Consider the following 60,948-nt stretch of genomic DNA (forward strand, 5'->3'; position numbering starts at 1 on the left):
ATACAGTGCAACATGGACAATCTGGCCCCGTACCGCGAGCACCTCTGATACAGGCGGCCGTACAAGGAGTACCAGCTGGATCTGTGCCAGCACCTTTGCAGAGAAGGCCACCCAGGCACCATGCCCGGTGGCATTCAACCATGCCCCATGGACCATCTGGCCCCGTACCGCGAGCACCTCTGATACAGGCGGCCGTACGAGGAGTACCAGCTGGATCTGTGCCTGCAAATGGTACGAGAAAATCAGTCGGCCCCGCGAAAGGGTCTCCCAGGCACATTGAAGTAAGGCGCCAAAACGTTGGCCTTACTTCAACTGTGGCAGATACACTGCCCGACATCAAGAAATTTTCCTCATTTAATCATCTTATTCTAACTACCTGCCGGATACATCATTCTATTAAAAGGTGTCGTAGAAAAAGCCACGAACAACCTGATAATCATTTAAGAACCGATGAAATCAAGGAAGCAGAGGCCCGATGGGCAAGAAAATGTCAAGAAGAAACATTTTATCGTGATATAAATGCGCTCCAGAAAGGAGATCCACTACCAAGTGACAGTCGGCTCAAAGCCTTGAGCCCCTTCCTTGGACCTGACGGCCTACTGAGGATGAACTCAAGAATACGAGCACTCAGTAACATGCCCCAAGCAGTGCGGACACCTAGTGCGGACACCTTTGAAGGCCTAGCTTCATTTATATAAATTGTAGAGCCTTTTATTCAAAAAAATTAGATTCATGCGAGAGCTCCGAAGGGGTGACCATAAGTCACCTATACCGGGGTGGGACAGGGTGGGTGTACCTTCAAAGTGCGGACACCTATAATTTTGGATGGTGATCATGCATATGCACGACTTCTAGTGAGATATCATCACTAGGAAGCCGATCATCCGAGTAAGGAGAGAACAATGGCTGAGGTGCGAGACAGCTACCATGTGCTGCGACTGCGAACAAATATTCGCAAGATCGCCCACAACTGCCCCACCTGCAAGATGCGCAGGAGCAAGCCAGCCCCCCCTCTGATGGGGCCCTTGCCGCCATCAAGGCTAGCCCACCATGTTCCTCCATTCACCCCTGCTGCAGACGGCCGAGTGAGGATCGCCAGGATCCAGACGAGCACCGGATTTTACGTCCACCCCGATGTGAAGCTCGCTGTAATCCTGCCGGCTCCACCTACCGATGCAACCTCAACAGTACCACCAGCCCAGCACCATCCCAGAGGGACTGGCCGCCGCGGACTGCGCCGTACCAACAAACGTCCTATTTTTTAGTTCAGCATAGCTAAACGGGGGGAGTGTAACGGACGTAGTTGACCACATTATTTAATTTCATAAAATCTGTTTTACATTTATAAAATGTGCCTACCCCACGCCACTGGCAAAATCGCCACTCCCCGCCACTGGTCATTTTGTCCAATTTTCGGCCCAGGCGGCTTGAAAACTTTGACCCCGAACGGCATCGATACCGCACCGCCCGCTCACCTGCCGCGTGGATCGATGTCCAACATTTTTTCTATGTAAAAATTACTAGGAAAAATCAATTTTTAAATATTGCAAATGTTTATATTTTACTTGTTCATCCCCTCGGCGGTAGTCAAATAAACACTATTTTCTATATACTACCGCTGAGGAGATATTAAAAAAGCTGTTTTTCACACATAGACACAAAGAGTGGAAGATACTACCAGTATCGCCCTGGTGTAAGACCACCATTCAGAATTGAAACGTTGCTCCAAATGGCTTTAGCCGTGTTTAGTGACTAGATCTGAATAGCCAGGTACTTCCCCACCTTCCTCTTTCCCTTCCCCACTTACCTTCAGCCTCACAACATCCCCCAATTGGGGATGCCATAGTCTCACTGGCTCCAGACGGGAGCAGTTGGGACTCTTGTGAGGTATTCACTATAAAAAAAAAAAAAAAAAATATGTATAACCATTTTTTAAACAATATTTTTTACCATTTTTGCGTGTACAAAAATCCAGGAACCTCGTAGCATAGTGAATCTTATCTCTTTCTGAGCGCTATGTTACGGGGGACCTGGGAAAAATACCAACTTAACAATGTTTTACAAATTTGATCGCTTTGAGATCATTTTTACACATTTATTTACAAACTTTTCTTATTTTTTGTCGTATCTTGGCAAACAAAAAATCTAGTTGTCAAGATACACATTCTTATAACTACTATGCATTTAAACTATGTAATTGTTATTCATGTAAGCCTTCAAAATCTTTTCTAACTCGCAAATTTAAGCGACTACCTTCGACTGTGCTGCCGGCAAAATGAATATGCGACATTTTTCCGGGGCATATAAACTCATTATTGGCGCGGGTACAATCCCCCACCACTTTTGGGCTCCCAGCCCAATGTCGGGCGCGAGTCATGCTTATTGAATATAAGCAGCCACATAATTAAAAATAAATCAATTCATCTTTACCACCGAAACCAAGCGTTTTATTTATCTACAAGTGATTCCTGCCCAACATCTGCCTCACCTCGCCAAGTCTTCTGCTCCAAGATCTTCTGGTGTTACCTCCTCAAGACAAGCCGGCCCTCCTCTGGAAAATCGCCAACGCCAGAAGCGAGCAGAGACGACAGCACACCCAGTGCTCAACATTCACCAAGCCTGGGTGCGGGAGGCAGATTTCATCAAATATTTCTACTATCATCATCATCGGCCGTAAAGGAGCATTCTCATCGGTTGAAGACACGGTTTGGACCCGGCGCCTAAATCTACAGTCTTGTGCGGACTCCCGTCCAGTACAGTGCATGTATGTGATAGTTGGTACTAAAGTTATTGTTGCAGAATAATATATTTTGCCTAGTTGCTCGAGTAGGTACTCTGAAATCTATGAATTGCAGAAGTTCACAACAATCTAGTTTGGAGTTAATAATCTTAAATGAAAAAGTTAGGTCATTTATTTTTCTATCTTAGGGAATGTATTTCAATTGTATTTAGTAAAAATGTATAGTTTATGTGTTGGTGTTGAATAGGTATGTGTAATTTGAAGTTAATAAATCGTAAAAATTTGTGCTGCACACCTTCAATATTTTGTTATATGAATCTGGTAGTATGGGGACCACACTATTGAATTGTATTCTAACAAGCTGCGCACTAGCGACAGATACACGATGTTTATAACCTCCAACGAGTCGAAGTCTTTGATGGTTCTGATTATAAATCCCAGTGTCTTCATACCTTTGTTAGTTATTTGTTTTATGTGATTTACAAAATTTAATTGAGTGTCAAACATAACTCTTAGGTCCCGAATTCCGTAGACTTTTTCTAAGATTTCGCTTGTTCTAAGGTTTCGCTTGTTGGAAGTAATCGATGAGACTCCAGACTGGTGATGGAATGCAGGAATAATCTAATAGAACTCGCTACCATCAATAAAATAACCCTAATCTGGGTACCAGGACATAAAGGTATTGAGGGCAACGAGCGGGCTGACGAACTAGCAAGGAAAGGGGCGAAAGCACCACTTGTAGGATCCGAGCCGGCCGTAGGCAATTACATATTGATAGGGGGGTCAAATCCCAGCACTGCAAAGAATGGGAGAGGGCACCTGGAATAAGACAATCCAAAGTACTCATAAAAGGACCAGACCCTAGACGAACCAATTAACTACTCAATATGGACAGAAACTCGCTGAGGAAACTGGTAGGACTACTAACAGGACACTGCCATCTCAGGAGACACATGCAGATATTGGGAGTGGAAAACACCAACAGATGCAGGAAATGTGAAGAGGATGAAGAGACTCCAATTCAGCTATGGTGCCAATGTCCTGCCCTGGTGGGAACTAGGCTCAGATACCTGGGGAGACATACAGTAGAACCAGAAGACATAGCCACATACCCAATGACAGCCCTGGAGAACTTTATTAAAAGGACCGGGTTGTTAAAGGATTTAGGTAAAATGGGAGATAGCACAATGGTCCTATGGACTAAGTGCTCACGGGAATTACGTGTAAACCCTCTCCGCCCTATAATTATTTTTAAATTGTGTAAATTATTTCGCGTGTCTTGTAATAAAATCACTAATAATATTATTGTAAGGAATACAATTAAACAATGGACATATAAATATTTTCAGTGTGCTGGTGTTCTGAACGCGGATGTTTCTGCTATCGGGAGCTGCGCTAACGGCACTAAGGGAGACGAGATCCTCGCCCGCTACGGAGACATGACACATCAACTGGACCCCAAACTGGCCTTTGTACCCACAGTCATCTTCAACGAGGTAACCACTACTCCACCGTGATAATCTAACCTAACCTAACTAACTAACCACTCGAGTGATTTTTGTCATACTATGCCAAGTTTGCAAAACGCTTTGAGCGATTACTTGCAAAAATGTGGCAGATTTATAGCACCTAAAAACATAGGATATACAGTGAAATCTTAATGGATTTCTTGGCCTTAAACCACAGTGAGCAGTTTCATATTGCTTGAGTGGTTAACTAACCATCACGCCGTTTCTCCGCAGTGAGAAGCAGAGACAAACAACCCGGTCTTTGCACATACCCCTTGCCTCATTCACATTCATACATACTCTTCTATTATTCTGACTCTTGACATGGCCCGACTCAAGTATCTGATTCACTCGATCGTGACATGTTTTCCTCGGGCATCTCCAACTTCTTTTACCATTCATATTTGCGCCATATATTCTCTTTACACTCCTTTGCACATTGTATTTGCCCATATTGAAAGAATAGAAAGAATTCAAAAAAAAAATTTGAAACACATAAATTGTAAACTAAACTTACACTTCTCAAATTATACCGAATCCATTAAATTTCATAATTTTAACTCCCTCCAAACACGACGTCTAATTTTTGATCAAATCTTATTGTTTAAAATCCTAAATAATGGTCTGGACTCACCAGAACTTACCAATTCAATAAATCTTCATATTCCGTCTAGATCAACCCGACAATCTGATTTATTTTATCTACCCTCGTGTAGAACAAACATTCGAAAAAATTCCCCGATTCCTCGTATACGTGCACAATTTTATACAAAATTTTACAGCTATGACATTTTTGGTAATAACCAAAAGAAATATCGATATGAAGTAATGCGTACTATCGATTATTAATATGAGAGTATGGAATGTATCGGGAGCATCTCCTATCCTCTTCCTATTTTCCTCTTCCTCTCCCCTTCCTTTAACACCACATTAATGTTAAGATATTAAAACTTCATTTCCAATGAACTTTAGCATAAGAAAGTTCTGTAGCTTGACTTCAGTAACCTTGTATATTTATATTTATCATTGTATATTATGTAAAAGCTGTTTGTTTCTTACAAATAAATAAATATTTGACAGAAATTTATATGGTTGAATTAGCTCAGTGGTCAGAGAGGCGCCCTGGCAATACAACAGCATACCTTACTGACGCCTGTGCACTAAACATTATCAAGATAAGTTATTCTATTAAACGAACAGCCCGTTTCTGCACAGAGACAAGGATGTTTCAGGTATTTTGGAGCTTCAGACCAGAGGTGGCTGCAATTTCAACAGTGGGGTGCACTTAGGATTTGAACAGGGTCAGCAGTTGTGTACTATATACAGTACGCCAAGCTTCTGTTGTGCTAACTTGACTCTGGCTTTGAGGGAGTCTCCGTCCCCTTAGAGTTGCTGGTCACTTAGAGGTACAGCAAGCATATCAATGGAAGGAATGTTGGGAAGATTACTTCCGTTGAATTTATTGCTTATCATTTCAATCCCTTTTAGACGTAATCAGACAAAAATAGATTTTTTATTTATTTGATGTTTCAGAAATTCAATAAGGATGACAATAATGCTCCCCGGAGGGATATGTAAGCTGTTATCTGCCGCTTGTCTACTAATAAACCCAAAGCTTGCCCTTAAATCCCTTATCGGTGGTTGACTATCATCACTCACCGCTACGCTCAATGGGCCAAAACTCAACTTATTTTACTTAAATATTATAATTAATTCTTCTGTTTTATTTTCGATTCATTTTTATTTATTTAGAATTTACGGCACAAGTGCCAATTAAATACAAAGTTTTTATTTTATTTTTTTACATAAACATAGTGCAGTATAAAATTTTGATGAGAAAAATTAAAGAATTAAATTTAGTTAAAACATAACAAATAAAATAACAGTAAAGAAAGAAGCAATGACAATAGCCTGTTATGTAGTGACCTCATTAAAATAAGTGGCGTTAAAATGTGTTATTAGTGCAGCTTTATACTTTACAAGGGGGATATTAAAAGTATCTGCGATTGTAGCATAAAAGTTCCCAAGTGTGTGCAATCTATTTATAACAGAGTTATATCCTGAGACTGTGGTATAACTGTCACAATAATACATACTAGAGGACCTTGATCTAATGGTAGGTACATGAAATTGAATCAACATTAATATGTCAGGGCTATCCATTTCATAATTTATAATTTGAATAAAAATATAAGAAGAAAATTTTTTCACTTAACTTAAGCAATTTTAATTGATGTAATAAGAAATCATAATCTAATGTTTCTAAAGGAATTCCAAGCCTAAAATGAATACACCTCAAAAATTTGCGTTGGACTCTTTCAATGGTATTAATGTGATTATTAAAGACAGGTGACCAAATTGTAAAGTTTTATTCTAAAATACTTCTAACAAAAGATGTGAACAGAATTTTTAATGTGTTGATATTTTTAAAATCCTTGGAAATTCTTACTACAAAACCTAACATTTTCATATCCCTGTTAGCGATAGAAGTTATGTGAGATACAAAGCAGAGTTTCTGATCAAACATTATGCCTAGGTCAAGTTCTTCGATTACAGAGATTAAGTTAACATTACACAATGAATAATTATACATTATTGGGTGTTTGATTTTGTGGAACTTTATAACTTGGCATTTTTTAATATTTAGTTGCAGTTTCATAAATGTTACCAAATGTAATGATATGGCTTTTGATGACGACTAACTGTCCTGGTCACGTGGACCATTTGTGATGAACCGACCTTCGGAGCTGCCTATCTGAGCCTCTCGGTTCATCTACTAATTAACTGAGCCTACCCATTGCTGTTAATGGGAAATAACCCTTCGTGGGTATAAAGCTCCTAACTGTTTATTTTTTAAATGTAAGGAGGTTCTAACTCCTATTGTCTAAACATCCACGAGTCCCTATGATTTTTCCACATAGTAAACAAGATCTTCGTGACTTTATCGTACAATAATCTTTCATCTAACGTTGTGTAGTTATTTGATTTAAGATATGGAAAGGTTAATGTAATTCGTTGGTGTGGTAACCTATGTTCTTTTAGAAGGTAGAGTGAATGGAACTTTGCTATGAAGATCTTACACCAGGGTGATACTGAGAGTATCTTCCACTGTGCTGCAGATATGTCAGGTAGGTGTGCTGACCCCTATTCTACCAGTATTACAATGGAAGATGTTTCGAGGAACAGGTGCAGTCGGAAAACACACATTTGCTTCTACGATTCGTTCTATAGTTGCCTCCTTCCTGTCCTCAAACAGACCCTCCACACAGCATCCTGTGTTTGAAACTCCAAATTCATATATTGTATCATACTTGTAGGTATTGCTTGTATGCTATCTATATTTTCTGTAAACTACTTTACTTGTCTAAGTTGATATATTCATGTGTGTAGTTTAATCTCTTATTCAATTACTGTGTCTAAAAACAGAGATGTCAGTTTGCGTTATGTAATAGTAAAAACCAAAATTGCTTTCCGATTTCATCCATGCAGCACCACGTCGGAAGGTTCAGCTGTTCAACCGTCCGTTCCTTAAACCAGAGATATTTCCTTACCGCATGTTCTTTCATATTAATGTTAATTAATTAATGATCTAGGTATTAAGCTTTTGAATCAACCAGACGGCAAGTTTCTTATCATGGGAGACTTTAACCTACCCGATATTACCTGGACTCTTCCTGTGGGCGAGGTTAACCCGATTCCTAGCAACTACACTTCTATAATAAGCTCAACATTTATCGACAATATTAATTACTGTAACCTCCACCAATATAATGGTATTCAACATACATTAGGAAGAATTCTTGATCTCGTTCTTTGTAATTTTTCGGTACGCGTAGCTCCCGCGAACGATCCGTTGGTTCCTGAGGATGCTCATCATAAATCCATCATTATCACTGCTGAGTTCGTTGAACCCCCGGTCATAAAGGAAAACTCAATTAAACGGCCCTCATTCCACAAGCCTAATTATGATGACTAAAGATATAGCCTGGCACAAGAAGATTGGAACGCACTTAACCTTACCGATTCCGTCAATCCTGCAGTATCGCATTTATAAAATATTATTAATAATTTGATCGCTGATAAGCTTCCATTGAGGCGTACTGGTAAATATTCCTACCCCCCGTGGTATAGCTCATCATTAATAAAACTTATTCGTGAAAAGCAGAAATTTCACAGACTATATACAACCTACAAGAACCCTTCCGATTACAAAATTTTCAAAGCTACGCACCAGACAGAAAAAAATGGCAAAGAAGTGTCACGAAGACTTTATTAATAATGCTGAAGAATATCGCCAAAGATCCTAAGGCATTCTGGTCATATGTTAAATCAAATAAACTATCAGCATCTATTCCTAGCGTATTAAATCTTAAGGATGTAACAGCCGAGGGTGGACAGGCAGTCTGTAATTTGAAAATATCTTGTGTAAGTCATCTCTTTTTCTCATGAAGTTTATAACATTCTGTGTGATCCATGGATTAAGGTGTACATTTTTAAGTGAGATTTTATTTTAGATTTTTATGGTTTCCATTTTCGAATTCCATGCTTCATTTCTATCGTCCATAGTAGGTATTTTTTAATCAAATTGGTAAATAGTAGATTATGTATAGTGGCATTCCACGTCCAGTGGCAAAATCAGATCTAAGATTCATAATCGCTAGTTTAGAGAAAGGTTTTCTGTGAACGAGTCCAAATGTGTCTTATAAAAGAACACTTTCGTGAAAATAAATACTCAAACACGAAACAATAGTTTTTTTCCACTGTGAGTCAGCATAAGTCAATACATATTTCCCTTTAGAGAACATGTCTAGTTGCAGTCGGAACATGAAAAAGGTTTTTCTACACTGAGTTATCATGTGTTACTTCAAAAATCCCTTTTGAGAAGATGAATAACTACAGTCATAGTATGAAAAAGGTTTTTCCCCACTATTAGTCATCATGTGTCTCGTCAAACTACTCTTTACAGAACATGAATAACTACAGTCAGAGCATGAAAAAGGTTTTTCTCTACTATGAGTAATCATGTGTATCTTCAAAGATACCTTTTGAGAAGATGAATAACTACAGTCAGGGCATGAAAAGGGTTTTTCTCCACTGTGAGTCATCTTGTGTACCGTTAAATATCTTTTTTGAGAAAATGATTAGTTACAGTCAGAGCATGAAAAAGGTTTTTCTCCAATATGAGTCATCTTGTGTACCGTCAAATCGTATTTTTGAGAACATGAATAATTACAGTCAGAGCATGAAAAAGGTTTTTCTCCACTATGAGTCATCATATGTCTCGTCAATCTACTCTTTACATAACATGAATAACTACAGTCAGAGCATGAAAAAGGTTTTTCTCCACTGTGAGTCATCATGTGTAAGTTCAAAGATTGCTTTTGAGAACATGAATAATTACAGTCAGAGCACGAAAAAGGTTTTTCTCCACCATGAGTCATCATATGTCTCGTCAATCTACTCTTTACAAAACATGAATAACTACAGTCAGAGCATGAAAAAGGTTTTTCTCCACTGTGAGTCATCTTGTGTACCGTCAAATTGTTTTTTTGAGAACATGAATAATTACAGTCAGAGCATGAAAAAGGTTTTTCTCCACTATGAGTCATCATATGTCTCGTCAATCTACTCTTTACAGAACATGAATAACTACAGTCAGAGCATGAAAAAGGTTTTTCTCCACTGTGAGTCATCATGTGTCTCGTCAAACTACTCTTTACAGAACATGAAAAATTACAGTCAGAGCACGAAAAATGTTTTGCTCCACTATGAGTCATCATATGTCTCGTCAATCTACTCTTCACAGAACATGAATAACTACAGTCAGAGCACGAAAAGGGTTTTTCTCTACCGTGAGTCATCATGTGTAAGTTCAAATATTGCTTTTGAGAACATGAATAATTACAGTCAGAGCACAAAAATGGTTTTTCTCCACTGTGAGTCATCTTGTGTACCGTCAAATCGTTTTTTTGAGAACATGAATAATTACAGTCAGAGCATGAAAAAGGTTTTTCTCCACTATGAGTCATCATATGTCTCGTCAATCTACTCTTTACACAACATGAATAACTACAGTCAGAGCATGAAAAAGGTTTTTCTCCACTGTGAGTCATCATGTGTAAGTTCAAAGAATGCTTTTGAGAACATGAATAATTACAGTCAGAGCACGAAAAAGGTTTTTCTCCACTATGAGTCATCATATGTCTCGTCAATCTACTCTTTACAAAAGATGAATAACTACAGTCAGAGCATGAAAAAGGTTTTTCTCCACTGTGAGTCATCATGTGTAAGTTCAAAGATTGCTTTTGAGAACATGAATAACTACAGTCAGAGCACGAAAATGGTTTTTCTCCAATGTGAGTCATCATGTGTAACTTCAAAGATACCTTTTGGAAAGATGAATAACTACAGTCAGAGCATGAAAAGGGTTTTAGTCCACTATGAGTCATCATGTGTACCTTCAAAGATACCTTTTGATAAGATGAATAACTACAGTTAGAGCATGAAAAGGGTTTTAGTCCACTATGAGTCATCATGTGTACCTTCAAAGATCCCTTTTGATAAGATGAATAACTGCACTCAGGACATAAAAAAGGTTTTTCTCCACTATGAGTCATCACGTGTACCGTCAAAGATCCCTTTCGAGAACATGAATAACTGCAATGGGCACAAGAAAAGGGTTTTTCTCCAGTATGGGTGCGCAAGTGAAGTCCTAAGTTTGACTTGTAAAAGCAGGAGTAGTTACAATGGGAACAGGAGAATCGTTTTTTTACGGGTTGCATCTTCAGTCCTGTCAATAAATCAGAAAAAGATTAGGAATATAACGTTTTCCGTGTAAACAAAGTTAAATCATATAACGTTAAAATAAATATAAAGCACGAATTCTTCAGTGTAACAGAGAAAATCGGTTTTACCTGTTGTCTGGGTAATTTTATCGAAGTGAACTAAGCATTCCTTTTTAATATCTGGCAGGTCAATTTCAATTTCCATATATGGAATCCCCCCATCATATTCTTCTTGTTGTTCTAGTTCTGCCTTGTTTGAAACATTTTTCACATTAATGCTACCTGTAAAAACAAAAATTCAACTTGTATGTGATATATTTATACAATAATTTAACGCCCGCGGGGCTTTTTACGGGGTAATTAAATTTTAAAATGAGAATTGATTTTGAACATGAGAAAGAAATAATAAAAATAAAATTGCAAGAGACAAAAAATTTATGATCAGTCAGATTTACAAAGAAGGTCTATAATATAACCCACGAAATTCACTAAGCTAACATAAAACATTTATTTATTTATTTATTTATTGAAATACAAACGGCAAGACATGTGCCATAAACATAAATATAAAAATATAGTTTAAAGTATAAGGAAGTAAAGTACTTAAAGCTACAAGGTACAAAATATACAGCATATAAAGTTTATGGATAAAATATAAAGTTAAGTGTAAAGTGTAAGGTATAAGTATAATTTACGGTGTAAAGTGTAAAGTTTAATATAAAGTTAAGTTAATTATGAAGAATAAATTATTAAAAAAAGACATGCACTAAAGGTAAAACATGTCAGTATCACCCATGTATTAGTTTCCTATGTGTGAAACCGCTGTACCGGAAATTGGACAATGTAGTTGCGCTTATACATACTGTGTCGAGTATTGTGTTGTGATGTCATTAGCGAAAAGTAATACCTCGACATCGTCGAAGCAATTAGTCATATCGTTGATGAAAATGAGGAATAAAACCGGACCAATGTAAGTTTATATCCATATCTAGAATAATGCGATGTCAAAGCGCTTGACATCGCATTATTCTAGACAGGGATATAGACTTACATTGGTGTAAGATAAGAATAAAAAATTCCTCCGCTGCTCATCTTACCAGGGAATTCTTGCGTCGAGATGAGCAGCTTTACAATTATATTCAATCAAATAAGTTCAGTACATAACACATACATGGATGGAGTACATAGAATATTTCTTATTTTGATTGTTCCATTTTAGATGGCCAATTATCAAGCCGAGATATCTGATAATGTCTACACTTTCCGAAGATGGCTGATTTACAGAGGAAATGCTAAAAGTAATATATTTTGTTTTGGTCATGTTTAAGGTTAACAGGTTTTGATCAAGCTAAATTTTGACTGCACTCAATCCCGCCTCGCACTTAGCATAAGTTTTATCCCACGCATCACCAGCAAATACCAAAACAGTGTCATCTGCAAACACAACTGAAGTACCCGAAAACGGCAGCTTTCAAATAATAATAATATGTATCATTATTTAAGAAAGTTTGCACATTACAACTATAAATACATATTATGATGTATATTGTACATTGATTTGTAACTATTTTCTAAAATTTATAAAATTTACAGAAAAATACAAACATAATATGATGAAGGTAAAAAGAAAATAAAAGTACAGTTAGTTGAGGTTTCTCAAATACCGCGACACTAGGCTAGCCTGTGTTGAGGATACCCATACTTGTATTAGGATGTATACGCTCCATAGAGTGGTGACTTCAATAACTGCGAATTTGGGTGAATGCACCGGTAAAGGCCCTATTCTTCTTTTCGATCCAAGTTTTACAATATCTTTTTTTTTTGTGAATCACATTGTTTTATAATGTCTGTAAGAGTGTTGTAGAGTCTTGTAGCAAAGTTTTTCAGTCAAGTTTCGTTGACCAAACGTAGTATGTGTTATCGGTGTTTTTAGTACGTTTTTGTTTTTGTTTCGAGTACATCGTGTATTTGAACTTTTTTCGTAGTAATTATTTATATTTGAGTACATTTAAATAAGGACAGTTTTTGCATATAGCTGCCAAACATTAAACACATTATTAATATTAAAAATTAGGTTAAAGTCTGAAATAATTGATAGACTAAACATTATTTAAAAAAAAAAATTCTGACCCTCTTTAATTGGGTCTAGTGCAGATGAAGTGCCGCCTCCCCATGCTTTGATTCCATACTCAATAATAGATTGGGTCTAGTGCAGATGAAGTGCCGCCTCCCCATGCTATGATACCATACTCAATAATAGATTGGGTCTAGTGCAGATGAAGTGCCGCCTTCCATGAGTGTATTCTAATGGAGGCATCGTCAGGAAGTTGACCAGTTATATTAATGCTTGATGTGACATATTTAGTTTTCTCGGTGTTCAGTGTAAGCGTATTTATAGCCAACAACTTTTTGACCATTCTTATTAGGGCGGAACGATTTTTTTTCTTATTTTTATTTGGAATAGTTTTATTTAGTTGCCAATTGGCATCAATTACCTCATTGAATAACATATAACAATATTTAGTAACATATTCAAATATAGTTAACTAGCTATTGCAATCAAATATTTCTTTTTTAATATACTTAGGCGCTGTGACAGAGGATCAAAGTGCGGGACGAAGCGGGGGTCGGCACGTGACAATCTACGAAATGCAGTGTTTTGTCTAAACTAGTGTGATAATTGTCTCAGGGTGAATGGTCGTGCGTAAATAATATTCACGAGTACTTATTGATAAACCTTATTTAAGTGAATTAACATGACTTCTAGAAGACAAAATTTAAAATGCCCGACATTTGGTGTAAGTGCAGAGTTGAAAGAGAATATCCTACCTACGTATGAAAATGTGATGAAATTCTACGAATGGGTTCGACAAGACTTCAAAATAAAGAATAATACAACTGAAGAACCTACGTATTTGAAATTTCCGAAATAGTTTGAACGAAAATTGAAGAATTGTGAATAAAATCTTCTATTCCAATTGTCACACACAAACGAATCTTACAGTTACTAAAAAAATATCACTCGAAGTGTTATAATTAGAAAAAGTCTTTGAAGAAATTAAGGAAGAAAAGTTAAAAGAGTTCAGAGTAGAAGTAGAAATTTTTTGAAATAGCATGAGGCATTTGTTTACCTATTTGGATCGCCCTACTGCAGGACCAAAATCATTTGCAGGTCAAATTGGTAAAGCATTAGAGATATGCGAGAAGCTGCCGTTGGCAAACTTTGAGAAGATAGAAGATGAACTACCTCCAGAAATATCAACAGATCTCAGTACAGACCAGAAATATATACAAGAAATGACTACTGCTGTCATAAATCGATCCTGCACTTCTGATTTATTACAGAGAAGCCCAGGTAAACTACCCCATGCCCGCTGGTTGACAAGAGCAAATCGCATACTGAATTTGTATATTTCTACAGAAAATCCATAACAATATCTTGTGACTTTAGCAACGTTTATCGTATAATCATACGCTCCTGTCTGGTTTGCTATCAAAACACATTCATCCAGAAAAGATGGTTCAAATCATTTATGGAAGCTCATTAACAGCACTAGATATTTTTCCAACGAGTTGTTAGCGATAGTGGACCCTGTTATAATTCGAAATAGTCACTTTGCTCATCCAGAAAACTTGTTGTTGAGTATGATAACAGATTCACGTAAGCACATTAGAGAACTCGCTGAAAGACGCATTTTACAGGTTCGTCAAGTTAATAAAAATTCTGTTTCGCGCATGTTTGAGGTGCCAAAAGTGGACTTAAATGCTTGTTCTTACATAGACATGATTGACTGGCAACAAAATATATACGAACCCCCAATACTGATGAATATTTCCGATGAGCAGTTACAAGATGTTATTGAAAATGGAGAAGATACAGTGTTGGAGTTTATGATACTGCCTTGCCACACCCAGGCTGTGGAAAGATCTGTAAAAGTTGTGACAGAAGCAGCTCTAAGTGTATTCGACAAGATAAGACGAGCGGGATTCATAAAATAAGCATCTTGAAAACTCATGCCAAAGTTTGAGCCGAAAAGGGATTTTGCTATAAAAAATGATGTTATTCATACCAACATAACTTTCTGAACCTGTGTTTACTTTTGAAATAAATGATTTTATTAATTAAAATCTTCTTTTATTTTATCATTTTATTAATTAAAATCTACTTTTATTTTATCATTTAATGCATAATATCTTATATTTATTTATTATTTTGTATATAGACTGTTTAATACACTGATTATAAAAAAAAATACTATAAAAGTGTTCCACTCTATTGCTTATGTCCGTTTCAGCTTTTTTATAAGCAGCTAGCCAGGTGTCAGCTTCAAACAGTAAGACGGTGTCATCGGCAAAACTAACGATTTTCCCTGAATATTAATGTTGCATAAGTCGTTAATATACAACAGGAACAGATACGGTCCTAATATGCTACCTTGTGGTAAACCGTAGTTAGATGAACAAGTGTTGCTAAGTGTGTTATTTATTTTAACTTGTTGCTAGCGTCCATTAAGGTAGCTTTTAAAAAATTTAAGTTCGTTTCCCGTAATACCGATTTGTTCAAGTTTGTTCATTAATTTATTGTGTGATATTGTATCAAAGGCTTTGGAAAGGTCTAAGAAAATTGAAATACATTTTTTTTATTTTATCTAGGCTTTTAACAATAAAATCCGTGACAGCGGCAATAGCGTCCGAGGTACTCCTATTTTCTTGAAACCCGTATTGATTTTCTGAGATCAGTTTATGGCTCACGAGGAATCTTACCAGCTGTGAGTTGATGACTTTTTGAAATACTTTCGATAGGCTTGTTAGTAGGGTTATTGGTCGGTAATTATTTATGTCTGTCTTGTTTCCTGTTTTATGTATAGGAATAACGATACCTTGTATAAGGTTTGAGGGAAAGTGCCTTTAATAATGGTGAAATGTCTTTAATATCTAACAAAAATAAAATTGGAACTAAAACACTACCCTGCGGAACACAATATACAATTTATTTTTTTGAACTAATGTGACCATTTATCGTTACTCTCTGTGATCTACTTCCAATCTAAGTTCTGACCCAATAAAAGTTATTTGTCTTTTTTACTTCTACCATCATGTAGAATCACCTCCCGAAGTTAATGAACTTTACCCCCGGACAACCTGTATAGCTTTATTAACAATACCCATTGAGCTCAGTTGATATAGGAGTAAACCATGGGATTCAGTATCAAATGCCTTGGACAAGTCTAAAACGACAGCCATTGCTTTTTTGTCAACATCTAGAGCTTCTACGACTGAGGTGATCATTTGTAATGCTTCATCACCGGTTCCCATATTCTCCCGTAAGTCAAACTGGTTATCTTTATATATATATATAAGTCATTAACCTAATTTCTCTATTATTTTTAATAAGGTGTTTACCATAGGTCTATAGATATGAACTATCGTAGTATATAATTAAAGTAGGATGGGATTTGTTTTTTAGTACTTTTTCCAAAATTTTTGAAAACGCATTGAGTAGGTTTATTGGTAAATAGTTGTGTTGAAATGATAACAACAATATAAGACTAGTGCTGCCATCTATGTATTTAATATGTAAACTTATATGAAATAAATGACAGTCTATTCTCCATCTTTGATAAAAACAGCGTTTCATTACAGGTTATGGGCCGTTCGCTTATAAATCTTCGCGATTTTGTTGTTTTTTTTTGTTTGACCAGTATAAAAAACACGATTACAAAACGCGATTGAACTGTGTCGTGACGGATTGTTATAATAAAAGTGTACAACTTTAGTATATCGCAGTTTAAAAATGTCGGCGAACTATCTTGTCAACGTACCCAAGCTAACGGGACGTGATAATTACGACATATGGTGTTTTGCGGCACAGAATTTTTTAATCCTCGAAGGCATGAAGCATTGTGTGCAGCCAGAAGTCGGGATTGAAATAAAACCTGCAGATGATGCAAAAACCAAAGCAAAATTGATTATGACAATCGACTCGTCTTTATATGTTCACGTAAAAGATGCTACATCCAGTAAAGAGTTATGGGATAAATTAAAAAAATTATTCGACGACAACGGATTTTCACGGAGAATAAGTTTGCTGAGAAATTTAATTTCGATTCGCCGAGAGAATTGCAGTTCGATGACGTCTTATGTGACGCAGATTATCGATACAGCACAGAAGCTTTCAGGAACGGGATTCGAAATTAATGACACATGGACAGCATCATTGCTACTTGCTGGTTTGCCAGATCGTTTCTCGCCGATGGTTATGGCATTAGAACATTCAGGAATTCCTATAACGACAGACTCCATGAAAACAAAATTGTTAGATATGGATTCAGCAAGTCATGACGGGAGTGAAGTTAGCGGAGCTTTAGCAATTCGTTCAACTTCAAAGTACAAAGGAAAAAATAATACGAATATGTCTATGGCCAGCAAAAGTTATGTTGGCAGCAATGGCAGCACTGGCTTGTCAAAGTCAAACGTCAACAAGCATATAAAGTGCTACAGATGTAAACAAATCGGGCATTACAAGAACCAGTGTACAAATACAGAAAATAACTTGTCAAATCAGATAAATAAGGATCGAATGCAGTCTAATGCGTTTAGCGCAGTGTTCCTGAGTGGAAATTTTAACAAAGACGATTGGTATATCGACTCGGGCGCGAGTGTACATCTGACAGCAAATGAAAGTTGGATTATAAATGCGCAGTATGAACAAGAAAAAATAATTGTTGTCGCAAACAGTGAAAAGGTGTCAGTATTGTGTTCTGGCGATGTAAAAATCATGACTAAAACAGATAATCATGAGTATGACATCATGGTGAAAAACGTATATTGTGTACCAAGTCTAACAACGAATTTATTATCTGTTAGCCAACTGATTATGAAAGGCAACCGTGTATCTTTCACTGGAAATGGTTGTTCAGTTTATAATAAAAATAACGAGTTGGTTGCTACGGCAGTGTTGGTCAATGGAGTATATAAAGTGAATTTGCTAAAACAAGACTGTTTAGCAGCATCAGTTGTGTCAGAAATGACTTGGCATCGAAGGTTAGGACACATAAACAAAGATTATTTGAATCAGATGGAAAAAGCTGTGCATGGTATGTCACTTGATAAAAAAGTTGACATAAGCAAATCTTCATGCACAACATGTTGTGAAGGCAAACAATGCCGGTTACCTTTTAAGTGCAGTGGCCAACGAAGCAGTAATCTCCTAGATATTGTGCACACAGACATATGTGGGCCTATGGAGAATGTGTCTATGGGCGGCTCGAGATACTTCTTGTTATTTGTTGATGATCATAGTAGGATGACATTTGTTTATTTCTTAAAACACAAAAATCAGGCTTTGAAGTATTTCAAGATTTTTAAAGCTCAGGTGGAAAATCAAACAAAAAAAACAATCAAAGTATTAAGGAGTGACAACGGACTGGAGTATTGCAATAAAGAATTTGATGATTTCCTGAATAGTGCCGGTGTGATTCATCAGAAAAGCAACCCTTACACCCCACAACAGAATGGATTGTGTGAACGATTTAATCGCACAATAGTTGAAAAAGCAAGATGTCTACTTTTTGATGCAAACTTAGGCAAAGAGTTCTGGGGTGAGGCCACCAATACGGCAGTGTACCTGCAGAATCGGATTGTGGCAGCGGCATTGGAAAATAAAACTCCATATGAGTTGTGGACTGGCTCCAAACCGGATATAAGTCGTATCAGAGTTTTCGGTAGCACTGTGATGGTCCATGTAGCTAAAGAAAAGCGAAAGAAGTGGGATAAGAAAACAACCAAATGTATTCTCATAGGATATCCAGATAATATAAAAGGATATAGGGTCTTCAATCCAGAAACAAGGAATGTAACGACTAGTAGAGATGTGATCATCATTGAGAAGGAATCAAAATCTGAAAATTTAATGGAAGTGCAAGGTCAGAATATTGATTCAGTGGGGGATAGTAAGGAACTTGATGATACAGAACAATGTGAAATTGAACCTGTGCCTAGTCAAGAACACTCAAGTTTCATGGACAGTTTTATAGATAATGATGAAACATAATATGTTCCCAGTGATTATGAAGATGCAGACAGTGAGAAAGAAAGCCCGCAGTGCCGACCTAACCGGGAGAGGAAGATTCCAGAGAGGTATGGGTTATCAAATCTGTGCGTTGACAGTGAAACATATGATAATGCGGCTGGTTTGTCTCTGCATGACGCTTTAAATGGACCAGAAAAAGAACAGTGGGAGTTGGCTATAACAGAAGAGTTGCAGTGTTTCAAAGACAATGATGCGTGGGAGTTAAGTGATGCTCCAAAAGATGGAAGAGTTGTACAGTGCAAGTGGGTGCTTCGTAAAAAGTTTGATAGTGAAAATAAAGTCCGCTTTCGTGCACGTTTAGTGGGAAAAGGTTTTTCACAAGTTGAAGGTGTGGACTTTACAGAAACATTTTCTCCTGTAGTGAGACATACTACATTAAGATTACTTTTTGCATTGTCAGTACAACTAAATTTAAAAACAACACATCTTGATGTAACAACGGCTTTCTTGAATGGTACACTTGAGGAAACTGTTTACATGCAAATACCAAAAGGTTTTTCTGAAAAAACACAAAATGGTCAAGTACTTAAATTAAAAAAGGCCATTTACGGGCTTAAACAATCCTCAAGAGCTTGGTATAAAAAAGTAGATGAATGTTTGTTAAGCATAGGTTATATTAGATCTAAAATAGAACCATGTATGTATACAAAAATGAAAGATCAGTTTAAAACTACTGTCGCATTGTTTGTAGATGATTTTTTTGTTTTTTCAAATGATACTAATGAAACTAAGCATTTAAAGGATGTCTTAACAAGTCATTTCAAAATAAAAGATTTAGGATGATTTTTGATTTGATTCTGATTTGTTCACCAAAAGTTTGGGTTCCACAAAACATTAAGAATTTTTGGATAAACTAGGTGTGCAAATTGTTTAATTTAATTGTATTTATATTGTTAGTTATAGTGGGGGTGTTGAAATGATAACAACAATATAAGACTAGTGCTGCCATCTATGTATTTAATATGTAAACTTATATGAAATAAATGACAGTCTATTCTCCATCTTTGATAAAAACAGCGTTTCATTACAAGTTGTAAATGTCATTTTTACATACTTGTTTAAATATTGGTATAACAATAACTTGTTTGCGAGCTGAGGGGAAAACGCTTCCAGTTATTGACAGATTGACAAGGTATGTTAGAGGAATGATAAGTACTTGACTGCCCTCAATCCCGCCTCGCACTTAAGTTTTATCGCATGTGTCATCGGCAAATACCAAAACAGTGTCATCTGCAAATACAACTGAAGTAAATGCTTTCAGTTATAGACAGATTGACTAGGTATGTGAGAGGTACGATAAGCACTTTAAAGAGATATTTCATTGCATTGGTTGTGATTAAGTCCTCCAAAGATACATTTCATTTTAGGGAAGAAATAGTGTTTTCGATTTCATCGGTGGTGATTTTTATGACTAGAGCTTCTTTCCCTGCTCAGAAGGTTCGTTTATTTGTATTGCTTCATCACATTGCATAGCTTACTTTGCTAAATTCGGTCTTATATTTATTATAAAATTAATGAGAAATTCAAGAAATTGGTCAGAATTATCAGCGTATCTCCTGGGGACATTGTTTATATTGAACTAGTCAATTGTTGTAACTTTGGTAGATTTAGAACTGGTTATTACATTACAAAGAGAGATTAAATAACTTCTTAAATGAGGACATGATGTAGGACTACTTGTTAATATTTAAAAAAAAAACAATTATGGTTATGAATAAATAACTTTTAAAATAAAAATAACTTAATCAACTTTTCTTGCTTTGTGAAAAAGTTTTTTGCTTTGTGATGGCATAATTTATTTTATTAAAGTTCCAAAAACTTTGTTTATTTAACCTAAAACGTTTACTCTTGAGCACCTTCAGTACGGCGTTTCGTTGTTTGCAGCCAATGGAATAGTGCTTTATTGCATCAATATTGTGTTTTCAGTGCATTGTAATTAATTAAACTTTATTATATCCCAAATAAGGTAAGGTTGCAACATGAGATTTGTGAGTATGAGTTAAAAGATTGCTGCAGTACTTATATAGGTACAGCGAGAGAGGACGTTATGAACAAGTAATTTATGTCCTGTCTGTGCAATATTTCAAAACGGACAAGGGTTCCGAACATCAGTATTTAACAACCTACATTACAAAAGTAATGTGCAACGCAACTTACTGGCTGTCCGAGCACTCTCCGCATTCTGCAAACATTCCTTCTTTACATCTGGGAGGTCGAAATCCATATCCGTATAAGGCATTTCACTTCCATTGTCTTCCCGGGGCACTGGTTCCGTCTTGATGGATACATTCTCTGGATTAAGTTGATCCATGGCTCTGTTGTGCACAAAACATATGTCTGAAACTTCCCAAAACTGAACGTTGTTTTAACGGAACTCCAATGTGTATGAGATATGAATATTATCTTTAGGTTTTAATATTTTCCCAAGCAATGCAATCTACTGTAAAAATATTTTCAAATTAGGATATACTAGTGACATTGAAGATAAGACGATTGAAATCGGTTGGAAGAATCGTCGTCAATTTCAATAATTGCCTTCGTAATACAATTCTTAAAAAAGTAGACGTCAAAATTGACAGTTCAAACGTTACTCAACCAAAAGGTCATATGGCGTCATAAGTTAAGCTAGATCGCACCAACATTTTGAACCGCCGACAGAATTATTACTATACCGAGAACGGTGTAATTAATAATTCAGTCGGTGGTTTTGCCTACTCACCATCCGGATTTATACAGTCGGATTGTGTCGTGGGCCTGACATTGCGCGTATACACAACCTGTTTTACTGTGGGAAAGGAGGCCCAGTGCGGCCAACATTACTAAATTGGGTAATTTTTGGATAGGGCCTGACACGCTTATTACGAATATTTTTTAGAAAAAAACTTTATATTCGCCTTAATTACTATAAAAGAAAACTTTTTGCATTTCGGGCGGCGGAAAATTATGAATTTAAATTTTCAATTGCGTTAACCAAAATTCACTTCGCGAATCGATGCGGCGGCAATCAGCTGCCATTAGGTACGTCACTGTTATGTTGGTATCCCTGATACATTGATTTGTATCACAAACCATGTTACACAAACCTAGCGTAGCCGGTAAACTAGTTGAAAACTGGGATGTTTTTCTTGCCTTGACGCGAGCAGGCGTTATTAAGGGGCACTTTCCTTTGTATCACAAACCATATTACACAAACCTCGGCATCCCACGAAGATAGCAACGGTCGTATTTAGCTCTTGTTAATGCATCAGTGATACCAACATAACAGTGCGTTCCTAATGGCGTCGCGTTGTCGCCACATCGATTCGCGAAGTGAATTTTGGTTTTATGCAATTGAAAATCAAAATGCATAATTTTCCGCCGCCCGAAATGCAAAAAGTTTTCTTTTATAGTAATTAAGGCGAATATAAAGTTTTTTTCTAAAAATTATTCGTAATAAGCGTGTCAGGCCCTATCCAAAATTTACCCTAAATTGTACTAAGAAATGTAAAATATTGTACCAAAATAAAAAGGAACAAACCAAATGCAAACGGCGATTCGCGTGTTCACACAGGTTCAGGTTCACATGTATACGCGCGAAGACATATCGCAGTTGTGGATTTGTAGAAAATATCAGAACTTACCAATAACTAACACACGCGATGATACATTTAACTGCGTTAGGAAAACAGCGTAAAGAATATTATATAGAATTGGAGTTTAAAAAGAGGATGCAACGACAAAGGCATGCGTCAGCGATAATTTTTAGGTTATACTGATACATAGACAAAAATAAAGTCATAGACTATAAACTATCATTTATATTTTCATTCGAGTTTTATTTTATTTTGTAGCGTTTTGCATACAATATGCAAGGTTTGGTAACACGCGGTTATTTTGACGATGCTACTTTGCCCACGTGTTTAACATGTTCTATTGTTAAACTGTTTTCGAACTAACCTTCTGGGAGAGCGACCCTCTCTCTAAATATGGTGGATGACAAATGAGCTATTCATCGAAACCTACAATGAGTTTACAAGGTTTTTAGCTCAACACTGAACAAGAATATATAAGGAAAGTTTGACCCATTACATGATTTTATTAAATACAAGCTCTTGAGCAAACGTACTTTCGCACGCAAAATGCCCAATTGTTCCCTTGTGACATACTTATTTTTTTTTCTTTTGCATAAAAAAAAGTGTACTAAAAACAAGGCAAAATAATCTTTCAGACGTGTTTATTAGAAATAAACATTTTCATTTCTAAATATACGGATTTTGGAATTTAAAATGTATTTTGTGTTTACAAAAACATATCCATGAAAGTTTACATTTTTAAAACACATTTCCTGATTATAATAAATTTCTCAATGAAACTCTCACTTCAATTTTTATCTTGTTGATACATTTTTTTATAACGTTTTAAAGATGTCATTTATTTTTAATATAAAAACATTTGATGGTTTTGCTTTCTATTTTTAACATCGTTTTAATTATATTTAATCCCACACTACTTGAAATCTTTACGATTCTCATATTTCTGAGGCATTTATATAATGAATTTAAATAACTTTAGTTAATTTATTTTTAAATTGGATGATTTTAACGTGACGTTATGAAGTAACTTCAAAATTTTACGGCACTTAAAACACTAGGGCGAGTTGTTTCGGAAAAAATCACGTGTGAGAAAGTCATCACAACGTCAATCGACTCATTTTTCCATAAATTGGGTTGTTTCATCGTCCGTCAAGAGAAAATTCAACGAAATATTCATGAAAATGTGATCACCCGAAATCGGCCGGTTAACGCGATCAGCCATTTTGTTAAAGAATGACGCATGGGCAAACGTCACAATTGAGATCTGACAGATCGTATGTACTACGATGTGCCGATTACTGGTGATAACGATCCTCACTATTTTGGCAAATAACGCAAAGAAAACCCAACGATTAAAATTTATGAAGTTAAAGGTTTTGTGGGAAGAAGTTTAGATACCTTTTCTACATAAAATATTGTCGAAATTCGTTTTTATATCGTTGGTTTCAATGATTGAAAATGACGAAAAAACTGGTAAAAATATTGAAGAACTACAAGTTTGTTTCTCTTGTCGACCAATATATCACAAATGATGACCAACATAGTAGCCAGGTGGCCGGGAGGTACCAATAGTAGCAGCATCAAAGGAAGGTTGGAATGCAGTGAGTTTGGAGATAAAGTGAGATGGTGGTTATGGAATAGACATATTTACTAACACGTTTCTCGAGAACAACATTTATATAAAGAAAGTCAGATCAGGACCAGAAATTTTGTTGAAAGAACTTTTGGAGTTGTTAAAAGACGGCTTCCAGTCCTTTCGTCATAAATTAAAGTGCAGGTAGGTAAGGTACAAGGGATCATTGTAACAAGATCCACCACCTGTCTTCATAGACCCCTTGGAGGAGGTTAACGATGTACTGGTGCAAGCACTAATCTTTAATCTTGGGAGATGACCACGTCCGTCAAACCCTCATTAACTCATATTTTGCCAGATTGATGGACTAATAGATAGTAAAATACTACTCAGCACAAAAAGACCTATCTTACCTCATTCTGTACCATTAAGCCTGTCTGTAAGGAATCCACATCGCACTCGGCTGTGCTGTAAAACCCTGCATTGCAAGAGAGGTTCCACAGTAGACCGCCTTATAAACTGTTTTCTTACTTTACTTCTCTGTGCAGAACTCGGTTTATATTGATTCTTTACCAACCCATGGGGCAACACTTTCTGTAACATCTTCCGCCTGGAGACTCGAACACATGTGTACAATCTACCTCTTGGTACATGAGCGAAGATAATCAAATTCTTTTGAATTTCAAAATAATAATGTCTTTATTCAAAAATAGCTGTACCCTGCCACGTGTTGTTGTAGCTCAGTCTGTTTTACCTGTCACAGGTGTCATCTAAATGATATAAGTATATAAAAACACACGCATATTCGAATCCAACGTTGTGTCAAAATTTCAAAGCAATCAGTGAAGAACTTTAAGAGATTTTTAACAAACAAACATTTACATTTGTATTTAAATATATATATATTTTTTTTTTTTTTTAAAGAAAGACAAACATTCCCGGGTTACGAATAAGCTGACAATATTTGAAAATGTCCTACTTCCACCAGAGTAAGTTGTGTTGTGATGGAGGAGCCAGCCGAGGAATTGAACTCACTACGCCTGAGTGGGACCCAAGCGCGATGTCAACTCGGCCACCGAGATAGATAGTTAACATGTACTAAATAATTAATGTAACGATAAATCTTTTATTTATTTATAACATTTTATACTTAAATGTTTATAAACTTAGTAAATTTCTTTGTTTACAATAATAGAGAGTACATACTATTAGAAATGTTTTAAACGACTATCTCACATATATGTAATATGCATTGGATCGTTATTGAATAATAGAGAGTACATACTATTAGAAATGTTTTAAACAACTATCTCACATATATGTAATATGCATTGGATCGTTATTGAATAATAGAGAGTACATACTATTAGAAATGTTTTAAACAACTATCTCACATATATGTAATATGCATTGGATCGTTATTGAATAATAGAGAATACATACTATTAGAAATGTTTTAAACAACTATCTCACATATATGTAATATGCATTGGATCGTTATTGAATAATAGAGAGTACATACTATTAGAAATGTTTTAAACAACTATCTCACATATATGTAATATGCATTGGATCGTTATTGAATAATAGAGAGTACATACTATTAGAAATGTTTTAAACAACTATCTCACATATATGTAATATGCATTGGATCGTTATTGAATAATAGAGAGTACATACTATTAGAAATGTTTTAAACAACTATCTCACATATATGTAATATGCATTGGATCGTTATTGAATAATAGAGAGTACATACTATTAGAAATGTTTTAAACAACTATCTCACATATATGTAATATGCATTGGATCGTTATTGAATGTGAATAACTTAACTGTAACTGCATTCTTCTACCTCATTTTATTAAATAAATACATTCTTTTATTTGTATTTTACAGAAGTGAGGAACAAATTAAAATAAAAGAGAAAATATGTATAGGACTGTAGAAATTGAAAAAAAATATAAATGGAAAATTATTTTAAAAAATGATTAAATCGGAAGGATACGGATTCAATTTCCATGAGCGGCATTTATTTTTTCTCAGAAGTAAATTTTTTTAAATATGTATGGGTGTTTCAGACTAACAATTATTGATAATAATAATTTGTTAGTATAAATTCAATTAAAAATAAGAAAATAAAAGTTAAAATACATGTTTATGCTATTTTCCAATTATGTCCTAATCCTGTTTCTAAATTTCGCTAGTATACAATAAGTTAACGTTAATTAAGTGTTAATCTCAAGTGACCTACCATGTAAGTATGGTACTGTATATTATCTCCATAAATAGTTAGTATTAATATAGATCATTGTAGAAATGTATTATATATTTTAACAGCGCCCTTGAGGTGATTTTGAACAAAAAGGGCGCTATACAAATCATCCAAATATTATTATTATTGTGATTATTTATTTTTTATTAACTCCCTGAAATAAGTAAAATTATACCAGAATAGTCTCTCCGAAGAAAGAATAATTTACAACAAAAATACATACTTATACAATGGAAAAGAAACATTAAAGAACAGAATATAATGGACTAGTTAATTGTGTGCGAATGCATTTATCCAAACATTGAAAGAACACAAAATATTATACGGCCCATAAAGTAAAAGCCACACAGCATTAAAAATATGCATGGTATAAAAACCTAGAGATGCCTTCATAATATTGTATATCAAAAGTGATAATAATTGTAATTTAATTGCTGAAAACATGAAAAAACCATCGGCAGATGCTAAAAAAACGTGCGAGGAGTCCATATATAACGACGGCCCGTGACTGACTGGCTGCCGGCTGGCACAACATGCGCTGAACGAACACACACAGCTATGCGGTCGTAGGTATCGATGGTCTAAATACAACTGCGGACGTGTCGATTTCTAATGTTCCCGCATAGCGAACTAAAGCAGGACATCAATGGAGTGTCATTTTTTTTTTTAAAGAAAGACAAACATTCTCGGGTTACGAATAACCTGACAATATTTGAAAATCTCCTACTACCACCGCAGTAAGCTGAAAATGTTGCTTGTGTTGTGATGGAGGACTTAGCCAGCCGAAGAATTGAACACGCTACACCTGAGTGGGACCCAAGCGCGATGTCAACTCGGCCACCGACCGGTTTCCTCGCACACTCTTCGCGTAGCAGTGTTACACGGTTGATTGTATTGGTGTAGGTATTTGTTCCCGATTTTTGACAAAAATCTCTGATTTTTAATTGAATTTGAAAACTATGTAAAGTGTTATTTTCTAATTCAGTGCATAAATGTATAACGGAGGAATACCTAAAATCTGAACCCAGAATTCATTTTATTTAAAGAGTTATTAAAGTTATTAGAAGCAATGTGTTGTAAAAAATACACACCACAGATGGGGAAAGGTTAAAAACAATTTTCTTCAGGTAACACTACAGGAAGAAGTCGCAACCCACGTCAACCCTCAGAAAAAAGAGCATTATGGGCCGTAGCACCGTCCTATTGAAGCCACATGTCTCCCAGATCTGTTTCTTCAGAGTGATTGTTAGTGCCGTGCCACAATAGGGCAACGACAGTTTGCAAATGGTGGCGGTTATTGTTGATACCTATTGTTACTGCTGATTTGTATGCTGTTTTACCACTAGCATATAAATAAACAATCAAGTTTTCTCTATGAAGCATTGACTTCGTTGGCTAGACCTTTATTCTAGTAGGCCTTGCATTTTCTCTATGAAGCATTGACTTTGTTGGCTAGACCTTTATTCTAGTAGGCCTTGCATTTTCTTTATGAAGCATTGACTTTGTTGGCTAGACCTTTATTCTAGTAGGCCTTGCATTTTCTCTATGAAGCATTGACTTTGTTGGCTAGACCTTTATTCTAGTAGGCCTTGAATTTTCTCTATGAAGCATTGACTTCGTTGGCTAGACCTTTATTCTATGAAGCATAGAATCTTCAGACAGGAAACTAAGGAATTCGTCTGTTTTTACAAATGAAATGTTATTAATTTGCTTTTACAAGTGTTAACGGAGTAATTCTTTTCTTAGAAGTAGCAAACAACCTTACTTAGAGGTAGAACACGGCCATACTTAGAGGTAACACACGATCTTACTTAGAGGTAGAACACGGCCATACTTAGAGGTAACACACGATCTTACTTAGAGGTAGAACACGGCCATACTTAGAGGTAACACACGATCTTACTTAGAGGTAACACACGACCTTACATAAAGGTAGAACACGACCTTACTTAGAGGTAGCACGCCACCTTAGTTGAAGGTAGCATGCAACCTTACTTCGAGGTAGAACACGACCTTACTTCGAGGTAGAACACGAACTTACTTAGAGGTAGAACATGACCTTACTTAAAGGTAGCACACGACCTCACTTATAGGTGGAACACGACCTTACTTAGAGGAGCACACGACCTTACTTAGAGGTAGCACGCCACCTTAGTTTGAGATAGCACGCCACCTTACTTAGAGGAGCACACGACCTTACTAAGAGGTAGCACACGACCTTAGTTAGAGGAGCACACGACCTTACTTAGAGGTAGCACGCCACCTTACTTAGAGGAGCACACGACCTTACTTAGAGGTAGCACGCCACCTTAGTTAGAGGAGCACACGACCTTACTTAGAGGAGCACACGACCTTACTTAGAGGTAGCACGCCACCTTAGTTAGAGGAGCACACGACCTTACTTAGAGGAGCACACGACCTTACTTAGAGGTAGCACGCCACCTTACTTAGAGGAGCACACGACCTTACTTAGAGGTAGCACGCCACCTTACTTAGAGGAGCACACGACCTTACTGAGAGGTAGCACGCCACCTTAGTTAGAGGAGCACACGACCTTACTTGGAGGTAGGACGCCACCTTACTTAGAGGAGCACACGACCTTACTTAGAGGTAGCACGCCACCTTAGTTAGAGGAGCACACGACCTTACTTAGAGGAGCACACGACCTTACTTAGAGGTAGCACGCCACCTTACTTAGAGGAGCACACGGCCTTACTTAGAGGTAGCACACGATCTTACTTAGAGGTAGAACACGGCCATACTTAGAGGTAACACACGATCTTACTTAGAGGTAGAACACGGCCATACTTAGAGGTAACACACGATCTTACTTAGAGGTAACACACGACCTTACATAAAGGTAGAACACGACCTTACTTAGAGGTAGCACGCCACCTTAGTTGAAGGTAGCATGCAACCTTACTTCGAGGTAGAACACGACCTTACTTCGAGGTAGAACACGAACTTACTTAGAGGTAGAACATGACCTTACTTAAAGGTAGCACACGACCTCACTTATAGGTAGAACACGACCTTACTTAGAGGAGCACACGACCTTACTTAGAGGTAGCACGCCACCTTAGTTTGAGATAGCACGCCACCTTACTTAGAGGAGCACACGACCTTACTTAGAGGTAGCACACGACCTTAGTTAGAGGAGCACACGACCTTACTTAGAGGTAGCACGCCACCTTACTTAGAGGAGCACACGACCTTACTTAGAGGTAGCACGTCACCTTAGTTAGAGGAGCACACGACCTTACTTAGAGGTAGCACGCCACCTTTGTAAGAGGAGCACACGACCTTACATAGAGGTAGCACGCCACCTTAGTTAGAGGAGCACACGACCTTACTTAGAGGTAGCACGCCACCTTACTTAGAGGAGCACACGACCTTACTTAGAGGTAGCACGCCACCTTAGTTAGAGGAGCACACGACCTTACTTAGAGGTAGCACGCCACCTTAGTTAGAGGAGCACACGACCTTACTTAGAGGTAGCACGCCACCTTAGTTAGAGGAGCACACGACCTTACTTAGAGGTAGCACGCCACCTTAGTTAGAGGAGCACACGACCTTACTTAGAGGTAGCACGCCACCTTAGTTAGAAGAGCACACGACCTTACTTAGAGGTAGCACGCCACCTTACTTAGAGGAGCACACGACCTTACTTAGAGGTAGCACGCCACCTTAGTTAGAGGAGCACACGACCTTACTTAGAGGAGCACAGGACCTTACTTAGAGGTAGCACGCCACCTTACTTAGAGGAGCACACGACCTTACTTAGAGGTAGCACGCCACCTTAGTTAGAGGAGCACACGACCTTACTTAGAGGAGCACAGGACCTTACTTAGAGGTAGCACGCCACCTTACTTAGAGGAGCACACGACCTTACTTAGAGGTAGCACGCCACCTTACTTAGAGGAGCACACGACCTTACTTAGAGGTAGCACGCCACCTTAGTTAGATGAGCACACGACCTTACTTAGAGGTAGCACGCCACCTTACTTAGAGGAGCACACGACCTTACTTAGAGGTAGCACGCCACCTTAGTTAGGGGAGCACACGACCTTACTTAGAGGTAGCACGCCACCTTAGTTAGAGGAGCACACGACCTTACTTAGAGGTAGCACGCCACCTTAGTTAAAAGAGCACACGACCTTACTTAGAGGTAGCACGCCACCTTACTTAGAGGAGCACACGACCTTACTTAGAGGTAGCACGCCACCTTACTTAGAGGAGCACACGACCTTACTTAGAGGTAGCACGCCACCTTACTTAGAGGAGCACACGACCTTACTTAGAGGTAGCACGCCACCTTACTTAGAGGAGCACACGACCTTACTTAGAGGTAGCACGCCACCTTACTTAGAGGAGCACACGACCTTACTTAGAGGTAGCACGTCACCTTAGTTAGAGGAGCACACGACCTTACTTAGAGGTAGCACGCCACCTTACTTAGAGGAGCACACGACCTTACTTAGAGGTAGCACGCCACCTTACTTAGAGGAGCACACGACCTTACTTAGAGGTAGCACGCCACCTTACTTAGAGGAGCACACGACCTTACTTAGAGGTAGCACGCCACCTTACTTAGAGGAGCACACGACCTTACTTAGAGGTAGCACGCCACCTTACTTAGAGGAGCACACGACCTTACTTAGAGGTAGCACGCCACCTTAGTTAGAGGAACACACGACCTTACTTAGAGGTAGCACGTCACCTTAGTTAGAGGAGCACACGACCTTACTTAGAGGTAGCACGCCACCTTACTTAGAGGAGCACACGACCTTACTTAGAGGTAGCACGCCACCTTACTTAGAGGAGCACACGACCTTACTTAGAGGTAGCACGCCACCTTAGTTTGAGATAGCATGCAACCTTACTTAGAGGTAGAACACGACCTTACTTAGAGGTAGAACACAACCTTACTTACAGCGCCCTTGAGGTGATTTTTCATAAAAACGGCGCTCTACAAATTATCCCATTATTATATTTATTACGTAGAGGTAGCACGCCACCTTAGTTTGAGGTAGCATGCAACCTTACTTCGAGGTAGCACACGACCTTACTTAGAGGTAGAACACGACCTTACTTAGAGGTAGCACGCAACCTTAGTTTGAGGTAGCATGCAACCTTACTTAGAGGTAGAACACGACCTTACTTAGAGGTAGAACACGACCTTACTTAGAAGTAGAACACGACCTTACTTAGAGGTAGAACACGACCTTACTTAGAGGTAGAACACGACCTTACTTAGAGGTAGAACACGACCTCACGTGACTCGTGACAGTTTAGTACTAAAACTACGAAATAAAACATGCTAAAATAAAATTGACATACTTTTTGCTTGCCACTTTGAGATTTCTAGAGTGTGTCTATATATATTGTAATGTGCATCCATTCAAGTTGACAAAAACCATCTAAGCTTCCCTCAACACATTTTTAAGCAGTCAAACATAAAAAAAGAAAATAGCTAATTATTATTTATAGGCATTGTTGTAGCCAACAAGAATTCTAGTAGTATACAAGGTGCCCGGGGGTAAAGTGCGCTAACTTAGGGAGGTAATTCTACATGATGGTAGAAGTAAAAAAGATTTATAACTTTTTTCGAAATTCTGATGTTTATTTTCCAATACAAAAATATTTTTCCATTGAAGAAGATTTATTTGCCCAAACAAACAATTCAACATTTTTTAACCTTAAAACATTGGAATTTCTAAAAAAGTAATTTTCCTTTTTTACTTCTAAAATCATGCAGAATCATCCCCCGAAGTTAGCACACTTTACCCCCGAACACAATATCTATTTATATTCAGAGGTTTTGGGAACAGATCTGTGTAACAAGGCACCCCAATCTCTTCGGCATCTACCTATAGGAGGATGCCGGAGTTCCACTGGTTCCACCAACAGTGGAACTCCTTCCCTTCCCCAATCTCTTCGGCATCTACCTATAGGAGGATGCCGGAGTTCCACTGGTTCCACCAACAGTGGAACTCCTTCCCTTCCCCAATCTCTTCGGCATCTACCTATAGGGGGATGCCGGAGTTCCACTGGTTCCACCAACAGTGGAACTCCTTCCCTTCCCCAATCTCTTCGGCATCTACCTATAGGGGGATGCCGGAGTTCCACTGGTTCCACCAACAGTGGAACTCCTTCCCTTCCCCAATCTCTTCGGCATCTACCTATAGGAGGATGCCGGAGTTCCACTGGTTCCACCAACAGTGGAACTCCTTCCCTTCCCCAATCTCTTCGGCATCTACCTATAGGAGGATGCCGGAGTTCCACTGGTTCCACCAACAGTGGAACTCCTTCCCTTCCCCAATCTCTTCGGCATCTGCCTATAGGAGGATGCCGGAGTTCCACTGGTTCCACCAACAGTGGAACACCTTCCCTTCCCCAATCTCTTCGGCATCTACCTATAGGGGGATGCCGGAGTTCCACTGGTTCCACCAACAGCACCCTCCACAAAGAGGACATAGTCCCTGAGGAAAATAATTTCAGCAAGGTTAGTGTGGAAAAAATTATTTATTATATTTTCAAAGTTGTCAATTATCATTGAAGACAGATTTTCTCTTCTTATCTGACTTCTGCTTCTCTAACTTCCTTTTTGTCTTCTCCGTGCTTCGCAGCAACTTCTTAATGCTCTCATCCAAGTCAGGAGTAGCTGTTTCGCCTTCCAATCTCTTGGCATTCCTTGTCTTCATAGGAGTAACACACTCTTCAACCCGTTTCTTGGCTTTCTTGGCAGAAGAACAAGAATCTTCAATTGATTCGGACGCAATGTCTAAAATCTTATTTACCTTCTTCGGTGTGACACTCTCCAACTGATTTTCTTTGGTTTTCTTCACCTTTTTAGCAGATTTGTTGCATTCTTCAAATGATTCTGGGGCAATTTCTTCAATTTTCTTCATTTTTTTAGCAGATTTACTAGATTCTTCAGGTGATTCTGGCATAATTTCTTCAGATTTCTCGAGTTTCTTGGGCGTGACGGTGTCTGACAGCGATAAGTCTTTAGTTTTCTTGTCTTTCTTGGCACTGCGCAGTTCAGATTCAGGTAATGAATGAATAGATTTCCTGAGCTGCCTCGGAGTGTTGATTTCTTCAACACATTTCTTGGCTTTCTTGGGCGTTCTTGATTCTAACTCTGAAATTTCTTTAGAATCCTTGGCTTTCTTGGGAGTTTTGGTACCTTCTTCAGTATTGGCTGAGACGGCATCTAAAATTTTGCGTTTTTTCTTGTTTTTGTCTACCGAGGGAGTAACCACAGGTTCTATTATAGAAATATTTTCTAACTTTTTCTGTTTTTTCTTTTTGCCAGCGCTTTCCTCTCTGAAAGGAAAAAAAAAACAATATGTTAAGACAAGATTTCATTGTTTTTAAACATGTATTTAAGGTGCCGAGAGCCAAAGGAGCTCAAGTGCCAGCAATGCAGTTAAACATGTATTTAAGGCGCCGAGAGCCAAAGGAGCTCAAGTGCCAGCAATGCAATTAAACATGTATTTAAGGCGCCGAGAGCCAAAGGAGCTCAAGTGCCAGCAATGCAATTAAACATGTATTTAAGGCGCCGAGAGCCAAAGGAGCTCAAGTGCCAGCAATGCAATTAAACATGTATTTAAGGCGCCGAGAGCCAAAGGAGCTCAAGTGCCAGCAATGCAATTAAACATGTATTTAAGGCGCCGAGAGCCAAAGGAGCTCAAGTGCCAGCAATGCAATTAAACATGTATTTAAGGCGCCGAGAGCCAAAGGAGCTCAAGTGCCAGCAATGCAATTAAACATGTATTTAAGGCGCCGAGAGCCAAAGGAGCTCAAGTGCCAGCAATGCAATTAAACATGTATTTAAGGCGCCGAGAGCCAAAGGAGCTCAAGTGCCAGCAATGCAATTAAACATGTATTTAAGGCGCCGAGAGCCAAAGGAGCTCAAGTGCCAGCAATGCAATTAAACATGTATTTAAGGCGCCGAGAGCCAAAGGAGCTCAAGTGCCAGCAATGCAATTAAACATGTATTTAAGGCGCCGAGAGCCAAAGGAGCTCAAGTGCCAGCAATGCAATTAAACATGTATTTAAGGCGCCGAGAGCCAAAGGAGCTCAAGTGCCAGCAATGCAATTAAACATGTATTTAAGGCGCCGAGAGCCAAAGGAGCTCAAGTGCCAGCAATGCAATTAAACATGTATTTAAGGCGCCGAGAGCCAAAGGAGCTCAAGTGCCAGCAATGCAATTAAACATGTATTTAAGGCGCCGAGAGCCAAAGGAGCTCAAGTGCCAACAATACAATTTTTGACATTTGAACATAGATTTTTTCTATAAATCGAAATGTGTCATGCCACAAAATCTCAACGCTCAAATATTAATAAATATTTTACATATATTTTCTGTGGCTTCATTGTTTTGAGAGATGACGATATCAAAACAGCTGTCAGATTTGTATAATTAAATATACATTCTCAAAATTAAAATAAACTAAAAACGGTAATTTAGTATTAGTGGTCATGTTCTTAAAATTATTCCTACAGTGTGCCTTATCCAATACAGATCTAATATTATAACACTCGATACACTGTTTATACAAAGTGATGACAAAACTTAGAATAACAATAACAGCAGGACAGGACAAAACAAGAATATTATAATTAATAATATAATATAAAACAGGAGGCAGTTTGTGCTCAGAAATGAGAATCTTCTGAACAGACATTTTAAAAGGTACAATAAGGAGACAACCGAAACCAAACAATTACCGGAAGTTTTAGAAAATGGCTTATTATAAAATATTGAAAAGAAGTTAAGATTTATGAATAGTAGGATTTTGTTAAATATTTTTGTTTTTGAAGCCCGTTTAAGTTCAGCCAAATTCTGGAGATATTACTTATATTTTATATATTACTTCCATGAAGGAAAATAACTCACTTAATTCTAAATTCGTATCATTTTTATAGCGAATGTAACGTGAGGAGTATTATTCAATCAACACAAGACAGCACACCCCTACTGAAGCAATACCAACACTAGCCGAAGTTTGCGTCCGAACGCAAGGTTGCGTATAACATCGTCACGAGCGAACCAAGCAGCACAGCCCCCGCTGCGAGCGGAGAAAGGACGTGAATCTAGGAAGACTTGAATCAAGATACAATCTACTTATTAATTTTAATACTCTTCCTTTTTTGCTTCTGTTCGAGGAACGAGGACTTCGCTATACGTCACCACCGTCTTTCGGCATGACGCAGCAAGGTTTTTGGAAATGATGCGGCGAGTTTTAGATGAATTTGTAACGGACCCTTGAGACACACACGGGAGGAAGCCGAGGATTGAGACAACAAGGTCCATCATACTAATTATATTTGAAATGATTGTGTTAAATATAAAAAGATTTTCGTTATTTATAATATCTGGTAGATAGACTATTTCCGGCAGCGACATCATCCCAAAAACAACAGTCAAACTTTTCGGTGTCAATTTAGATTCAGACTTTTCGTTTAAAAGTCAAATAAATAGGACTGTAAGCACCGGTTTTTTTCACCTAAGACAACTCAAGTCTGTCCGAAGAAACCTTTCTACAGAAGCAACAAAACTACTTATCAACTCTCACGTAGTCTCACGTCTCGATTACTGCAACGGCATTTATGCCAGCCTTCCAAAATATCAAATTGACAAACTTCAATCAGTGTTTAATGCAGCAGCACGGCTCATAACCATATATAACACCTTCGTAACCTTCACTGGCTCAAGTGCCCTGAAAGAATCCAGTACAAACTGTGCTGGATGATGTTTAAATCCATCAATGAAATGGCCCCACCCTACATCTCTGAACTATGCGTCCCGGAAAACACTGGTCTGAGGCAGTCAACTCTTAGATCAGCAACATCATCAGCTGTAGGCAGACTGATGGAACCTAAGCGCAAGCCAAATACTAAGTTTGGTGAAGGCTTGGAATAAACTCCCTCCGGAACTAAGATCCATAACAAGTCCAACAGAATTCAGGTCTAAACTAAAAACTTACCTTTTTAAGCTGTCATACCCTTAAATTAAATATACCATTCCTAAGAGAAAGTCCAGTTATATTCAATTTTTCAATTAAGTCGTAAATCCTGTATCTAAATTTCGCCAATAAACAATTAGATAATGTTAAATAAGTGTTAATCTCAAGTGACCTACCAGCTAAGTATTGTACTGTATATTATCTCCATAAATAGTTAAGTAATAACATAGATCACTGTAGAAATGTATTATAAGTTTGTACAGCGCCCTTGAGGTGATTTTGCACAAAAACGGCGCTATACAAGTCATCCAATTATTATTATTATAGATGCTTATTAGAACAAAACAAATCTTTGAAATCATTGTTGGAATAGCAAAACGTGTTTTGCGGCCGTTAGGTTTTTGTGGCATGCCATTTTTTGATAATGATGTTGTTAGGTTTGTCTGGCATAAGTATTTTGTGACGATAAGGCTTCTGTGGTGGTCATAATTCAAAATTATAGGTATTTAAGTTCACTTCTATGGGAAAAATTTTATGCCAAACAAACTCATGTAACAAATATAACAAATTTAACTTTTCTCAATGTATATTTAGCATAATAAAATTTTTTAAGCAGTAATTAGTCACCTGAAATATCCATACAAAATTGAAAATATAAAAATAAATGCCGCCGACGGGAATTGAACACGCACCTTCTGATATCCGGTCAGGTGCTTTAAAACCACTGAACTATGTCGACTTATTCCTAACACGCCAAATAATTCAATATGTACTTCAATCAACAATTACTGCTAACTATTTTTTTTTTTCGTCTGTTGATTGAAGTACTAGAACATATTGAATTATTTGGCGTGTTGGAAATAAGACGACGTAGCTCAGTGGTCCAGAGCACCGGACCTCACATCAGAAGGTGCGGGTTCAATTCCCGTGGGCGGCATTTATTTTTACATTTTCAATTTGTATGAATATTTCAGGCGACTAATTATTGCTTATAATAATTTGTTATCCTTTGTGCTATGCATAAATAACCTTGTCTTATAAACATTACTTTATCATTATAAAAACATAATTATAAAATTTGTTAATTCCAAAATATTTATAGCTTTAGCGATCGACACTACTAGTATGTTCCAGAAAGAACGCCCATATTAAAATGGACTTGGAAACTTCGCTAAACACATTGGGTTACGTAGTATTACTACAGGCCGCCGCCGTGTACGAGTACCTACTTGCGACGTCCGAAGCAAACTGCCCACGACAATAATGTTGCTGGTTTGACAAAGGATCTAGGCATAATTCAACGCTGCGGAAACTTCTAGAAGGATCTAGTTCCAGCTAGTGCCCGTAGTTTACCAGCTATCTCACACAGCTACTACAACCGCCAGCCTAACTATATAAATAGGCCCGACGCAGTGAGTCTTCAGTCTTCAGTCAACTACTCGCGCGCTTGAAACCTTGACCTAGATATCGCCTGCATTCCACGCTAAATAATATAGTGCTACTCGTATTTACCTCGTAGAGTTAACGCGTTATTATTGTGATTGCGATTGTTCATTTTTAAATAAACGCTCCAACTGAGTAAAACGAGATTTTTATTTTTTAATTAAGGCCATTACCTGAGTTTGGTTAATACCACAGAAGCTTAGGTAACAAAAGAATATCAAGAGCCAACTTTATTCATTTTTCTATTTGCCAAAGAGGCCCAAACTCCACCCTTTTGGAAACCAATAGATATTTTTCTATTTGCCAAAGAGGCCCAAACTCCACCCTTTTGGAAACCAATAGATATTGTTTCCTAAAATATTGATTCAAATAAAACTTAAGAAAATAATTGCCATTTCAATATACGGTAAAAACTTTCAAAACTTTGGTCAGCCATTTTTTGGCATTTTTCTTAAATGGCGCTTGAACTCCTTTGGCGTGCGGCGTCTCACTTGAATTTCACTTTCGTTTTCGGTAACGAATGAATGTAAATCTTGGAAGTGGAAATTGACCCACTTCCTGACATCCGATCGAGCTGAAACTCGGCAGATTGTCTCGATGTCGATGACAATGCATTCTATCAACTTTTGGAAGCAATCACGCACAAACACACCAACATAAAAGCTTTTTCCCAAACCTCACCGCACACCCCTGCTGAGTCCCCCAACCATTAGGCTTCGATGACCAGATCTGAACAGCCAGGCACTACCTCACCACATACCCGAATTGGGGATGCCATAACCTCGCTGCCTCCAGACGGTCGGGAGCAGTTGGGACTCTTGCGCGGTATTCACATAAAAATAAATGAATATAATCACCTAATAACTTCCATGCTCTCGAACAGCTGTTCATACTCGGGGTCGTCCTCTTCAAGCCCACCTTCACCTTGCACTTCTCCTTCCCCTTGAACGTCTCCCTCCTCCTTCAGCTCAGCCTTGATGTCATCTGCATCTCCGGGCAGAGGGTTCGAAGAGGTCCGCACAAGAAAGCATGACAGCTTGGAAGTCATGTATTGCTGCAAATTAAATTGTGTACTTAATTAATGCATATATCGTTTTTAACAGTAACATTGTGGTATACAGTAGTGAACGGTGGAAGGAGGATAATGTTACCGTGCGCAATCCGGCCTGCCCTTGGTGCGCAGTCCGGCCTGCCCTTGGTGCGCAGTCCGGCCTGCCCTTAGCGCGCAGATCCACCATCTGCAGGAAGCCGCGTCCGTTGTAGGTGAGTTGTTTATTTGTAACTAAGGGATGTTACCTTGTGGATTAGATCCTTGGTGGCGTAATCATGGATGCGCAGGTGGCGGTCCAGCGAGGCGGACACCACGAGACCGCTCTCCGGTAGCACTAGCGCCTGCGTGAGGGCGCCGGCACTGCCCTTGAAGGAGCGGTCCGGCCTGCCCTTAGCGCGCAGATCCACCATCTGCAGGAAGCCGCGTCCGTTGCCCACCAGCACCTGTCTGAGATCAAACAAATTATATCGAAAGATTTCGTAAAAGTCTGCGTAAAGCCCTCGAGGACTTCAGCTCCTTAGAACAAATAAGAATTCAAAAAATGTCATGTGGATTGGTTTCCTGATCCTAAAGTCAAACAGATCGGTCCTAACACTTCAAGCCTCGGACGGACATTACTAGCCACAAACATCATATTCCAATAGAGGCTCTGAAGGACATTACTAGCCACAAACATCATATTCTATTAGAGGCTCTGAAGGACATTACTAGCCACAAACATCATATTCCATTAGAGGCTCTGAAGGACATTACTAGCCACAAACATCATATTCCAATAGAGGCTCTGAAGGACATTACTAGCCACAAACATCATATTCTATTAGAGGCTCGGAAGGACATTACTAGCCACAAACATCATATTCCATTAGAGGCTCTGAAGGACATTACTAGCCACATACATCATATTCCAATAGAGGCTCTGAAGGACATTACTAGCCACAAACATCATATTCTATTAGAGGCTCTGAAGGACATTACTAGCCACAAACATCATATTCCATTAGAGGCTCTGAAGGACATTACTAGCCACAAACATCATATTCCAATAGAGGCTCTGAAGGACATTACTAGCCACAAACATCATATTCTATTAGAGGCTCGGAAGGACATTACTAGCCACAAACATCATATTCCATTAGAGGCTCTGAAGGACATTACTAGCCACATACATCATATTCCAATAGAGGCTCTGAAGGACATTACTAGCCACAAACATCATATTCTATTAGAGGCTCTGAAGGACATTACTAGCCACAAACATCATATTCCATTAGAGGCTCTGAAGGACATTACTAGCCACAAACATCATATTCCAATAGAGGCTCTGAAGGACATTACTAGCCACAAACATCATATTCTATTAGAGGCTCGGAAGGACATTACTAGCCACAAACATCATATTCTATTAGAGGCTCTGAAGGACATTACTAGCCACAAACATCATATTCCAATAGAGGCTCTGAAGGACATTACTAGCCACAAACATCATATTCTATTAGAGGCTCTGAAGGACATTACTAGCCACAAACATCATATTCCATTAGAGGCTCTGAAGGACATTACTAGCCACAAACATCATATTCCAATAGAGGCTCTGAAGGACATTACTAGCCACAAACATCATATTCTATTAGAGGCTCGGAAGGACATTACTAGCCACAAACATCATATTCTATTAGAGGCTCTGAAGGACATTACTAGCCACAAACATCATATTCCAATAGAGGCTCTGAAGGACATTACTAGCCACAAACATCATATTCTATTAGAGGCTCTGAAGGACATTACTAGCCACAAACATCATATTCCATTAGAGGCTCTGAAGGACATTCTAGCCACAAACATTATATTCCATTAGAGGCTTTGAAGGACATTACTAGCCACAAACATCATATTCCATTAGAGGTTCTGAAGGACATTCTAGCCACAAACATTATATTCCATTAGAGGCTCTGAAGGACATTACTAGCCACAAACATCATATTCCATTAGAGGCTCTGAAGGACATTACTAGCCACAAACATCATATTCCATTAGAGGCTCTGAAGGACATTACTAGCCACAAACATAATATTCCATTAGAGGCTCTGAAGGACATTACTAGCCAAAAACATCATATTCCATTAGAGGTTCTGAAGGACATTCTAGCCACAAACATTATATTCCATTAGAGGCTCTGAAGGACATTACTAGCCACAAACATCATATTCCATTAGAGGCTCTGAAGGACATTACTAGCCACAAACATCATATTCCATTAGAGGCTCTGAAGGACATTACTAGCCACAAACATCATATTCTATTAGAGGCTCTGAAGGACATTACTAGCCACAAACATCATATTCCAATAGAGGCTCTGAAGGACATTACTAGCCACAAACATCATATTCCATTAGAGGCTCTGAAGGACATTACTAGCCACAAACATCATATTCCATTAGAGGCTCTGAAGGACATTCTAGCCACAAACATTATATTCCATTAGAGGCTTTGAAGGACATTACTAGCCACAAACATCATATTCCATTAGAGGCTCTGAAGGACATTACTAGCCACAAACATCATATTCCATTAGAGGCTCTGAAGGACATTACTAGCCACAAACATCATATTCCATTAGAGGCTCTGAAGGACATTACTAGCCACAAACATCATATTCCATTAGAGGCTCTGAAGGACATTACTAGCCACAAACATCATATTCCATTAGAGGCTCTGAAGGACATTACTAGCCACAAACATCATATTCCATTAGAGGCTCTGAAGGACATTACTAGCCACAAACATCATATTCCATTAGAGGCTCTGAAGGACAGATTTGACCGGGGTCGTTATAAAAGTATTATTATTTTGTTCGTCGTTCATCACTTTCTGTGCAACTGTGGAATGATTTTGAATACAATATCAAGTGACTGGCGACGAAGACAGAAATATTGTTCGTCTTTATATTTACAAGCATAAAAACGACCTTAAGAAGATTTTGAATTCATTCATACAACGAAATAAATGTTAATTATAGAGCATTCGTTGCTGCCAAAGGAACCACATGAGTGTACCTACATCGCGAGGCGAGGTAGATACATCGCTTACCGCCCGCCGCTGGGCCGATGTCACTGCCCCGCCGCCCGCTCACCCGGCAGCTCGCACAGAGCAGAAAGTTACCGTAAACCCGTGCCACAGCTAGAGCAAAGGAAGGCGAAACAACTCAAGTTTCTGGGACCATCGACAAGGGGAAGAGGCCGCTGTTTGGCCCATCTAAACTGAAGAAGATGTCAACTCCCGTTGCCCAACCTACCGATACTGTAACATCGAAGACTGCAGAAACCGATACAGCAGAATCCGAATCTGAAACAGAAGCTTATACCTCCACTTCGGCTAACCCCAATTGGCGCCGAGTCACGCATAGGAATAGTCATGGACGACCAGTACTTCATGGTACCGCGACTGAGCATAAAGGCCTCATAGCCGTTGAAAGGCGCAAGTATATTCATGCCTGGCAATTCGATGTCAACACTACGGTTGAGGATATTGTAAAATTCCTTCTCAATATAAACAAAGAAATTGTTTACGATGTTGTCAAATTGACAGCCAAAGCTGACTACGCCTCTTTCCGGATCGGAGTCCCGGAATCGAAGCTTTCGTTTTATATGGACCCGAACATATGGCCAAATCATGTTGCATCCAATGAGTGGTTTTTTCGGAGAAATGTTGCAACCAATGATGAAACGAAACACTCTAAGAGTGACAAGTAATTCTAACCTCTCTATCTATTATCAAAACGTTTGAGGGCTAAATACGAAATTGGCAGTATTTAAAAACAACCTATTTGCTCGAGATAGCTTAGATTTAATAGCAATCACTGAATCGTGGCTGAAACCAAGTGTGCATAATTCAGAGCTATTTCCAGAGAATTATGTTGTCTTTCGTCGTGACCGCCTCACACGAGCGGGGGGTGTCGTCCTGGCTGTTCGTGCTGATTCTGTAACCCATGCTGAGAGGATTTCTTCAATGGACACTGAATCCCTGTGGGTGAAGCTATCCTTGAAATCTTCAACTGTTTTCGTATGTGTGATATATGTGCCACCTCGTTCTTCAACTTCGTTATACTACAACATGTTCGAAAAAATAGAAAGTAATTATAATCTTCTCAGTGACAAAAATATCTTAATATTAGGTGATTTGAACCTCCCTTCCTGTAACTCCAATATTGTGAACATGTTTAATTATTTTAAATGTTTCTACGGTTTGCAAGAATATAACTTGATATGTAATGATTATAATAACACTCTGGATATAGTTTTATGTAATGCCAAGGATCTTGTAAAGTGTGTTGAGAAATGTCATGACCCTATTACAAACGAGGACAAGCACCACCCTGCTTTGTCTAGAAGTATTAGTGAGACTCACTCAGGTGTTTCAAGTTCATGTCTAAACCCAAGTCCAATAGAAGTTCCCTCCTATCACGGAGCTAGAACCATAAACGCATGGAGATTCAGCAAAGGAAATTTCCACTTATTATATGAATTGCTTTCTGAATGCTCATGGCAACCGGTCTGCCAAAGTTCAACAGACATAAATGCATTATGTACAAATTTTTACAATTCAATTTACAATATATTCGACAAGTGTATACCCATTTCCACACCTCGCAAACAGAGTATATCCTAAGTGGTACATAAATAGTATCATTTCAAATATTAAAATTAAACATATTTTTCATAAGCAATGGAAAAAAACACGTCACAACTTGGACTATGCTAATTTTTCAGCCTATCGCTCCATCGTAAAACATGAAATCAGTGAAGCTTTTAAAAATCATTTAACTTCAATGGAAGAAAAATTATCTATCGATCCCAAACAGTTTTGGAAGTACATTAAGGATCTAAAAAAATCCAACAACTCATTCAAGTCTATGATTCTTGACGGAGAGGAATTGACTACTGATGATAAAATCGCTAATAGTTTTGCGACCTTTTTTTCATCTGTTTACAAAAATGCCCAACCAACTCTCAATATTGACTCTACCCTTCACACTGTACAGATTGGGCCCTCATTCGACCTGGTCAGTATTTCAGAAAAAGATGTTAAGGAGGCACTCTCAAATTTAAAGAAACCTCACTCCATCGGTCCTGACAATATTCCAACATTTATACTAAAGGGTTGTTCCGACCTTTTAATACCACCATTATGTCATCTCTTCAATGTATGCCTAAAAAACGGGATTCTCCCAGACATCTGGAGATTAACTAAAATAACCCTTATCTACAAGAAGGGAGACAAACGCGATATCCGGAATTATCGACCAGTTGCCGTTCTATGTTCCATCATGAAAATATTCGAGAAAATTCTATATAAATATATACTTAATCACGTTAATCCAATTCTTGATGACCGTCAATATGGTTTTAGACCCCGGATGTCAGTAACATCAAACCTCTTATGCATCTCAGATTTCTTATCACAAACTCTCGACAATCGGGGACAGGTGGATGTTGCTTATTTCAACCTGGAAAAAGCATTCGACAAGGTTGACAACATTCTTCTAAATAAGATAGCTTCATTTGGTTTTTCCAAAAGACTACTCTGTTTTTTTGCTTCATATTTTCGAAATCGTAGACAGTTTGTTTATTATAAGGGTTCCAGTTTTTGGAATTCATAGTTTTTTCTGGAGTTCCTCAGGGGTCTATCCTTGGACCACTTCTGTTTCTGATTTTTATTAACGATATTGGTTCAGTCATCACATATTCGCTGTATTTACTATTTGCAGATGACTTGAAACTATATCGCTCAATAAAAAACCATCTTGACTGTATTCTCCTTCAACGTGACATTGACTGCGTCTCAAACTGGGCCAAAATAAATGGCTTGAACTTCAGTATACCCAAGTGCAATACCGTCTCGTATACAAGATCAAAGAAACCGCATGTATTTGAATATACAATCAATGAAATTATTCTCCAACACCTAAACCAAATCAAAGATCTAGGAGTTATTTACGACAGCAAACTAACTTTTCACCAACACATCGATGATTTAATAAGCAGAGCATACAGGCTTCTCGGCTTCGTAATTAGGAACTCATATCCGTTTCGTAACACAAAAACACTGACGTTATTATATAACACACTAGTCCTAAGTGTACTTGAATCAAACTCGATCATCTGGGCTCCACATGAATTAACATACACTTTACGCATTGAAAGAGTCCATAAAATTTTTTTAAGGTTTTTATTCTCGCGGCTCTATGGACGTTACCCTTCGATTTACATATTAGGCATGACCAATTACCACTCCCTAGAGACACGTAGAGGTATTGCTTTGCTTAAATATTTTTTCCAACTAATAAACGGTCACTTATCTAATAATGAGATACTGGCCCAATTAAATTTTGTTTGTACCAGAGTCTCACTCTCGAGGACGTCATCACAATCTTCTATATAGTAGAGCAAGCCGCACTAATTTATTAATGAACTCACCTGTAGGGAGAGCTAAGTACTTTTTGAATGCGGTAGATAAAAAATTAGATTTATTTTTTGTGTCCTATAGCGCATTTGCGAGATTTTTGGCATTGCATATACACTGCATAAATGGTACAATTATAACGTCTTAGGCTTTATTACCTGTAATTGTTATAAATAAATGTACAAATTATATAAAAAAATAAAAAAAAAATGAGAAAGATGTCAAATTGAACGCTAAATCATTTCTAACGCATTTCGGTTGTAAATTGTAGTAATGAATATAGTTGTTGCTGAGGAATACTTGTCGCAGGTGGATGAGTTTGTGTATTTAGGAAGTATGTTCTAGAGAGATGGGAAGGCTGACAGAGATATTGAAACAAGGGGAAATGCAGGGAACTCCATTCATGGAGGACTGAACGCTGTTGGCGCTAACTAAACACTGTCCAAAGAAGCCAAGCTAGCAGACCACAATGAAGGGCTGGTACCTACCCTGATGTAGGAAGTATGTTCTAGAGAGATGGGAAGGCTGACAGAGATATTGAAACAAGGGGAAATGCAGGTAACTCCATTCATGGAGGACTGAACGCTGTTGGCGCTAACTAAACACTGTCCAAAGAAGCCAAGCTAGCAGACCACAATGAAGGGCTGGTACCTACCCTGATGTAGGAAGTATGTTCTAGAGAGATGGGAAGGCTGACAGAGATATTGAAACAAGGGGAAATGCAGGTAACTCCATTCATGGAGGACTGAACGCAGTTGGCGCTAACTAAACATTGTCCAAAGAAGCCAAGCTAGCAGTCCACAATGGAGGGCTGGTACCTACCCTGATGTAGGAAGTATGTTCTAGAGAGATGGGAAGGCTGACAGAGATATTGAAACAAGGGGAAATGCAGGTAACTCCATTCATGGAGGACTGAACGCAGTTGGCACTAACTAAACACTGTCCAAAGAAGCCAAGCTAGCAGTCCACAATGGAGGGCTGGTACCTACCCTGATGTAGGAAGTATGTTCTAGAGAGATGGGAAGGCTGACAGAGATATTGAAACAAGGGGAAATGCAGGGAACTCCATTCATGGAGGACTGAACGCAGTTGGCACTAACTAAACACTGTCCAAAGAAGCCAAGCTAGCAGTCCACAATGGAGGGCTGGTACCTACCCTGATGCATGGAACTGGCAGAGAAAGGATGAAAGTAAACTGAATGCTGTTGAAATGAGATCCCTGAGGCGTATGTGTAGTAAAATGATGAATGATTGTGTTAAAAATGCAAGGCTGATGTAAGCATAATGACCAAGATTAAGAAAGGGCCGCTCAGATGGTTTAGTCATGTAGAGCGAATGAACGAAGAAGGAGTCTAAGGTGACGAGAACGTGAATGCTAAAAGAAGTCGCGGTCACTAGAGGAAGACATAGAACTATCGACCATAGACAGAATCACAGAAGGGTGTGTATGAGACGACGTATGAATGTGAATGAAGGGCGTGATGGTTAGATAGCAAAAGTAGTGTAAAATAATTGGCAAGTTAACTGACTTGTCGGTGAGGCCTGTAGTGATGCAGGTATTGGCCTGTCCCGGGAAGTCAACCGAACAGACGGGCCGACGCTGGGCGCGCGCGTCGTACAACCTGCAATCAGAACACAGGTTACACACACTATAACTGTTGGGAAGTCAACCGAACAGACGGGCCGACGCTGGGCGCGCGCGTCGTACAACCTGCAATCAGAACACAGGTTACACACACTGTAACTGTTGGGAAGTAAGAGCTTGCGTGGAAGTCCGCAAGATGGAGCCAGTGGCCAGTTGTCGCCAGGGCCAGTGGGAAGGCTCCCAGACAAACTGACTGTTCTAATTAGCCAGCTTCTAGTTAGGTCGACTATTGAGTAACCATAAACTCCTTCCAAGACGAGTTGGAGACCTGTTTGTACGAACACAACAATAACTATTTCAGGAAGAGACATAACTGGATGTCCATCTGATTTATCTCCTCGGGTCACAGGTATATTCAGTCAAAGACAGTCAAACATTAACAATAAATTAAAATGGCTAATGATTAAAAACACACTTATTTTATTTATAATTCGTCACTGCTGGACACACTGACCCACTTTTAAGGTTAAACGCAACGCTCGTTGTATTCTACGTGTTCACAGATGGCGTTAATTAATTAATTTTGTTTAAATACGCTCTTGCAAGGTATTGCTTTACAATATTAAGACAAATTATTTTTATAAGCAATAATTGTTCGCCTGAAACACTCATCCACATTGAAAAAATTTCCTGATAAAAAATACATGACGCCAACGGGACTCGAACCCGTGTCCATTCGATTTCCGGTCGAAAGCTCTGACCACTGAGCTATGGGGGCTTATTTCTTACCCGCGAAATTATTCAATATATGCTAGTGTTTCATTCAACAATTACTGCTTGTTACATTTTTTCACCTGAGAACAACCAACTTTATTTTATATGAGAAAGGCATTGTAAGTGCTAAATCTCTCACTAGATGGCGTTGAGACAAATTGTCTACATTTTTAGGTGAAATACTTCAGAGTATTTAAATGGTCAGAGCTTTCGACCGGAAATCGAATGGACACGGGTTCGAGTCCCGTTGGCGTCATGTATTTTTTATCAGGAAATTTTTTCAATGTGGATGAGTGTTTCAGGCGAACAATTATTGCTTATAAAAATAATTGTTATCTTTTGTGCTATGCATAAATAAAATCTTGTCTTAAAAACATTAATTTATCAATAAATAATAACAAATTATTTGTTTGCGCCCTCATATACGCAATATGAATATGAATAAATAGTTTTGTGCATATAAAAACTCAATTCTATCGAGAAAGGCATACAAATACAATATTGGATTGTAAAATATTATTGAGTTTTTATATGGACAAAACTATTTATTCATATTCATATTGCGTATATGAGCGTATTTAAACAAAGTTAATTAATTAACGCCATCTGTGAACACGTAGAATACAACGAGCGTTGCGTTTAACCTTAAAGTTTGCCAATTTAAACCAAATGAATATATAAATATAGAACACCTTGAAGGGTGGGGTTCCTAACTGACCTGACAACCCCGTAGCGGGAACACATGGCCACCAGCTGACCTCCCTCGTGAGGCAGGAAGGTGAGGTCGGACACCCACACGGGGACACGCAGCTGCAGCCAGTCGTGGGGCACGTTCTTGGCCTCGAAGGTCATCTTCTGCTGCTCCAGGTCCCACAGTTTCAGTTCGTTCTCCTTCCCGCCCGTGCCTGCGAGTCCATCCATTCACACATTATTATTTACAATTCAATATTACTTCCTCGGGTTCATTTGTTCAGTTTTGCAAATAAACAACTCCCTTACCGTCATAGTTACAAATATGAACTAAACGGTGTCAGAAAGAGAAAACACCAGGCTTTATAATATCATCAACAGCAATTCACTGCGTAAATCATATTATTTGACCACTTTTCAGGAACAACAAGAAACTGGGGCTGATTTTACACAAATTTTTATTATTTATTCATTTATTTAACGCCCAGAGGGCTTTAACATGTAGGCGGTACAATTTTAATGACAGTTTTGAAACGTGAGAAAGAAATATTAAAAATAAAAGAACATAAATTAAAAAAATACAGCTATTTGAATGGCTTACAAAAATATAACTTCCATTTAGGAAAAGTGTTTAAGGCGATGCACTACGTCGAGTAATATTTTAAATGGAGCCGCTATCAATAACAACCCTTACGTAGATGGCGATAAGGTTTAAATTCCCGCTTAACACCACCCGCCTGATTTGATTTATGCTTGAAAAAAACATGGCCAAAACGTACCTTTTATTTTATTTTGTGGATGTTCAGGCATAAATATGTAAAGAAAAATATAATTTTCTTTAATTCAAGGCAATGCCGAGCTTGTCTCGTCATTGTGGCTGTGTTTGTCGTGGACTGGCTGGATGTGCGCCACAGTACCTACACAGTCGACTCGTCGTAATCTATGGTGACATAGTAAAAATAATCTATGGGTTGTGACAAGGCAGATTGATGGGAATAATTTAAATAATTTGTAAGTGCTATTGTGATTGTGATAAAGGAATTGACATAACAAATTAATAACATTAAATGTCGTTTCTTTCATTACAGGTAATGTTTTGTTACTGAATGCTTTCTTTATGTAAATCTTGTGAGATTAACTAAATAAACCTCTTCTTTCATTACAGAGAAACTCAATTGTGTTTTAATTGACTGTCATTCAAATCACAAGGAAAATATCATTATAAATATTTAATTTTTTTCTGATCATTTTATAAATAACTTAATTTGCCACATTATAAAATAAAATTATAACCTAAAATGGGTTCCTAAGTAGAAGATTTTGAACTTTAAAGCAGTTTTCATAGGCCTTATACATTCTTTTTTTCTGGGCTTATAAAAAGACTTATCTAAAAATACTCGATTATTTCAAAGGCCAAGATGTATTCTACTCGCAGTATTTAATTAAAGCATCTGATACATTTCTAGGCGACCAAATTTTCAAACCAAAAACACATGATTTTGCATTACTACGTATGGCATCGCCTTAAATAAGTCTTTTACGTAATCCACAAAATTTGCAAAGTTAATATTAAATATATGGACATCACCTAAGTATTGGTTTCCCATAGTGTGAAACCGTTGTTTTGGAGAGTTATGTGTGTTGCAGTGGAATAGTGTATTTTGTCGTGTTGTTATTGTAGGTATTCCTAAGTTTATGAGTTGCAGAAGTTCGCAACAGTCGAATTTAGAGTTAAGAATCTTGAATAAAAAAGTTAAGTCGTTTATTTTACGCCTGTCTTCCGTTGTGTGTATTTTTAGATTTTTTAATAAGAAATGATATTGTAAGTCTTCTAGTGGGATATTTAATTTAAAATTTATAAAAATTTACAAATGAAAGGTAATTGATATGCCCGGTGATACTATATCCTACATTACTCCAACAGATGGTTTGTTACCTCCGTCGAACGGCATTGCAGGATGATTACGCGGTGATGTTCTATGAAACCAAAGGTTCCGACAACGGTTCAATTAGAGAAATATTTTATTATTTGTTTTATATGAAACGAGAGAAAAGTGAAGTGAAAGTAAGCTTATATACAGGGTGTATTGGCACGTACCCGACAAACTTTAACCAGCTATTCCTTAGCACATTTGGAGTAAAAAATGTTATGGGCACTTTGCTGTCCGGTAACATTTTTTTTCCATTAAAAACAAAAAATAAATAAAAAAAATCCACACTCCGTCACTGTCATTTGTATCTCTTGTTCAACAGCTGTTATTAGCAAGTGTGTCAGAAAGTGTCCTCGCTCTTTCGTACACACTAAATAATAATAGTTAAAAATGAGACGATTGGTGCCGTGCCATTTCGTTGTGATTGTAAAAGCGCGCCAACCATAGACATATGAATATTAGTAGACCTGCCCTAAGTGATTAAAAGCGTATTATTCCCCACTCCCCATACCGGTTCCATTGGAGCCGGCTGGGCTCGCGTATGGCTTCCCGTGAATCTTGAGAATGTGACGTCATCATTCTTGTTCCAACTAGCGTCGAGCTATGGTCGAGGCATTTTACGAAATAACACGGCAAAATGGTTGCTTGTGATATGAAAACTTGTAAAAATAGATGTGAAAAAGAGAATAAACCCAATTGTCGTATTACATTCCATATATAAGCATTATTTTACTTTATTTTAAGCTTATTCACACCGTATTATATGGATCAGTTTTAGAAACATATACTATCACATCACAATGTAGCGATTCTCAAGTGTGCTCATCGTTGTTTACTGGGGTAAGTAAATTATGAAACATTTGTAAAAGTGTCTTAACTAAATACTCTGAAACTAACTACGACTCTGAAAATAGAAGAAATTTACTTTGCCGAATTTGGACTTCGCAAATTAGTTCATAACGTGGCGAGTAATTTGCGCTCCCATGTAAAAATGTCTATTCATTCAAAAGCAGATTTTACTTTTAAGAACTAAATGGTGATATTATAATGCGAGATGCCTATTTACTGTCAGATTGATTTATTGACGAATCACAGTCAGCTTTACCCCCTTCGTTCTTCAACAGTTGATTTTACCCCTCACCTTTAATTTCTAGTCTATATATTCTTATGTCTGTGGCGCCAATGTAGGTACGTGCGTACATTATTCAACGAAACTCGAACAAAATATTGCCAGACGGGTTTTTAAACTTTGACAAAGGATAAAACATTGGTGAAAATATAAATAATAATTTTTTTTATTAAAAAAAAATGTTACCAGACAGCAAAGTGCCCGTAACATTTTTTACTCCAAATGTGCCAAGGAATAGCTGGTTAAAGTTTGTCGGGTACGTGCCGATACACCCTGTATGTTGTTTTGCGCCCTTGAGTTGATTTTGTACAAAAACGGAGCTATACAAATCATCTTATTTATTCAAATGCCATAAAATGGCTTTTACAATAAAGTGATAATCGAATTACAAGCGTACAGTGAACAGAATAATAATAGCAATAAATTAAAGAACAATTAATGTGTAAACAAAAGCACTATTGCAAGTGATGCAGTTATTAATATAAGTGCTGTAAGACAATGCATTATTGTATTTTTGTTATTTGTTTTTGGGGTGTTATGCCGTGTTGCGCTTACTCCGTCTTTAGCCAACTTTTCGGACAGCATTGCAGTGTCCATCATCAGGGAAGATGTGTTATTGTTGTGTGTTAGTTGAACACATCTACTACTTCAGAGAAAACATTGCCAACTGCATGCAATCCAGGTATAAGCGAGTTGTCCTGATATTATAATAACATTGGTTAGAACTCTTGTATATCACACAAAGAAGAACAGGTTACCTATAATATTCTTGCTGTACGGACAGTGCACCATTCGCTCCAGATTGTCTCCGGCGTTAATCTCAAAGCCATTGCTGAGTTTGGACTTCCAGACCCTGACTATCCCCGACTCCACAGCCCCCATGATGGCATCGTCGTATACCGCCACGCTGTGCAGTCGCCCCTTGCCAAAGTCTATGTCCGCCTAAACAACATCGTTATTATAATTAGATATCAATATATGCAATAAACAATGGCGGAGTATAACAGTAACAGGGTTCGGTTGTCCCAGGCCAGCACCACCTCCGTCTGCTCGGGGTCTCGGAAGGCCAGGCAGGTGATGCCCTCGCCCTTCTGCAGAGACTTGACGTCTCGCAGGTGGCGGGAGGTGTCTTTGGTAGATTCTAAGTAAGTTGTCACTTAATAACCCTGATTTAAAGTGAAGAGTTTACCTTGTAGGTCAACTGGTCGGTGAGCAGACTGTAGACCTCGAGGGTTCGGTTGTCCCTGGCCAGCACCACCTCCGTCTGCTCGGGGTCTCGGAAGGCCAGGCAGGTGATGCCCTCGCCCTTCTGCAGAGACTTGACGTCTCGCAGGTGGCGGGAGGTGTCTTTGGTAGATTCTAAGTAAGTTGTCACTTAATAACCCTGATTTAAAGTGAAGAGTTTACCTTGTAGGTCAACTGGTCGGTGAGCAGACTGTAGACCTCGAGGGTTCGGTTGTCCCTGGCCAGCACCACCTCCGTCTGCTCGGGGTCTCGGAAGGCCAGGCAGGTGATGCCCTCGCCCTTCTGCAGAGACTTGACGTCTCGCAGGTGGCGGGAGGTGTCTTTGCGCTTCTTCTTGGAGTTCTGGTCGTAGCGGACATCTGGAAACAAATACAATGTATTCAAAATGGGAATTATAACTATGGGGAAATCCCGAAACGGGATTACTAACTAACCATCGCGCCGTTTCTCTGCAGGGGTAGGCAGAGACGATGGACTGCCAAACAACTCGGTCACACCACACACCCCTTGCCTCATTCACATTCATACATACTCTTCTACTATTCTTACTCTTGACATGGCCCCACTCGAGTATCTGATTCTCTTGAACGTGCCATGTCTTCTTTTGGCGTCCCCGACTTCTGCTACCATTCACATTTGCATCGTATATCCTCCTTACACTCCTTTCGTCGCTCATTCGCTCTACATGCCCAAACCATCTAAGCATCCCTTTCTTAATCTTACTCATTACGCTTACATCAGCCTTGCACTCTTTGCGGTTCTCCACATTCGTCACACGATCATACATGGTTTTACCACACATACGCCTCAGGGATTTCATTTCAACAGCATTCAATCTACTTTCATCCTTTCTTTGCCAGTTCCATGCCTCACTTCCATACATCAGGGTAGGCACCACACTCCATTGTGGACTGCTAACTTTGCTTCTTTGGACTTTGTTTAGTTAGCGCCAACTGCGTTCAGTCCTCTATTAATGGAGTTACCTGCATTTACCCTTCTTTCAATATCTCCCATTTTTTTACCAATTTATTCCAAGATTCCTTTTCAACTTCAAAGTCAGCAACATTATAAATAACCAATTTGGGTAAATAACCAGCGTCCGTGGGTCATATATGACCGGGGGTCCATATTTCACAAAATAATTTTTATCTTTTTTTCTATCATGCGGAATTACGTAATTTTTTGGACGTTAGAAAGACAAATAATAATTCTTTCCCGTTCGCCTCAAATATTTATACTGGATGCCATTAACAAAATTCTAAAAAGAGCCAAAATGAATAATTCATATTTCGCGTCGCGATCGTAACAATCAGTTTAAGGCGATGCACTACGTCGTGTAATATTTTAAATCGAGCCGCTATCAATAACAACCCTTACGTAGATGGCGATAAGGTTTAAATTCCCCCTTAACACCATCCACCTGTTTTGATTTATGCAAGAAAAAAACATGGCCAAAAAGTGCATTTTATTTTATTTTGTGGATGTTCAGGCATAAATATTTAATTGGTTCCGATCATTTTATAAATAACTTAATTTGCAACATTACAAAATAAAAACGTAAACGAAAATGGGTTCGTAAGCAGGAGATTTTGAACTTTAAAATAGTTTTCATAGGCCTTATACATTATTTTTTTCTGGGCTTATAAAAAGACTTATCTAAAAAATACTTGATTATTTCAAAGGCCAAGAAGATGTATTCTACTCGCAGTATTTAATTAAAGCATCTGAAACATTTCTAGGCGACCAAATTTTCAAACTAAAAACACATGATTTTGCATTACTACGTAGTGCATCGCCTTAAATTTAAAAATTATTTCTTTTTATATGAACGAGATAAAAGTGAATTGGAAGTTTTCTTTTAAATTCTTCAAACTAAACAAATGTATTTTTGAAATATCGAAATCTCTCAATTTTTCTATAATTATTTCCGATTTAACCTGTTTGTATAAAATCAATAATTCAATGTTTGATACCCCTGATTTATTATATGTAATCTCTTTTCATACTCCAAGCAGGTCGGTTACAAGACAGTACCTACCATATTATTGTAGCAATTCTATATCAACGTCCCAATATCACACTCCTATGCGATGGATTCAACAGCTAGGAAACAAACACTACGATGTTGTTGATATATTTAGTACATCAATTTCAATATATAAGCATACCCTATTGAAGTTTTTTTCATCAAGTAGTGGAATATTTTAATAAAGGTATTTAATTTGATTTGACTAACATATAATAATTTTGTCAACTGAAACAGAAAAAAATATTTTGGATTTTTTATGTTTTGTGCCTACATGCTGTGTAGATCAAGTTAAATAGTTTCGTAAATATTTTGTATATACATATATGTATGTAAAAGCCTTAATAGACGTGAAATAAATAATTGGAGTAAAAATTTAAGTATAAATGTGGTTTGCATTTTTGACGACATTTTTCACGTTTGATATTAAAATTTTATTATTTAGAAATAGTAATTTTTATTTTAAAAGTGTACACCGGAAAGACAATTTAATCCAGTTTCTAAAACAGAATTTGTTTTTATGGAAAATTAATAAATAAGGTGTGTATAGCATATTTGAAATACACAGAAAACATTGCAAAATGAACAAAATCTATGATAGTACTGAGGGGATAAAGAAACAACTTTTTACATGCACAAAATACACTATTTGGTTCTTAGTTTGGGTTCATTTAATAATTTATGCATATATAGATTGAAACGCAACTTTCGCAAGTGTCACTATGTAGGAAAAACGTTCAAAATGACGACAAAGAGATTGCTATATGAGGTAAATATTGAATAAAAATAAGTTTTTCTTTAGTCCTAAAATTGAACAATAACAATACTAATATAATAAATATCAAATCAAATTTTGCCACTAATCTTTTCTAAATACATGGTTTTCCAATAAGAGGTGTTATTTTGAATAGCCCGCTATTTCGGTAGATGTTACTTTTGAAGCTGTCATTTTTTTAACATTTGACAAGTAGAAACTACGCCATTAATAAAAATGGAACGATACACGCTTTAACAAAGCAATGAAATTATTAAAATTCACTTGAGTGAATCAAATGCAAATCATCTCGAGTGATGAGGCCCATTTCCACCTCGGTGGCTTCGTCAACAAGCAAAATTGTCGCATCTGGGGCTCGGAAAACCCAAGAGTTATTGTTGAAAAGCCTCTCTTTCCTCAACGTGTGACTGTTTGGTGCGGTTTATGGTCCGGCGTAGTCATTGGACCTTACTTTTTAGAAAATGAGGCTGGAGCAACAGTTACGGTGAATGGATTGCGCTATCGAGAGATAATTAATGATTTTTATGGCCGGAATTGGATGGTATTAATTTGGACAATGTTTACTTTCAACAAGACGGCGCTACGTGCCACACAAGCAACGAAACCATTGATCTTTTACGATTGAATATCAAAATAACACCTCTTATTGGAAAACTCCGTAGTATAAAATAAAGTCGATATCCGCATCTGTCTGTTTGTGCGCTTAGTTCTTCTAAACTACGCAACGGATTTTGATAAGCTTTTCACTATCATTTAAAGAATTTCTGTCGGAAGTTTTATATATATAATACATGCATATTACATTTATAGAAAGTAGAGAAGTCGATGTTTTGTAATCAAGTCGTAAAAAATATTTTTTCGTGCGCTTACATTGCTAATGCTGGCTAAACCTTATAAGATACATCAAAATAATGTTGTACAGAATTATATATACACGGTGTCCGGAAACTCGTAGTACAAGCGGGAAACTGGAGAATCTACACCACAAGGGGAACCCAAAAAAACATAAAGTTTTTTGATTTGAGCATTTTCAAAAAAAAAAAAAAAAAACCAAAAAAAAATATTTTTTGGCTATTTTAGGGTTAAAGTTTTTTCTGGTGTTTAGGGTTGAATAACAGATGTTTTAACCCTGCAGAGCAGAAATATTTTATGATTACACCGGGTTAAATGAAGGGTGATTTCAAAATAATGCTTCAAATCCGAGTTTCTTCATTTGTTTTACTTTCAAATAGTTTTAATTAGTTGGGTACTTTGATCTTCAGTAATAATTTATAAGAATTTGATTAAAAAAAAAAAAAAATTTAAAAAAAAAAAATCAACTTCAAACTCGATTTACTCGATAACGAAAGCACAAATAAAAAAAAAATATACTACAAAATCGACTCCAAATGTGATGTAGATTCACCAGTTTCCCGCTTGTACTACGAGTTTCCGGACACCCTGTATATTAAAAAGCTCGAGAAGTATGAGTCCGATATCGCTGCAAATTTACAAGTTTGTTCTTATTAGTGCCACGAGTGTTTAGACAGTGGTATTGTAGAAGAATTTGGGGACGCCCGAGGAATACTTGACATAATATCTCTGCACTGAATTGAGATACAGAGTGGAATTAAAGTCCATGTAATGTAATTTTTTAACATTAACATTGTGGTATACAATAGTGAATTGTGGTATACAATAGAAGTCAGAGAAAGACAAGAGCAGTCCACTAGTGTTCTAATAAATGTACATAATAGTAATGAAGTAAAACTGTAAAACCGGCACATTCTCCAAGCTCACACCTTGAGATAAAACAGTTTGTTTGTTGTTAGATACTATACAGGGAAAATGTTTATGCCACAAACGGTAAAAAGAACGAGGGGAAAATGATCTATGACAATGACTTTACAATATTCACCAATCATATCCATCAAATTGTGAACAAAGGTATGAAAACACTAGGCTTCGTATTAAGAACAACTAAAAACTTTAATTCTTTACAAGCCATTAAACTATTATACGTATCTCTAGTAAGAAGTCTAATTGAATATAACTCAGTAGTTTGGTTTCCATCTTACAAAATTCACAGAGAATAAATTTCTACGTTTTATAAATTTTAAATTAAATATCCCTGTCGAAGACTTAAAATACAATTTCTTATTAAATACTCTAAAAATACATACATTAGAAGATAGACATAAAATAAACGATTTAACGTTCTTATTCAAAATACTTGACTCTAAATTGGACTGTTGCGAACTCGTGCAACTTATAAACATACATACACCCACAGTAACAACACGACAAAATACAATATTCTACAGAAGCACACATAAGCGTAACTACATTGTCCACTCTCCGATACAACGACTTCACACCATGGGAAATCATTACTTGGGTGATGTTGACATATTCAATACCAACTTGGCAAGTTTTGTGGATCATTTAAAACATTTATTTCAACAATACTCCTAAACACATCATGTAAACCTACAAATAGCTGTAATTTTCTGTTTTTGTTTCTTGTGTTTGTATGACTTGTTGCATAGCTTTTATCAAATGTAATTTTATTCTTATTTTTTATGTTTCAAAGTATCTGTCAAATTAAAATTATACTACCAACCGTGTAAAAGCCCTCTGGGCGTTAAATAAATAAAATAAAATAAAATTAGCGACAGAAGAAGAAAGAAATTTTATAATATTAGGGTGTTTATGGGTTAACTGGATATATATCCTAAATTAATGAAATTAATCGTCGATCTTTAACGCATTGAGATGATTCATCTGCCAACAATTAAACCTATTGACGTGTTATGTTCCCACTGATATTGTCCATTGTCCATTGGTAAGCAAGTCAACAGCAACCGCTAGAGAATTTATGTGTTAATCAACAATTACGGTATATTTGGATAGAATGAAGGATTTTTTTTTTAATGCTTCCAATTTTGTTGTACGGGTTAAATCTTCCCCAAAGGAAAAACTAAACCCTTCCACTCACTTTTCCACAAATGATCAGCTAGTCAATCAACACTATGTAAGTGCATTATATAAGTAAAATAAATACAAAACAATACAAGAACAACAACACGTCAACTCACCAGAGATCAAATGGGAAAAATAATTCACCGACTCCAGATATTTTCATAACAGAGGGTTCGGCTCGGTAGAACTCCTAACAGGGCCTATAAATCCTACTGATCCCTCAACATGAATATCATTTTTGGGATCTGTGAAAGACCAATTCAAGCTCTGTTATTATATCATTATAGGCTAGTTGCTTGACAAAACTGAAATAAAAACAGAACTTGAAAAAATCTTTCACAGAACTTGAAAATAAACGTTGAAATTTGATGAATTGTTCAAATACTGCGAAACAACCCGTCCTAAGCTTTCAATCACCAAACTTCTCGGTAAACACTGGTGTTCGGGCATAACGCTAATAAATTATAATTATTATATGACCTACATCCTATTGTTCCCACCTTGCCATCGGGGGATAGGGATTTCGTCTGACCGGCGCTAGTACAATTGCTACCACATACCGATACGCGTCTCGCGTCATACCCATTTCTTTCGTGGTCGATATCGAGTGACGGAACAAGATAAATACTGTGAGAGTTTGGTGCTACCGCGGAGGCTGTAAGGAGATACCAGTACAAGGTAGGACTTTTCCTTAATTCTGGTGGCATCCTCAAATACCTATCCCGTTCCAGTATATCGTTCAACTTGCACCCGACAAAGACGCTAAGTTTTCAAGAGCTATCGAAACAACTGGTATGAATGAATTATTTCATTAATATAATAAATACAATTCTTTCCATTGTTTGCCGAAGGTTTTCATCTCCGTTAGAGAACGTCAGTTAGCCGAGAGTCTGCATAACCCGCTCCTAACCGTCTGCAGCCAGGAGACTGTCGCATCCCCAATTGAGGGATCCCCAAACACGTCTAAAGCCATTTGAATGGTGTACAAACTGATAGCAGTAAACCGTCTGATGAGAGTATTTTGTGTTTGTCTTATAGTGTAAGCGAATAAGCCTTCTTGTTATCTCAGTCACACCCGTGATATAGAATGTAGGATTCAACGCAAATGCCGCCCTCAGTCGTTTATTTCGTTCCTATGCACATATTCTCTGAATGTCTATTGGGGGAACAAAAAGTTTTACAATTTTATATGAATAATTACATTTTACATGTTGCATTAAACAGTGAAGTTTCCACATAAAATTCATGTTACGTACAGAAAAAAGCATAAATAAACAGAAAAACAGAAAAACATAAAAATCTTACATACCTTAGCGAAAATAACTGAGATATCTTAGATCTTACACACCTTAATGAAAATAACCGAGATATCTTACACATCTTAATGAAAATAACTTAGATATCTTAGATATCTTACACATCTCAATGAAAATAACCGAGATATCTTACACATCTTAATGAAAATAACCGAGATATCTTACAAATCTAATGAAAATAACTGAGATATCTTACACAGAGCAAAGGGGAGAGGGTGTCATTTAGGAATTTACTTGAAACATACCTACTAGTGTTTCTTACTTGCCACATTTTATCTTGATTTTGTTAGGCAATAAAGAGTCTGGGTGTATTGTAACGTCAATGATCTACAAGAGTTTTTTTATGTGTACCGTATTATTTTGTATTTTCACATTTATGATTTTACCTGACAGGTTGTGTAGCTGGGAGGTAACTTTTGATACTTGAATTACATCGCGAATCATCGAAATACAGTAAATATCCATAACAATCTGCACGAAAACATTCCCGCGGAAACAAATCACTAATCCACAACAAAACACAATACATAATACAAGATGTTAAGACTTACGTTTAAAGGTGCCGATTTTGGATCCTACGTATAAATTAAGTTTGATTCCTTGGACCACCATCGTTCAGAACTGTTATTTATTAGTTTATTAACTAATTATCCAAATAAACGTGATGAAATAACCTACAAATATTGTTGGTAACTGACGTGAAGTGTGTATAGATTGGAGAAGTGTGCTTTTGACATTTCTTTCCGGAGTTGTCACTTTATAAAATCTAGCCTGTTCGTAAAAGTATTTATTATTTATAAAATTGAGCCTGTTCGTAAAAGTATACGTATTATTTATCTTAACCCTTCAGGCTTCGGAAGGACATTACTAGCCAAAAACATCATATTCTATTATAGCCTCTGAAGGACAAACAATGATTATAACACCCATAGTGGACTAGATAGCCAACCTGGCGGCCATTGCCGTAGGAATTTGAAGCCATCTTGTAAGAGTCAGATCACGGCGGGAATTCAAAATACATGCATTCTATCGTACATTGAA

General features: G+C 37.6%; 1 protein-coding gene and 2 long non-coding RNA genes across 3 annotated transcripts; all 3 read right to left on the reverse strand.

Moving 5' to 3' along the window:
- Positions 1–8,093: 8,093 nt before the first annotated feature.
- LOC149413884 (uncharacterized) lies at positions 8,094–11,279 on the reverse strand. Its single transcript, XR_016304035.1, has 3 exons — positions 11,163–11,279; positions 10,791–11,038; positions 8,094–8,651 (listed from the first exon to the last, which is right to left on the reverse strand). It is a non-coding gene; the product is annotated as an uncharacterized LOC149413884 (long non-coding RNA).
- Positions 11,280–33,060: 21,781 nt separating this feature from the next.
- Positions 33,061–52,947, reverse strand: LOC149413885 (uncharacterized; the record flags this gene model as incomplete). The annotated part of the gene is made up of 7 exons (XM_089643907.1): positions 33,061–33,874; positions 38,820–39,016; positions 39,259–39,460; positions 47,005–47,097; positions 48,553–48,739; positions 52,343–52,526; positions 52,774–52,947. Coding segments are annotated over 7 exons (1,821 nt in total), but the record flags the coding sequence as incomplete, so codon positions are not given.
- Positions 52,948–52,973: 26 nt separating this feature from the next.
- On the reverse strand, positions 52,974–60,644 carry LOC149413886 (uncharacterized). Its single transcript, XR_016304056.1, has 2 exons — positions 60,459–60,644; positions 52,974–53,188 (listed from the first exon to the last, which is right to left on the reverse strand). It is a non-coding gene; the product is annotated as an uncharacterized LOC149413886 (long non-coding RNA).
- Positions 60,645–60,948: the final 304 nt, after the last annotated feature.

This window comes from Hesperophylax consimilis, chromosome 20, assembly GCF_061612785.1.
Source record: "Hesperophylax consimilis isolate HC1 chromosome 20, BYU_Hcon_1.0, whole genome shotgun sequence".
Lineage (NCBI taxonomy): Eukaryota > Metazoa > Arthropoda > Insecta > Trichoptera > Limnephilidae > Hesperophylax > Hesperophylax consimilis.